The 72089-nt window shown below is 39.1% G+C and overlaps 2 protein-coding genes across 13 annotated transcripts; one reads left to right on the top strand and one right to left on the bottom strand.

The window, feature by feature from the left end:
- The first annotated feature begins 15431 nt into the window (after nt 1-15431).
- On the top strand, nt 15432-45210 carry LOC131219487 (uncharacterized). 12 transcript variants are annotated; one of them, XR_009158249.1, is made up of 15 exons: nt 15454-15584; nt 17063-17170; nt 17305-17782; nt 22906-22983; nt 24394-24551; nt 25407-25482; nt 25780-25847; nt 26042-26303; nt 26651-26791; nt 26913-27019; nt 27106-27159; nt 29442-29525; nt 31172-31335; nt 42341-42460; nt 43255-43391. XR_009158249.1 is itself a non-coding variant. In XM_058214711.1 (15 exons), exons 3-14 carry the CDS (start codon nt 17434-17436, stop codon nt 43400-43402), a joined length of 1683 nt encoding a protein of 560 aa, XP_058070694.1. In that variant the 5' UTR covers nt 15456-15584; nt 17063-17170; nt 17305-17433; the 3' UTR covers nt 43403-43404; nt 44450-45210. The 12 variants fall into 12 exon arrangements, 11 of the variants coding, with proteins under 11 accessions (XP_058070641.1, XP_058070712.1, XP_058070694.1 ...); XM_058214711.1 differs by lacking the exon at nt 42341-42460 and adding an exon at nt 44450-45210 and having other exon boundaries at nt 15456-15584; nt 26042-26297; nt 43255-43404; XM_058214694.1 differs by lacking the exon at nt 42341-42460 and adding an exon at nt 44009-44428 and having other exon boundaries at nt 15456-15584; nt 43255-43404.
- A 12247-nt stretch (nt 45211-57457) lies between these two features.
- On the bottom strand, nt 57458-58989 carry LOC131220925 (11 kDa late embryogenesis abundant protein-like). Its single transcript, XM_058215910.1, has 2 exons — nt 58844-58989; nt 57458-57896 (listed from the first exon to the last, which is right to left on the bottom strand). The coding sequence occupies exons 1-2, from the start codon at nt 58949-58951 to the stop codon at nt 57675-57677; spliced, it is 330 nt and encodes a 109-aa protein (XP_058071893.1). The 5' UTR covers nt 58952-58989; the 3' UTR covers nt 57458-57674.
- Between the last annotated feature and the right edge of the window lie 13100 nt (nt 58990-72089).

Here is a 72089-nt window from a genome sequence, read left to right as displayed (position 1 = left end):
ATGAAAAATTCGGATGGTCATATTTCAACAATGTAGTGCCCATTAATCAGAGGTCAGGATTGTTCACTTAATCTGATTTTGAGATCGTTACTTGGCGATAGTGTGTTCCACAGTTTAGTCTATTTAATATAAGAGTTAATGCATGCCACGTGTGCAATATCTTGGAGCTGTGTATCATGGGTCACTCGCTGCCCGAGTACCGTCTGACTCTCACATTGATCAAAGGCGATCGAAGGCTAATCAATCTGATTTTGGGAATATGACCCATCAAAGACCGATCAAAAGTTCGGCCCATAATTTGGATGTGCTAGATTGAGGCAACAATCTGCCACGTGGACAATGCCTGCGTCCGTGCGGATGGATCACTGCCAGGTTGCGCTCACCCTAAAATAACCCTGGAACTGTGGACGGTGCCCAGTACTGACACCAATGGAAACGTCCCATTAAGAGAAAGGACAAAAGAAGTGAGAGAACAAATATGAGTGAGGGCACTCTGGACATTCGTCAGTCTGATTGCAATGACAATTTTGTTATTTTCCGCAGCGATGTTCATCGTACCAACGAGTGTCCTTTCGTCTAGTGCAAAACCTCAACGGTCGATCATGACGTGATCCTATTTATTGATCTCAATTAAAAAACCCAAGTCTTAAAGGCCCAGGATTGATGAGGGGCACGTGTTAAGTATTCTGCGGATGGCCACACGTGTCAGATAACTCGGCCATCCATTATGTAAGGTCAAATCATCAGATCAAACTAGTAAGAGAGAAAAAAAAAGAGAAGGTAATCAATAATCAGCCGCATCCGATCCTAATCCCAATAAATCCGGTTGCGTTTCATAACTATTGCTCTATGGCTCCACTATATCAAGGTCAGATCTTCGTCATGTCATAGGGTTTAAGAACTTTCTTAGCCGCTCAATTTATATTTTTAATCTTTAGTCTCATCCTAAACTGGTTGCACATGATAATGATTTTTAGATTGGATGTGGACTGCAAGTAAAAGCCTTTCCTAGAAACTTCTTGAGACAGGAAGCTAAGTGGGTCTGCAATGTTTGTGAGAAATTCATTTCATACATCCGTTAACCATATCAATTTAAGACATGGCTAAAAAGTTAGGCACATCTATTACTCAAGTGGACTGCAAGACAGGAACCAGCCGGCAGATAAATGCCTACCATTGAAACCTCCCTGAGGTCCGCTGCCATACTCAGATGACGACATCCATACCATTCATAAGTTATTTCTAGTAATATGAACTAAAATCACAAAAATATTAACCTTATCTAAAACTTTTGTGGCCCCATTGTTTGACGTCCACTCCCAAATGTTTCCTGTTGTACAACCCACTTGAATTTTTTATCTGCTTCGTTGGAGGAAGATCTCATGAAAAATACTTTTGCAGAAATTTACATCCATTTAAATCTGCCTTCCCTCGTCTTATTGCCTGTTGCAATTGCTGCAACGTCAAATTTCCAATAGGATTTTATATGTGGGTGTTCTTGATGTGCCTACATAATGAATAATGAATGGTCTGGATCTCTAATGTGAAGAGCCTACGTTGGTTTGATCATTGAATGGGGTAGTTATGCTTTCCTAGTAGGATGGCTGATACGAAGAATATGGTATACATAGGACATGTATTACCTCAAATTAAACCATTTAAATTATGGGACCCACCATGGCTAGGTTATTGGCAAATTTTCAAATTGAATGAACAAACATAAACATAACCATTTATTAATGGGCATTTTTTGTTGAATTGGACCATTTTTCACGTTTGATTGTCCATCGATCAGCAGTTAGGAAATTTAACATTTTTTATTTCAGTTCACAAGCCGTCCACGTGGGCCACACTGTGATGATCATCTGGTATAAAAATTGGACCGATGCAATCGTTGGATGGACCACACTAGTACATTAAGTCATATTATATCCATCACGTGGGCAACACTGTAATGATCATCTGGTACAAAAATCGGACCGATGCAATCATTGGGTGGACCACACTAGTACATTAAGGGCCTGTTTGGTTGGACGGATCCCATGGGATTAGGAGAGATGGGATGGTAAAATCCCGGGATATGCCAAACAACCCAAACAACCCAGTGAACTTGTCCGAGATTTAGCAAACTCATGAATCTTAAACCAATCCACTGACACCACCATCGTTACCTTAAAATCCATCCCATCCCTCCTAATCCCATTCAATTGTGCCTAGGGCATGTTTGGATGGACGGATTGGAAAGGATTAGAAGGTGAAAATTCCGGGATATGCCAAACGAGCCAAACAAACTAAGTGAACTTGTATCGGGATATAACAATCTCATGGATCTTAAACCAATCCACTGACACCATCATCATTACCTTAAAATCCATCACATCCCTCCTAATCCCATGGGATCTGTTTGGCCAAACAGGCCCTAACACCCTGCATTTACAATCCTCCCAGTGTATTTGGCACTCTGGAGTGTGAATCATCTTTAATCCAAAAATACTTATTTGTAGTATATTTACAGGGATTTGAATTTAATTACTAAATCAACTTTAATATCTCTAATTAGTGAGATATGTAATTTTTGATACAATGGTTGTGATAAGCCCGCTGAAATATATGCTTTGCCCAAAAATGATGAAATTCCAAGTCTCGGATGGGCCACAAGCACAAGATCATGTCTGAGTGACTAACTAATGATTTTTAATCGTTGATTTACATGGACAATGTTTGGACAGTGCTGGACAATGTTTAGATGATGCTGATTTACATGGACAATATTTGAATGGTGCTGATCAGCATTACTAGGCCATGTGCCCAATAGAATAATAGTGTATAGTGACACACATATTACACCTGCAACTATTGAAATAATTTTAAGTGTAATCTAAGCTATCACTGTAGATTGCAAACTCCCTCAAAGAGGGAGTGGAAACTCCCTAGATTTGAAACCGGCCATTATTTTATGCTGCCAAACAACCAGGGGATTGGAAACCCCCTCTAATCCATGGTGCCAAACGACCCCTAAGTCATGCTCTATCCATCATGTAGGCCAAACTGATGATTTTCTAGTACAAAAATGGAACTACACTAATACATTAAGTCATATTCTATCCATCTGTGTGATCATATGGTACAAAAATCGGACCGATGCAATCGTTGGGTGGACCACACTAGTACATTAACTCATATTATATCCATCATGTAGGCCTGTACCGCTGTACTTGTAGATCGGTCTGATTTTCATATCAGATGCTCATCATGGTGTGGCCCACCTTCTGTATCGATAGGATATTCCACGCATTTGACAAATTGGCGGGAAAAATGACTTGCATCATAACTCATCATGATTCCGATTCGCGCGCTTGCGATCCGTGATCAAAGGATGGTTTTAAAAATCTCAATTATTGAAGATGAGATTGCATGCACGGCATTAATGGCAATTTGCCCAAAATAAAAAGGGATGCGTGCACGCCTTAATACAAGAAGTTATATACTCGATGCACGTTGGAGTTAGCCAGTCCTCGTAAACTCCCAGCAAAAATTGGACATGTATCGAATGTGTTTGGCGATCCGGACCATCCACTTGGTGGACCTGCGACTGATGGGCCATGTCACAAAAGATGCCACGGAGAGGCTGACTTTAACTGTTTGGTTGAAAGCGTGCAAATGGATGGTGGTTACCTGATCCTCTGGCAAAGTGTGATGGTTGACGGGAGAGCTTAGAAATGGATTCAGCACCAACGTCCATAACGTGCATAGGTGGCAAAATTCTGTGGGCCGGCCATGATGTATGTGTTTTATCACCGCTGTCCATTCATTTTTCTGCATCATTTTAAGCTATGAGCCCAAAAATTTGGCAGATTTAAAGTTCATTTGGACCACACCATTGGAATTAAGCAGTGTAGATATCACACCCATCGGTTGAAACCTTATTTGGTCCCACCATAATGTCTATTTGCCATCTAACCTGTTCATAATATCACATTTACACGGATAAAAGCAAAAACACAAATATCAGCTTGATCCAAAACTTTTGTACCCTTAGAAGTTTTCAATGGTAGCCTTTAATCCCACTTGTTTTGTGAGGTGCGGTCCACCTGAGCTTTGGATGGTCTCATTTTTTTGATAAGGAAAGAATGAATGTAGTGTTGGGAAACCATGTAACTATTCGTTCTATTCACAAATCAATGGGATTAATAATATAAAATAATTACTGGATGAAAATCACTTTTAACACAAACAAGTAAATCATCAAATATGCGTGATGCAAGAGACACTAAGATTTTTTAGTGAAAAAATGAAGGAAAAATCACGGGACCTAATCCGGCACAAATCTATACTAATAATAATAATGAAAGTACAATCATCAAGAGACTTCTCTTAGATATCCCAACTATGTTACCCAAAATCCTTGGAGAAGACGTTCGAAGAAACTGTCGTTTTGTATGGACCATCACAAACCCGGATGCGAAGATTTCAACGGTAGAAAGCTCTTACTCTTCTCTTTTTCAAAACTTTATTTTTCTCCTCTCTCTTATTTTCATCTAAAAAAGAAAAACTCCAATGTTGCTACTACTCTCTTAAAACAAAATAGTCATTTTGCTTAGCCAAAATACCAAATACTCCCCCACACATGTGACACTAAAAGACTACTTAAGCCCAAACATGTGGGTCCCACCTCCACATGAGGAGGGACCTCAAAAATCCCCCCTCACGACTCATGAGGAGGGCTCCACCAACTCATAACTGTCATGCTTCTACAAAACTCATACTTTTCTCTAGGTAAGCCTTGGTCATCATATCCGAACCATTCTTGTCAGTGTGGATTTTCTTAAGTTATAGCAACTTTTCTTCAAGAGTATCTCAAATCCAATAATACCTTACGTTAATGTGCTTGGACTTAGAATGGAGACATGAATTTTTACAGCTAAGGTAGATAACACTTTGATTGTCACAATAAATAACATAATTGTCTTACATCAAGCGAAGTTATTGAAATAATCTCTTCATCAACAACATTTCCTTGTAAGCTTCTGTCACTATAATATACTCAGCTTTTATAGTAGATAAGGCCACACATTTTACAACTCGGACTGAAACCTCATTATGAACTCCCTAGAGTCAATGTCTCATATATCATATTTGCATCTATGTAGCCTTCTATCACATTCTTACTACTTCCAAAGCATAAACACATATTGGATGAAACCCTATGTATATGAGAATCCATTTAACTGCTTACTAATACTCAAGGACTTTGCGATGTGATGTCGGACATTGTGCACACCATGTCATATATCAAACTTCCCAGTGCTGATGCATAGGGAACTTTTTTCATTTTATTTTTTTTTCCTTACTTCAAGGACTTTGCTCACTAATTAACTTGAAGTGGCCTACGGTTTTTCCTTGTCCACATGAAACTTTTCGAGTACCTTCTCAATGTACATTTTTTATGATAACCAAAACTTGTCCATTGAAAAAATAATAAAATTATGAAAAAAAAAAAGAAAGAAAAAAGAAGAGGAATGACTGGTTCCAATTTCACAGTGGAAGTATATGAGTAGCCAATCAAAATATCTCTCCAAATTATGTGTAGTGTGTGTATGCAAATATCTCTAACATCATGCTAATGTCAATAACAGTAAAATCAGTAAATTATCAATCTTCATAAAGGGGAGAGAGAGAGAGAGAGAGAGAGAGAGAGAGAGAGAGAGAGAGAGAGAGGCTGGCCTGGAGAGAGAAGGGCACGAGCAAAGTGTTGCAAATGGGTTTTCTCTTAGGAGGGATCAAGCTGATATTTGTGTTTTCCCTTCATCCATGTCCGTGGGACCTTACGAACAGGTTGGATGATAAATAAACATCATTATGGGCCCTAAAAGGGCTTCAATGGGACATCATTATACCCACAATTTCTTGTGATGTGGTCCACTAGAAAAAAGTAATGGACGTCATGGATAAGACACCTATATCATGGTCGGCCCTGTCAAGTTTACTTAGCACGTGACGGCATGGATTACACACATGCATCATGGTAGGCCAAGTCCTCTTCCATTTTCTTGTGACACGAATTGCTTGGGGCCCTCAAAGGTATCAGTGAGAAATCCACTCCGTCTATCAGTTTCTGATCATTGTCAAACTTCTTAAAATTAAAAAAATCATTTTTTTTTGAAAAATTGAAATCAATAAGAATTTTAGATTACCCCCTTTGATTAAACGAGAATCAAAATTGAAGAGGGTTTTGATCAAGAAGAAAAATTTTTAAAAGATTGAGAAGGATATCTGCAATCGTTTGATTATATACACAGTAAAAGCTGAGAGAGAGAGAGAGAGAGAGAGAGAGAGAGAGAGAGAGACTATGTGCACTTGTGGTCCACTGCTTGGGATGGAGAGAGAGATGCAGGAGTGGAGAGAGAGGGGTTGCCATTGCCACTGGGGAGAGAGAAGGGAGGGATGAGATAGGGAGAGAGCAACAAGGAGATGGAGGGGCATGACCAAAGGGCTAGAAATGAAATATTTTTTAAGGTTTTATATGGGCCATGTACGTACACGGCCCAACATAAATTTAGTTCCGATCGTTAGTTATTTCCCTTGATCGGATGGCCACCAAGGTTCCATGTCTCGACCTCATGGGAGCGGGCATACTCTCGACTTTATAGTATCATTTCCCTATATATATATATATATATATATATATATATATATATTGAGAGAGACAGAGGAATGCTTGTTGTCAAAATAGATGTATTCAATCTGAATTTGGGTTTGCTCAACCGGTCGAAGCATGGCTCGACCGGTTGAGGGTCCACTCTAGTCAAGACTTGCTTAAATCAAAGTCCAGTGACCTATGTTTTTTGGTGTCCGAGTTGCTCGACCAATCGGGGGGATGACTCGACCGATCGAGCGGGTTGTTCGACTAGTCAATGCCCTCGTTCGACTAGTCGAGGCTACGCAGATCCTGCACGGACTGCGTAAATTTGAGGCGGTTTCCAGACTTTTTCGAACTATGTACGTAAGTAGAGTTTCCTAAACTATAAATAGGGGTCCCTAGGGTTATTCTAAGGTATTTTAAAGCTTTCTAAAAGTTTTTCAAGGATTCCTAAAGGGTTCTAGGGTTATCAAAGGATGTAGCAAGGGTGAGATTTGGGGTTGTTTGAATCGGGTAAGTCTTCTCTCTTATAATTTCTATTTCATAGTGGATTTCTGTCGCTTTGTGCCGTGGTTTTTTCCCGCAAGGGTTTTCCACGTTAAATCTTTGTGTTTTCTTGTGATTGCTTGTTGCTCTTGGATTGTTATCCTATATCTAGATCTGTATGATTCCGTATCAAAAATCCCCAACAAGTGGTATCAGAGAAATCGTTGGGGCATAGATCTGAATCTGCAGGATTAGTAATAATGGGAAACGACAAGTTTGATATTGAGAAGTACTCGAGCAAAAATAATTTTGAGTAATGGAAGGTTAAGATGATTAGCCTGTTAACCAAGCAAGGCAAGATTAAGGCTCTTGAAGAGCGGATATCTACCATGAAAGATGATGAATGAGAAAATCTTGATAGTAATGCTTTAGCCTCTATCTGTTTATGTCTCATGGATGAGGTTCTCTATAATGTTTTGAGGGAGAAAACTACGGCTAGTTTGTGGGTGAAGTTAGAGAACATTTATGTAAAGAAGTCCTCTGAAAATCGCCTACACTTGAAGCTACAGTGTTATACTTTCAAGATAGCAGAGGGTAGAGATCTAGAAGCCCATATAAGCAACTTTGATAAATTATTGTGCAAACTGCTGGATATGGAGGAAGTGGTCAAAGATGAGAAACAAGCATGTATATTGTTGAATTCTTTTCGTGCATTATATGAGTCTTTTAGGGACACGATGTGCATGTAAATAAAATCCTAAACACCATTATCTCAGCCCTTTAAGGAAAGACTACGAGAAAGTTAACGGTGACATGTGGGCATCTTCTGAGGTATTGATTACGAGGGGCAGAATTCTAAGCGAGGTACAGGATCTTCAAGGCCTAGATCCAAATCCAAGGGCAAAGGTAAAGGAAAATTAAAGTGTTGGAATTGTGAGTTGTCTGGACACATGAAGAAGGATTGTTGAAATCCTAAAGCAAAGAAAGAAAATTCAGCGTATTCTTTCAAGGAGGCCAATGTTGTCACATCTGCTGAAGAGACAAGTGGTGGTGAAGTTCTGTTTATGTCTATGATCGGACATGTTCACAATAATCATGCAGATGAGTGGATCCTAGACACAAGAGCGTCATATCACATGACTTCTCATCGGAGTTGGTTCGCCAGTTACAAGGAATGCGATGGTGGACAGGTTTTTATGGGCAATGACAATGCCTGTAATGTTGTGGCTATTGGTACGGTGAGCATCAAGATGTTTGATGGGATGGAGCGTACCTTGACTGACGTCAGGCACGTTTCTAATATGAAGAAAAGTCTGATTTCTTTCGGTGCACTCGAGGCTATAGGGGTGCAAGTTCACCGGTATTTATGGTGTCCTTAAAGTTTCAAAAGCGGCTCTCATGATTATGAGAGCACAGAGGCACGGAAACCTTTACAGGTTGATTATGAGCACTTCAGCAGATGGAGCGGCAACAGCTATTGTAGACTCCACGTTTCCACGTATGTGGCATGCTCATCTGGGTTACATGAGCAAGCGAGGCATAAAGGTACTTTCTGATCGATGTTTGATTTTAGCTTTTAAAAATTCTGATTTAGATATATGCGAATATTGTATATATGGTAAACAATCTAGACTGTTTTTTAAATCTAGAAAACTTGTTTGTAAGGGAGTGCTTGATTATGTGCACTCTGATGTATGGGGGTCATCGCCACAAGTTTCCGTTAGGGGGTCGTCATGGTTTGTTTCATTCATTGACGACTACTCCAAAAAAGTTTGGGTTTACTTCATGAAACGTAAATCCAAAGTTTTCACCATATTTAAGCAATGGAAGGCAATGATGGAAAAATAGTTAGGGCGAAAAATAAAAGTTTTAAAGACTGACAATAGTGGAGAATTTACTTCCACTGAGTTTAATGATTATTGTAAGGATGAAGGGATCATCAGGCACGACACAGTGCGTCACACGCCCGAGCAAAACGGTGTGGCTGAGTGAATGAATCGGACTCTCCTGAAGAGGGTCAGATGTATGTTAAGTAATGTTGCGTTGGGCAAGGACCTATATGGACTGGCCGTTAACACGGCTTGTTATTTGGTGAACTGATCTCTTCAATAGCAATTGAATGTAAAATTTCAAAGGAAGTATGGAGTGGTCAGAAAATCGACTACTCAGATCTACGCATATTTGGTTGTGAGACTTTCTCTCATGTACTGTCAGTTGAGAGAGATAAGCTAGACCATAAAGCCAAAAAGTATATATTTGTTGGCTATGACATTGGTGTGAAAGGTTATACGTTATTTAACAAGGTCACACGCAAGGTCATCACTAGCCGTAACGTCAAATTCGATGAAAGCTCCTTATTTCATAAGAATGATCAAGAGGTGCAAGAGGAACCAGAAAGGTTAATCGTAGACGTCTAGATTAACACAAATGATACTCAAGCAGAGACAGATGCGCAGATAAAGATACAGGATTAGGTGGAGCAGCCACCTGTGAGAAGAAACCCCCCGCGTAATTGCAGGTTACCGACAAGATACAGGGACAACTCTAATATTGCATATGCCCTCACTATATATGAGGGGGACCCGTCTACTATTCAGGTGGCTCTTGATGAGCTTGATGCAGAAAAGTGGAAGGCGGCTATGGATGATGAGATAAACTCGTTATAAAAAAATCACACATGGGGAGTTGGTGGAGTTACCAGTGGGCCGAAAAGCGATTGGATGCAAGTGGTTATACCAAAGAAAACAGGATAGATACAAAACAAGGTTGGTAGCGAAGGGTTATGCTCAGAGAGAAGGAATCGACTTCACAGAGATATTCACGCCGATGGTAAAATAGGTATCTATCAGATTCGTATTTGCGCTGGTTGCCCAATACGATCTCAAGCCGGAATAGATGGATGTGAAGACTGTAGTCCTGCATGGGGAATTGGAAGAGCAGATTTATATGAAGCAACCAGAGGGCTACGAAGTTAAAAGGACAAAGAAAAAAGTTGTAGGTTAATGAGGTTGTTGTACAGCTTGAAACAATCGCCTAGGCAGTGGTATAAAAAATTTGATTCTTTTATGATGAGTTAGAAATTTACTCGGAGTGAATATGATCATTGTGTCTATTATAAGACACTGAGTGATGAAAAATTCATCATTCTAGTACTGTATATTGATGATATGTTGATCGCCTGTCATGATATGTCTGAAATCAACGAACTAAAGACTCAGTTATCAGGGACATTTGAGATGAAAGATCTGGGGGCTGCAAAGAGGGTTATTGGTATAGATATTCATAGAGACAGGAAGAGGAGCAGGTTTTAGTTATCACAAGCAGAATACCTTGAAAATGTATTGATCAAGTATGGGATGGATCAGACAAAACTGGTGAGCGTTCCCCACGCGGCTCACTTCAAGCTTTCCTCAGAACAATGTCCTAAATCCAATGAGGAAAAGTAGGTTATGTCTCATGTGCCCTATTCGAATGCGGTTGGTAGTTTAATGTATGCTATGGTTTGTACGAGACCAGATATTTTACAGGCAGTCAGTGTTGTGAGTAGATACATGTCAAACCCTGGCAAGCAACATTGGAAAGTGATGAAATGACTACTTTGATACATTCGAAGTACGAAAGATTACGTCTTAACTTTTGAAAAGATAGGGACAAAGTTGGTAGGATATGTGGATTTTGATTACGCAGGCAGTATAGATTCTAAGAAGTCTACTTCAGGATACTCGTTTGTACTAGCGGGTGGAGCAATTAGTTGGATGTCAACGCTTCAGTGTCTGGTGGCTCTTTTTACGACCGAAGCAGAATATATGGTAGTGACGGAAACATTTAAAGAAGGTATTTGACTCAAAAGCATGATAAATCAGTTGAGACTTCAGCAGGAGGTCGTGCTGGTTAACTATGATAGCGAGAGTGCTATCAATTTGGATAAAAATTCTATTTATCACTCATGTACTAAACACATTGATGTTTGTCACCACTTTATCCAACAAGTGCTTGAGGAAGGAGGCATCACACTGGAAAAGATTCATACCAGCATGAATTCAGCAGATATGCTCACCAAGGTCGTTCCTACAGAGAAGTTCAAGTTCTGTGCAACTTCTCTAGGCTTGACAATGACATAAAAGAAGGACGGAGTGTGAACGAGAAGCGTTGATTGAAGCTATGATACGATGAAGAGATAAGAGAAGAGGTCAATAAGCTACATGGTTGAAAATTAAAGATATGGTGGAGATTGTTGTCATAACAAATGTATTCGATTTGAATTTGGGTTTGCTCGACCGGTCGAGGGTCCATTCGACCAGTTGAGACCTGCTCGACTTAAAGTCCAGCGACCTATATTTTTTGGTATCTGGGTTGCTCGACCAGTTAAGGGGATGGCTCGACTGGTTGAGCAACCCACTCGACCAGTCAAGGTCCTCCTTCGACTAGTCGAGGCTACGCAGATCCTGCGTGGACTGCATAAATTTGAAACGGTTTCCGGACTTTTCCGGACTAGGTGCGTAAGTAGAGTTTCCTAAACTATAAATAGGGATCCCTAGGACTATTCTAAGGTATTCTAAAGCTTTCCAAAAGTTTTCCAAGGATTCCTAAAGGGTTCTAAGGTTATCAAAGGGTGTTGTAAGGGTGAGATTCGAGGTTGTTCGAATTGGGTACGTCCTCTCTCTTGTAATTTCTATTTCATAGTGGATTTCTGTCGCTTTGTGCCATAGTTTTTTTCCGCAAGGGTTTTCCACGTTAAATCTTTGTGTTCTCTTGTGATTGCTTGTTGCTCTTGGATTGCTATCCTAGATCTAGATCTATGTGATTCCGCAGCAAAAATTCCCAACAAGTGATATCAGAGAAATCGTTGGGGCACAGATCTGAATCTACAAGATTAGTAATATTCTTTGCTATAGCCCACTAGAATTTTAGATCAGGCTGGAAATTGAGCTTGTGAGTTTTCAAGGGGTGCCGCATCACGTGGACCATTTAGATTTTGTGCCCATGACACGTGTGCAAGGGTGCGCACAGTTGGTTGCTTGCTCCCACACACACACACGCACGGTGTTTGCAAGTGTTTCTTCATTTTTTCTGTGCTTGTATAGCAATCGAGCTATGTGAGGCCCACCATTTTCTACAAGTGCACATCTAGGCTTTCTTGCCAGTTAGCAACACCATAGGAAACAGTGAACACATTAGGCAGGATAGTGCCTACCACCAAAACTTTTACCTGTGACATGCCACTTTCAATCCTTTTGTGCTAGGATGATTTTTTTGATGTACCATGAGGATGAGCTAACTGACTATATGCAAGATTTGGATTTTATGTACACATCACAAGTGGGGCTCCATGAAGTGAAAGTGTACCATTGCAAGATATGTCTCAAAACATGTATAAAAAATTATACATCAAATGTAGGGGTGTCAACAGACCAGGCCAAGCTTTGTCCAGGGCCTGGCCCGCATTTTCCAATGTTGGCCCAAGCCTAGTTTGCACTCAGGACGGGCCAAAATACTCCAGCCTGACTATTATTTCAGGCCTGAGCTCGAGTCCAGCTTGAGAGAGAGAGAGAGAGAGAGAGAGAGAGAGAGAGAGAGAGTCTATTTTACGCAGCTCAAGAAGAAGTGAATTAGACCATCTCTCTGTCATAATTCAAGAACTCGAAAGCCTTTAAATTTCAATCAGAATGGAAGCCTCGATTTCTAACATGTTTGAGTTCTCGCTGGACTCCGATGTTGAAATCAACTTCGAAACCTTGAATTCCAGCAAAAGTTCCACACACACACACACACACACACACACACACACACACACACATATATAAAAACTGTCCTTACAAACCCTAACTGTCCGGCTGAACTTAGACTCTTGTTCACAATTCAAGCCCGGCTCTTTTAGAACGGGCCCGAGATTTAAGCCCAAGCCTACCCCTTGGGCCTGATCTTCCAGCCCATGACTGAGCCGAAACCCTGATGAGCCAACTCGGCCCATTGACAACCCTAATCAAAGGCAAGCAGAAAAGAGAGATTCTCTATTGATTAAAAATGCCCTTGTTGTAGAAATTGCACACTCTACAAAACGTAGTAGTGGATTCGGCCGGCCTATCGAGAGAAGTTCTGTACTTTAGATGTTTGATCATTAGACAAGCACTTATAACATATATAAAATTTACATGCATGGAGTGGCATAAATCAATTCAAATTAAACCATCCAAATTATGTTTATCATTTTAGATATAACATGAGGAAAAAATTATACTTATATGATTATTGTTATGTGATCATAGACCAGATGGTTAAAACTGAAAACTATCCACCGGTCTTATTTCAACCAAAAAGTGTCCATGAATCAAATAGCAGAATTGTTGAACCTATCTAATTTTCTGAGGAACTCAATTTGGTGAGGCTTGGAGACAGTAAGTGCGGGGAAGCCCTAATAGGGTGAGATTTGATCAGTTCAACACCTGCGTGACAATGGTCAAGTATATGCTTGACCAAATCACTTTTAAATATGCTGTGTTACCACTTGGGTATTTAGGTAGCGACAAGTAGCCCAATCAAATCCTGATTATGTTAGACTCCTCCGAACTCTATGTTGCCCCTTCTCACCCAGTAATCCACTTACACAAATAAGTGCCCTTGCCTCAAGCTTCACACGCAGCCGTAAGTTAAAAAACTTTCCAATCTGAATATGGGTGGGTCTGATTGGACCAGGTATCCTAACGGCGGGAGCCACCTGATGACAGGTCATAATCACGCATTCGTGTACGAATGCCCCTTCAATCACCGGTGTTTCTCGCTGGAGAAAAGGTGAAATCACGGTATAGAAAGGTTGTATGTGAAACTTTAATATATAACGTTTTCATTTTCCACTCGTGGGTCCCTTGCGTAAGCATCCGAGCTATGCAAGAGGTGGTCCTAATAATAAATATAATCTGGGACTAGAGCCAGGAGGGTCCATTCATCCAGTGGGCTACACCGTTGAAACCAATGTACAGAGGCGATCCTCTGAGTAAATGTATGCGTGGGGGGCGGGGATTGGGTACTATCCCAACCAGGACCTAGCTAGAGACGACTGTCCTGTCAAGGGCTTTGTGGGCCCACCGTGATGATGTGTTTCATCCGGGTGGTCCATCCATTTTGAAAGATCATTTTCTTGAATGAGCCCAGACAGGATGCAGATCAAAAGCTCGAGTGGTCCACACCACAGGAAGCAGTGGAGATTGAATGCCTGCTGCTCAAAACCTTCTGGTGACCACACAAGTTTTGGATCAAGCTGATATTTATATTTCCCTTCATCAAGGACCATATGACCTTATAAACAGATTGAATGGAAAATAAACATGACGGTCGGACATAAGAAGGTTTCAAAGGTGGGGTCATTGTTACCACTGCTTACTGTGGTGTGGTCGATCTCTCTACTTTCTGAGCTCATGCCCTAAAATGTTCTTTCAAAATGGATGGACGGCTTGGATAAAATATATATCATGGTGGGCACCACAGATCCGACCGTCCGTCTCTAGCTAGGTCCTGTGCGACAAGATTCAATCCGCGCCCGTGCGTGGGGCCATGTGACTAGCGGATCGTTCCAAGCGACACTAAGACGTTCCTTAGTATGGCCGAGTCACCGTGAATGTTAAAAACCAGTGTCCGCCACAAATCACACATGGACACAGGTGTGTGATTAAAACGGATTGTTAGAGAAGCTGACCAACGGCTCACATTCGAAGTTCACACGTGGTTCGTCAGATGAGTCGAACATATCGATTTCCTTTTTTATTTTTCTATTTCATCCATCGAATATTTACGGCGGACTTCACCTGACGAATGGGACGGATCCCGCGTACGTGTGCAACGTCCGCACGGTTACTCTGTCTCTACTAACCTGGCGTTACACGGCTCCCCTGCAACCGAAAGCTTTGTGTGCCAAATACGATATTTGTGTTATATCTGCTTCGTTCATCTGTGTTAGTCACATCACTTAATTACATAAGCCAAAATATGAGGGAGATCCAAAATTCAAGTGGGCCACACCACAGAAAACAATGGGTATAGGACGCCATACCATAAGGTTGTGTGTGGTGTTATACCATGATGTGTATCTTTCATCGAATCCATTCATCACGCACCAGGGAAGAAACAAAAATCATCCTGATCCAAAACTCAGGTGGGCCGCAACGCGAGAACTTAGAGGTTTTAGATGTAAGTTTACATCGTTCCCATTGGAGTGGTCGATAGCAATTTTATTTTTTAAAAATATATCTGATCATTTGTTTGTACGGTTAAAATAAAGGTGTTCATCTAATGGACGGATTGGATTTTGCATAGACGGCATGGTGGTCCCAAAGATAAGGTTTTTTACGGGCTGCGTAAAACTGGTGTGGAAGACGATTCCGGTCCGTTTTTATCAGAGAGAGAGAGAGAGACAGAGAGAGAGAGAGAGACGTAGGGAGGGAGAGGTGCGCGTCTCGCTTCAAAGGTACGTGAATGCTCTTCATTCTCTGCATTCCTCAGACCTTTATTTTCCTCAAATTTTTTTTTTCAAGTTCTGATATCCGACAATTAGGGGTTTAAGTAATTTTAAGATCTGAATCTCCTTTTCGAATTCTCTCCATTTCCGCGCGACTTCTGTCCATTTCGAATCCGATTCTCCTCGGATCGAGCTGAAATTCTGCACGATTTAAACTATTCCGACCCGAATCCACGAATTCGACCGTTTGGGCAATCCGGATCTCCCAACTCTCTCAGAAACCGTCTCCATTGGTAATTCTAGGGTTTCCAGCACCCATACTTCCGAATTCACATTTCTATTAGATGATAGATACGGATATCCGAGTTTGCAGTAATGGGCGATCTGTTGCGTGTTTGGATATTTACAGATCTGTAGGTTTTATTTATAGGAGCACTTGAATTTTCGGTTTTTTCTTTCGAAATTTCCAAGTTATGAGATGTTGCAGTTTTGATACCGAGAAAAGATTCGGTTTGTTGGACGAAATAATTTTATTGCATTTTATGGCAATTGTGTGTAAATTCAAAGCCATGTGTTAACTATACTTTTCCGCTTGTCATCAGTACAAACTCTCTCTCTCTCTCTCTCAAATGTGTGGGTATGGTCATGAGCGTGTGGGACATGTGTGCGTGTATATGTGAGTTTGCTAATCATATATGCATATATTGACACACATTAATATCATCATTGTTGTTGTCATCATCATCTAAGCCTTATTTCAACTAATCGGGGTCAGCCACAGGAAACTCGGTCTGCCATTCTGTTCTATCAAGGACCATATCCTCAGTTAAACCATAAGTCATCGTGTCCTTTTTCACTACCTCCATCAACGTCCTTTTGGGCCTTTCCATCGCTCTTTTGGATGCCATGTGGAGATCCTTCTTCCTCTCCCTATATTTCTTCATTAGCTGTCTAAGTAGGAAAATAGCTTTAATGGCTGACCTTCTTGGCATGAATCATAACTGATTTTATGATACTTTCATCTCACGCCTTAATGTTTGTTCAATCAGTCTAACCCAAGGTTTGACGAATATTAATATATGCAGGTATATGTGCCAATGTGTCCTGCGTGTGCAAGATTCATGGTTCATTATCTGGGCCTTGCCTTGTAGGTGTCTTGGCTTGGAAGTCATGCTGATCAACTGATCAGCTGGGTCACATATGTACGCTGAATGTGGACCTTTGGCTATTTTCTTTTACCAGTCCCTTGTTTCTCACTTGTGGCCACTTGACGAGGCCCCCTAGTCTCAGCTGATGAACATCTTAGATCTCACACGTGCATGCATAGTTCGCAATTGCTTATCTGTAATTAGGGGAGATACTTGAATTAAACATGCTTAAATTGTCAAATTTTCTTTTCTTTTTTCTTTTTTACATCAGTTCTAAAGTCAAAGAAAACTTAATGAATAACATGCATTGATAGAGTCTCCAATGGTTCTTGTTGACAGATCAAGGGCCTTTTCTTTCCAACTCAATTTAGGCTGGCTGCATCTCTTTATTCTGCATTGAAATGCCTCAACATGGTTATTTCTATAGTTTTATGTCATCAATTGGTGGTGAGTATTTCTTTTTTATGAACTGTGGCATTACTGACTGTGGGTACTTTTAAAACATTCTTATGCATATACCATTTATTTTGATGTCATAAATGATACATGTGGCTTTTATAAACTAACTCAAGCATTGACAGGTGGGCATGCTGGTATGATGTGTCATTTCCATTGCAAGCTTGGAACATATAAGTGTTAATGGCCCTTACATGACTCACCCCCTGTGACTATACGCCAAGACATTTGGATGGACATTATGCTCTGAGGAAATGCCACCAAAGGTTTCTCGAGGATTCTCCTTTTTCGGAGGTGGGGGATCTTCTTCCTATGACAACAGGAAGGATGATCAATCAGCTGGTATTCTCAAACAGGAGCTTGCTCCTTCTTTGAAACTTCAATTGGATAAAGAAGTCTACAGACCTGGAGATTCGGTTATTGCAACTATTGAGATTTGGAATCCAAATAATGCAAATGAGTTATCTGAAATGGAACATGCAGTCAATGATGACTATTCGCTTCTTATTGAAAACCTCAAGTACGAAATTAAAGGAATTGAGAAGTTGGACCCTCAGTGGTTTGCCACACAGAAACCATTACCTGGATCGAAGCAAAGGAGAGGTTTGTGTCTTTGCTTGCTTTGTAGTTTTGCATGTAAACATTGAGATTGATAAAGCTACTATTTCTAAATCTTACCAATATACGTGCTCTAAAAAAAAATCATATTAGTTGAATTGAGGGGCACTATTTGCTTTGACATTGAGTCTGGAGTGTGGATCCAAGTTACATACCCCAAGGAAAAAAGTTGAATTTTATCAGTTGGTTATTCAAATATATGTTTTTATGTCAGCTACTCAGGTGTCATTTTGATCTTTTGGTTTGTGCTTTTCTTACCATCTCTATGTTAGTGCTTGCCTGCAATATATGTACAACATTTTTTTTTTCTGGTGAGTCATCTGAGGTACTTTTTATGCCTTTTGACTTTGATTCTTTCTATTGGAGGTTTGGAATAGAAAGTGTTAGGTATATATTTAATTACGTGTTTTGGTCATCATCTCCAGTACACGCTTGTAATGATAGTAACCTGGAATTATAGTTCAAGTAGACTGACAGTTGAAGCTGTCTATGCTTCCATCGCCATGCAACATGGGCTTGCAAATCAATTGAAAAGAGAAATTTGCACAGGTATTTTATAGACCATGGTGCAAGGTGGAGCATACTCGCCAATTTTAGACTTCTTTTTTTGTTTCTTTCTTTTTATGAAAGCAAGGCTGATGAAGACATCAGACCCTTCAAAGTTTATCAAAGACGAAGGTGGTCGACGAATACATCTTTATGGCTCGTGGCACAACCAATGTGGATTTTGAAGACCTTACACGTGTCCCTAGATTAATTGAAGGCCCCACAATAGGAGGACACACGTGTAGGATGAGTTCGAAGACTGATCTGTTACGCTGGATTTTTATTTTTTAGAAAGCTTTGTTTTGCTCATTTTTTTCCTTTTGTTATAGGGGTAGTTTAGTCATTTTCTTTTAAATCTGAATTTTATAAATAGGGTGTTTTCTACCTTAAACCTGATAATGTTTTTTCAATGAAAGCTCGGTGCCTCCTTCCCCTTTCTCTCTGTGGTAAGTTCTTCTCTTCCCCTAATCTTTTCTCTTCTTCTAAATTCTATTTCTAACCCTCCAACATTATTCTTCTCTTTCTATGCCTAGGTGTTTTATTTATTTAAATTGCTATTGACCCTGAAAATCTGAGAATTGATCCCAACCCTCTCTCAAATTTTCTAGCCATCCTTATTCCAGAAATCCTTTGATTTCCTGGATAAGTGAAGCTGCATTGATTGTTGGATTGAAACCATGCAAGATCGGGAGGTCCCATCCCTCGTCGGATCCAATTCACGCATGATTTGAATACGGTACCGCAGGATTGTGATGATGGTCCGCAACCATTACATGTTTCCTTTGTTATTATCTTTATTATGATGTGGAATGTTGAATATTTCAATTGATTTGCTTAGTTTATTTCGCTGGATAATTTCTGTGCTCACACATTCATTTTAGTTTAGACCTTCCTGCATCAAAGGCACAACACAGGCATCGGAGGAAGGTGACCCTATCGTTACTCAACGAGTAGGCATCGAAATGACTTAATGGATGTCATTGGGACAACTAAACCAATGTGGACCATTTCATATCTTAATATATGCACCGTAATATCTTGAGTCCATTGATTTTCATTGGGGATTTGGCCTGTGTTACCTAGAAAATTCATAAGTTTCACTGTGGACACACTATCTGAAGGCAACATAGGAGGGAAGTTGTAAAATTGAGAGGAGGGACGTATGATGTACAAATTTAAGATCCTTGTCATTATTAGTTCTTCTTGTCTATGAGATATTGGCCACTCATTAGGCAGGACCTGAAATAGTTATTATAGCTTCTTTTTTCTTTTTTCTTTTTTTTTTTTTTCCATATTTTCATAGGAATTCAAACCTCATTCTTTGAAGACTATTGTTTAAGTCATGGAAGGGAACTTTTTGATGAAATTTGTCACATTTTTGTTTCCTAATTTGGTTAGTAAATTTAGGTCACAAGTTTAGTTGGTGCCGGTTCCCTAAAGGGTAGGAAACATAGGGCATGAGTAGTGTTTCAAATAGCGCCTGTAGCATACGCTATGTAGTGTAGCGTGGCCGTAGTGTCCCAAATAGCCTAAATCCCTTGTAGTGTATGCTACAGGGGTCGTAGCGTACGCTACAACCACGTAGCGGTAGCGCGAAGCGTCCGTAGAGTAAGCTACAACGTATTTTTTAACTATTTTAGTTTTTTATTATTTTTTCATGTTTTCTTTGTTTCTAATGTTGAGGAATGTGACACTTGTATTGTAATTGATACTTTTAACCTATGGGATTTTTATTTCTTTTCATAATTGTGACTTATGGTTTCAATTAGACATTATTAATTAAAGTGGTTTGCTTAGAAAGTTGTTGATGTGATAATTATTTGATTTGGCTTATATGTGTGGATTGGCTTTTGATAAATGATAACTAATAACTTTTTTGAACATTGTTATAATTGATAAAATGAATAATCTTTTCGGCATTTATATATATTGTAAGGGCCGTGAATAATTTAATAATATTAATAAAAACATTTATATATATATTTATCTTATCTTTATTATTATTTATTTATTTTAAATCTATCTTATCTCCTATCCTATCTAAATCTTTAACTCGTTTAGTTTAAATATACCTCTAAACCCTCCCCACATCTCTCAAGATAAAAAAAGTTCTAGTCAAACTTAAATATTAACAAAAAGGCTACCTGCGACAACAGAGAAAGGGAGAAAGAAAACTTTGGAGTGCTTACATCGGGTATGTATATCTTCCTCATTCTAGTATTTTTATATATCTAATATAATTTGATTCGGTGAATGCAATGAACGGTGTGGATTGGTCACACGTTCATTGTATTGGATTATGGGTGGAGGCCCTTTAAAGGTGAGGTGAATCTAAAATTATGTAATTGTAGTTGGTGTGCATCTGATCAAATTAGATTTGGTCTGTACGGATCATATGATCCCTAAGGCCAAAATATACAAGGGCCCTAATATTCAGATCAATCTAACCATCAGATGGGCCACATTAGTTAGACCTAGAAGTTTTTGATAAAGGAATCTTAGATATTTTGCGCAAGTGTTGCTATCACTTGGCGTAGAAGATCAAGATGGGCCATTGGTGAATGTGTGGTTAGATCCACACCACTCCTCAAATGCATAGAGGTAAAACCTGACAAGACCTTAAGAAGCTGAATGATCTGACCATCCGATGGACCACCCCGATCAAGTAATTATCATTCAATTTTAAAATCTTATAAAGGAGAAAAAAATAGAATAAAAATTTGAATTATTTAATTATTTTGGATCTGGCCACCTAGGATGTTAATCAAAGGTGGGCCCTACCATGTAATACAAATAAATGAATAAGAATACCGTTGATATAATTGATAGGACCCCGACATTCAAATCAACCTAATTACATTGCAGAGTCAATACTACCAAACTTAGGTGAGTGACCGAACTTGTCTCATAATTCATTAAAATTAAAATAAATTATTGTGATTGTTTGATTTATTTACTGGTTTGAATATTTTGATATGATAATTGTATGATAAATTTATATGTGAATATTTTAATCGAGATAACTATGCCAAATGTGAAAAATATGCTTTTACATATCATCCCTCATTCATTGCATTGCATAACGCATGGTCAATCCTAGGGGCCCTCCCTGGAAGAAATGTTGATTCTGGTAGAGCCTTACCAGATGCGGGCTATGCCCAAGCCTACCGAAAGGTGGAAGCCTATCCAACGGGTGGATGAGGGTTGGCGACCTCCAAACTAAGCAGATGGACGATCACCCCATCTGATGCATTCATATCCCATTTTATATTCATATCTTCGTACATGTATTTTTGCATTATTTTAATTGCCATGATTATGAACCATGCTGGGTTATATCACTAAGCCTGGGCAGCTTACATTTTTTTATTGATGGAAAAACCATACCATACAGAGGAGCCATTAGCAGATGACGTAGCGCAAGAACCGGAAGGATTTACTGTACCTGAACACGACCCACCTGAAACATGGCCATACTATCTGAGGATGAAGTGGCTGCATCAGAAAATTTTTGATTATATGTTTTATTTTGTTAGCACAGCTTAATTAACGAATAATGCATACTGGTATTTATTTTGCGACTTTAAGGAATTATTTAGCTTTATTCTTTGGATCGATATTAGCATGGAATAAATATCATTATATAGTATAATGGTATAATAAATGAATGATTTTAAGGTTTATTTTATTTTAAGGGTTATCAAGATTTATAAATGCTTAGTTGATTGGTGTTATGTATTATGTATGTGTGATTGAGATTATGGTGGACTTTATATTAAATGTAAATATCACATGCGATTAAACTGATTAAAGAATTAAGTTAGTATACTTTGTGTATAAGTTACGAACCAAAACTCGGGTCTGAGGGTGCACGCTCTGTACCCGGATTTTGGGACGTGACATATATATATTCACTATTTATTATATTTGTCCTATTTTAAAATTAAAAAATAGAAGTATCGTGTAGCTTACGCTACACTCTACGTATTTACGCTACACGCTATGGAGGGTTGAGCGCTATGCATCACGTTACCGCTATTTAAAAAACTGGGCATGAGTAAGTGTATCTAGGAGGCTATCAGAAAGGGGATTTAGGTTGGTTCTTTGAGTTTTGTCAGGGTTGAAATTAGATTGGATGTATGGTTCAAATTGCATCAAAGCTTTAGCGTTCTGTGTCTTCTCTATTTAAATTCAATTATTGTGAATGCAAAGAGATGAGCTGATGTTTTGTTTTAAGGGAGAGATTCTAGATACTTTTGAGTAGTGATTTCTCAAATATCTTTGGTGTTGTACTCAGACTAGTGTGATGCTAACTCTAGATGACATATGACTTGGTAAACCTGCAGTTTTCGCCAATTATTTCTTTGGTTTACTACGTCATATCATTACTATTGGATTAATGATTGTGGCTGAGTTCGGTCTGGTCATAGCGATTGTACGGTCATAGCCTGCATAGTTATGCATACGCTTTTATGAACTTTGGAGCCACCATAAATGTGTTGTGTTGAGTCATTTGGAATCGTTCATTGCTTATTTGCTTTATTTGTTGTTGAACTCTGCAGGTGAGCAGGTGTTTTTGGACTGTACAACACCATCCATTGTTTCAAAAGTGATAATTTCATCTGGGTATGCTAAAACATGTAAGCCATCCCTATGAACTCAGCATCACCTACCTAAATGAAATACTGGTCAGGTCTTTTGGACATATTTTAGGACAGCCTATTGTAGATACACCTTGTTCATTCTACCAAAATGGTCTCCTTAGTAACGATTTCCCCTCCTTTCCATGTATTGTTGAAGGCTGAGAATCAAGTTCCACTCTATGAGTTGTCTAAGAAATGATTTTTGGCCATGGATTTGATGGTGTTGTTACACAATTCATATTGAGAGAACAACCTGAATTAGACTACCTCAGCGTTTTCTTTCTTAAGATAGAGAATTATTTCGTGCATGAGTTCTAGTTTAGACAATTTTAAGTAACAACCTTTGAGCTTGCTTTATGGTTTTTTAATAAGATATAATTTTATGGGCGAGGCAAAGGACGTCCTTATTAGTTATTAACACCATGGATCTCAAAATGCTTTATGAGCGGGCACCTTGGACTTCTTTTCTTCTTCAAGGCAGACAAAGCAGACTCCACAAATTGATATTCTTTGTATAAATTGAACAAAGATGTTAAGGGTTCGGTCTGTTATACCATCAATGAGAAGATTGACCAGCCTATTGTTTCCCCACTGAATGAACGAATAAATAATATCTCGACTTCCACTACATTTGGTCTGACCTTGCTGCACCACAAGTTGATAAATAATAACTGGTTTCTTTAGGTATTTATTTATTTACTGTAGACTCTCTCATTTCTCACTGTCTTGATCTTTGGGTGTTGGGAATGGGTTTATGTGGGGCATGCATGTGACTTCTGTTTAGAAATCTGTTCATGAATATACAATCATAGTGACTCCAAGAAGATTCTCAAACTGGAAACAAACATTGGGATGAGGCCTAACATGGTGGGAGATAGTTGGCAAATAACAGTGCAGTATAAATATTTATAATTTTTTGAAATGTAATGAATATTTACAAGTTTTTAATTCCAAAAATACATAAGTTACATTAATAACGCAGTTGTAGTACGATTGTAGTCTTCTGGTACGAGTTTGTGATGACTTTCTGAAAATTTCTTAACACTGATGATGACTGCTTATGATGGCTTATCCTCGTAGCATATTAAGTTGAAGGACTTGTTTATCATTTCTTAGAAGATAGAATCACCTGTTTGAGGTTATTTTGACTTATCCTATTTATGTTTTCATGTAAAATATTCTGCTTTTCTTTATCTACAGTTGTAAACGTTCTCATTTTTAGTGTCTTGAAAAATTCCAAATTTGAACCCTGTACATGTGTCATCCGTCAGAATTGTCTCTGGTTTAGTGCAATTAATGCCGGAGTAACTTTACCCTAAGCTGTCTGCCCTATACTTAAGCTTTTAAAGCTAAACTTCAATCCTAACTGATGTGCTTCCTATTCTGTATTTACTACTCTTTCTGCAGATGTAGTGCGAGCAGAGCTGCCGAAGATTATACCACCATCGTACCGAGGATCTGCCATTCGTTATCTGTACTATGTGAGAAGTACTTTAAGTGGACGTTGGCTGGTATTGGAGAATGGCCATTCTAATAGAGGGTCCGCAAAGGATCTAATTCAACTGGTTGGCTTCCTTTCTTTAGTATCTCTAAAAGGCGTTACCTTATACATTTACATACATACATACATGTGTTTTAGTTCGTACATACATAGAGAATTATATGCGTGTGTGCATGCGTGCGGCTCTAAAAGGCAATTACATTATACATATACTGATATGCATCATGTACGAACGTCCATATATACATGATAGACATGTGCACATATACATACAGAATTATGTGTGTTTGTACTCTATACACACACATATGATACTGACATGCATTTAGAATTGCGTTCATTGGTATGCACACACATACATGATGCATATAGAATTGTGTGTAGTTACGTACGTACATACATGGTAGAATTACACAATTGTGTGTGTGATGGTGGGTGTGTTGGTGGGGGGTGGGTGGTGTGTGGATATCTGTGGTTGTGGGTGTCTGGGTGTGGGTTTATGGGCACTCACACACACCATCCACTTATATGGTGGGCCACACTCTAGAAAACAATGTATAGTCACTGATAAATAACAAAATACAATTGTGGTCTACCTAATGAGGGGATGGGGCTGATTTTTTTTTCATGAGGTGGTGCTCAGGGTGGGGCCAATCTACTGGATGGGTTGGATGTCACACACACATGATAAGTTGGAAGTTTGTTCACTTGGTGGTCCGCGACTTGTTGTCCAACTGCCAGGAATTGAGACCTCTCTCTCTCTGACTGTATTATTTTACATTACAATATATTGTGTAATGTTACGTCGCTGAAATGGTGAATATGGTTTCTCTATTAGACTGTTTACATGAGTGGGAGAGGTTTTTTATGGTTTATATTCCAAATGGAGTTAATCTTATTGCTAAATTTTAACTTGTAGGATGCTCGTGCTCCACTGCAGATATGGGTCACTCAGAAAACTAGTGGCTTGCTAACCGAAGAAGGTCAAATCAATGGTATATTAGTATATTCTTTTATTGATGTATATACCTCTATTACTGGACGTATAATTATTGTCTTTTCGGTCAATGTCTGTCATACTCATTCTAAAGTTTTATGATCGATATCATTGGCTACCTTTTTCCTTAAATGTTTCTCTGACTGGAATAGATTTATTGCTGAGAGAGAGTTCTTTTTTTCCCTCTCTTCTTTTAAGGGCAATAATTATCTTAGGTAATTCTTGGTGCAGTTTTCCCCATTTACATCGAAAGAATAGAGTGAGAATCTTAGATGTCTGTGTCAAAATCTTTCAGGGATTTTACCTGTTGCAACTGTTCAAATGGATATATATTGGAAAGAGAAGGATGGAGACTCCGAATGGGTAAGCAGTTATACAACTTTTGAATTTTGGTTTGTGTGGTTTAGCTAAACCGTCGTCAGTAGTTTCACATATTTGACTGGAACTTGGCAAAATTGCCAAGTGAACTTCATATTCATTCAACCAATAAATTGCAGAACAATTCAACCTTAATTATGGCTTTCTATTATTCTGTTAAAGCATATCTACTGTCTTAGCAGGCTAGAGCCAATGAAATATCTGATGCAGTTGAAGAAGGCTATGAGAGTTCAAGGGACGAGATCTCATCTGTTTCTTCCTATAATCCAACAAAAGGAAATATTGACATGGCTTTTCGAAATTCTTTATCCTTGCAATCTCCTGCACCAAGGCTTTCAAGTGCAGAAGCTCCATATATCCTTCGAGAACGCTCCAACTTCCCTTCATGGATGACACCACCTCAACTCTCTGTGGCAGAGGTCTCATATGATACAAGTGGGGGTAAATGAGCTGTATGCTTTTTTGTTGCTTTTAAGTGAGCTATGTTTGGGAAACTGGAATATCTTCCAAGAACGTTTTGCCTGCTTATCATATATAATCGAGTATCTTCTAATAGTTTGTATGATCTTTGTTCTACTATCATATTTACTTAATGTTTTCTATTTCTCTAGCTAGATTATTTTATTCACTTGTATATGTTTTTATGGTAGTGTTTTAGTAGATTATCTTTAGTATCATGCCTACGGTAATGGAAGCTGTGTCATTTTATCTCTTTAGTTGATATTTTATTTATTTTGTAAGTACTTTATGCAAGCAACTTCCAAAATATGACATATACTTGCAAACAGATGAGTTGTCCTCCTATATGAAGCCTTCTCATTCATCCGGCATTCTCTCTCCAAGCCAGAAGGGAAAACATTCAAATTCCCATTTCACTAATGATGATATGGGAATGCCCTCTACGCCAGGAACTGTTGAGCCTGTAGCATGTAATTTATCATACTTTCTCCACATTATGCAATCTATTTACCATTTCTGCATTTCTTAAATTCTTACTCATATTCTACATAAAAGCTTGGTAAGCTTATTTGCGACAAACATTTTCTGCAGCAGAAGGCTTCATTCGAGGAAGGTCTTACAATATCAGGATGGATGACCAAGTTCTACTACGATTTTCCCCAAAAAACTCTGACTCAACTTATTATTTTGGTGACATGGTTAGTACACAGCATACTCTTTCATCGTGCATCTTGTATATTTCTCCAGTGTCTGATGTCATGTGTATTTCTGACTTTGACAATAGATTGGTGGCACTCTCACCTTTTTTCATGAAGAGGGAGCTAGGAGATGCCTTGAGGTAATTGTTATAATTTCAAATATATCTGATCGATGAGGTATCTCTTGCAATGCTATTGTGTGAAAGTAACTGTTCCTCCATTGCTTGTCATTTACCCATGTTGACTGTGATGCTAATCTTTTAGCTGACGCTCTAGCCAAGGAGGGCGTTGGTGTGGAGTCCCTTTGTTTTTTGAATGAAGTTATGAAGCCACTTTATTCTTTTGGAAATAATTCTCACCATCTGATGGTGTTGCATTTATGTGCCCTGTGCTTGTGTTTAAATGCCTTCTGTAATGGAACTTATCTGGCACTCTATGCTCTAGGGATCAGCTGTTCGCAAATTCTCATTGTGTTTGACATGCAAGTTTTGTTGAGGTGCAACATGGGGCTATTGAAGTTTTCCTACACGACATTTGTTATTGAAATTTTGTATCCTCATCATCTTTTATTAAGATAGTCATAGCCCGGTCTTTACCATGCGATGCAATCCACTTGTCTAATAGTTTCAATTATTCTTTGTTCCATTTCCAAGAAATCATGTTTACCAACTTACCAATTCGGCGAATTGCTCGTATAAATGAACATTTATGAATGAGGAGAATAGTTGATCCACCTTGATCCTAGCACAGATGCTGATGTCTTCCTTTCCATTTGGTGTAGCCAACTACTCGAGCATGAGCTATCATTGGTGTGTGTGCTCTGTGCTTTGTGGTTTGCCTGGCGGCTACCCCATCATGACCCTACTTTGCTTTCTTGCACTTTGGGGTTTGTAGTAGTTGGCCTTGGGGAGTAAATACTGTGTGGGACAATGTTGGAATGTGACTGGTGTCAATGTGGGCATTTACCATGGACGATTCCAAGCACCTAGGTAAGAGAGGAAGGTCGATGTGTGGTGGGTAGCCAATCATAAGACCTTTTCCAATCATTGATTTAGATATCAGTATTGATGCATGTACGTACCCTTGGGATACAGAAACATATCAGTAATGGGTGGGAAATATTACCTCTATAGGGGAATGTATCACCGTTTAAGGAAAGATTGCAGGATATGTTGAAAGAGACATAATTACACACTTAGAACTCAAAAGATCACAAAAAACAAGTATGCACAACAAGTTTCCTTTGTATAGGGTTCTAAACTATGTGTTGTCTAACAAAAGTGATGTAGTTATATCCAAAATGAGTTCATGTAATTCATAAATCATACAATACAAGTGTGAATATGTATTCCCCCAAACAAATTTGGGAGTGGATAGATGTTGTTGCTTTTTTGTGATTTTTTTTTTCTTTCAAATTTCCATTAGGTGAATGTATCGCCGATACATGTTGGGGGCAATGTTGTCAAAATCATTATTGTATTGTAAATCGTAGTAGGGGTTGAATTATATCGAATTGCAAATCTTAAGGTTTTTTACAAATTTCTTAAAAAATAATTTATGTTCTTGTTACCTTTTTTGAATGTAGAATCATAGCGGAAAAGTGGCTTTTGATACTGTAGACCGACGAAAAAAGATATTTTGATTTCTATGACATCATTCCATAATACATATAAGTCAGCATGATCGTAACCATCCATAAAAAGATTACAGGTAAGTCATATATCAATTTAGTGTTTTAACCTGTTAAGAAGTAAAAAATCACAAAAAAGCTACATGATTTAACGTTGAAAAGAATATATATCATTTAATCTCTTATAAAGAACAAATAAAATAATTTACCTTTTCCAAACGATTCTTAAAGTCCCATCCCTCTGATTTAAAAACATAAAGTGAAAGCTAAGTGAATCTTAAAATAGAAGAGAACAAGTATAACTTGAATCATAAATCGTAGGATTCAAATCATAGAATCATAGGATTTATATAAAAAGGGATTCAAGGTTAGAATTCAATTCACTTTGCTTAGGATTCGACTAAAATTGTATATCTTAAATCGTAAATCGTAGGATTTTGACAACACTGGTTGGGGGGAGGATTTTATGAAGGTTTTTCTTTTTGGAAAAATATTGCAAATTTATTGATATATGATATATCGCAGTACATCGGCAATACATTCCGATATTTTGTGCGGTACAGGGGAATTTAATAACTCCCCCCGTACATCCTATTGGCCACATGCTATGGCCGATATTATTGATATTTACATCACTGTTGGCAATTTACCATTTAAATGCTAACCCCAAATTGATGGGGAACGATGACGATGACGGTGTAGGCATGCGTGTCTGTAAAGAAATATCTGCGATAATTTTCTTTCATGCCTATTGCAGAATTTACCATAACTTGAACTGCTGTCATCTTCCAGATCTCAATAACATTGGAGACTTCAGAAACAATCAGCCAGCATTCTGTCCATCCTTCACGAAGGAATTCCACTACAATTACAAAGGTACATTATTGTATTTTAAGTGTGTAAAACAAGTTACAACATGATATAAAATATTTGATTCAAAAAAGAGAAAATATATAATACATTTTTACAGATGCAATTTTGAGGAATTTAATCCCTTCCTGTATTTCCTTGCCAATGATCATCTATCTTTACCAAGGTTGGCAAAATAAGACTATGAACTTGACTCAGTCCACCCATAAAATTTGACTTGGGAGGTTAATATGGTGACTTGGTGAGTCATGTTTTCCTAGTTAAATTATTTTATGGTTATTAAAATACATATTGATATTAAAAGATATGAATTTACTTTTTAAATTTATGGTTCATATTAGAGTTAACATGTATAATTTAAGCTTTGAAAAGTAAAGCATAATGACGAAAGTAGGGTATGCCATCACATGCAATATCCAGGATGTTTATCAAGCGTGTACCTTATGTTCATGTCCAACGCCAGCATGTCCTCTTGCCAAAATTACAGCATCAAATCATGCTGGCTATCTTTCTCTTCTTCTTCTTTAAAGGGGGATTTCACCATTGTCAAAGCTTGTCCCAGCTCTTTGGGGTAGTGTTATGAATCATATTTTTTTTTTTTTTTTGCCAGTGAATCGAATCCAAGGCCATCTCCTCGGTAAATAAGAGAACTTTCATATCCCTTGCCACCCCTTAAATCCAAGTCCTTTCAGTCATTCTTCTCATCCTTGTTTCATGTTCTTCAAACCTGATCGATGTTCTCCTCCTCACCAGGGACATCTTCATTCTCCACACTTTGTTGCACATGATTAGATCATCTCAATCTGCTCTCTATCATTTTCTCTTGTTAGGACTATTCTTAGGCTGCTTCAGATGACCTCATTCTTTATTCTATCCTTCCTTGTCTTCCACACATCCATCTCATCATCTTCATCTATATAACACTCAAGCTATACTACTTTCCATATCAACATTCTCATCTCCGCAACACTTAATCTCTGCTCATACTTCTAACTGTCCAACACTCTGCCTCACATAGCAAGGAGGGTTTCATCAGATAAAAATGAAAAAAAAAAAAAAAAAAAGCTTGACACACTCTGGACAGTAGATGCAAACCCTCTCGTACATACTCCCAATATCCAATTTCGCTAAAAACACAGTATCCAAAATGAAAAAAGAAAAAAGAAAAAAAGGCGGTTACAGCCATTATGAAAAAACGGCCCGTAATAGTTGTATGGACATTAATCATTATTCTTATTGAAAACCTTGACTACAAATGTTTCCAAAATTTTCAGGAATCAAACTTCCATATACCTTGACTACAAGAACTGCTCAATCTCTTGCAAGCAATAAAGCAAACTCCATGGAGAGGGTGATTCATTTCTGCAAAGATTGAACCCCCCCTCAACCCTTTTGATAGTTAACTTTTTAGCTTTTAATTTCTTTATTTCTTTCTTTTGCTTTCCTTCTCATAGGCGGTTTCAGTCTTATCGACTCACATTCGACTAATTATCTTTTCTTCTTCTTCTTCTTCTTCTTCTTCTTTTTTTAAATAAAAATAAATTTTAAAATCAAGTTAATTACCAACATACATACACATATGTATGTACATGTATATATTTGGTATATCAGATTCTGAATGCAGTTACTGTACCCTTTGTATTGCAAGCCAGGTTCAGAGCGACCACTATGAAATTGTTGCAGATTTGGTGCAGACAAGCTTCCTTTTCTCTATCCCTGTTGATGGACCCATGTCATTTTCCACATTCCATGTTTCCGTACAGTGGGCACTCCGGTTCGAATTCCTTACTACTCCCAAAAATGTGGATTTGAGAAGGTACCCCCTGCAATGTGAACTTCTTTTAATATATCCATTTCATCTTTAGTTTGATATTTTCACTAGATTTGTGATGATATAAGCTCACTTATGGTGATTTCGTATTCCTAGCCGCATTCCTTGCGAGTGAAAGTCTCAGGTTTCAGATAGTATGCAGGGAATGTCAATGTTGTCAAAATCGTCAAAATCGTTATCATATCACAAATTGTAGCAAGGCTTTAATTGTATCATAAATCATAAGATTTTTTTTTTCCTGTCTGTCTTTATATATATATATATATATGTATGTATGTATGTATATTTTGGAAAAATATAAATAAATCAGAAAAAAAGTTTTGAACTCATCAATCATCAAATTCCTTTTTTTCGAACAAATCAATCATCAATTTCCCATCAATGTACACCAAGAAAAGTAATACATATCATATTGGCAATTGGGAACTTGTATAAGGTATACATCTGTGATAATGTTAGAGGATTCTTGTCTTTCCTTTATGTTGTGTTCAAGAACTTTACCTTAAAAACATATGAGAGTCCTTCAATAATCTTGCCTTTTCGAGTGTAGAATCAGGTTGCAAAAAGTTGCATTCTATTCTATTGACCAAAGAAAAAGATATTGTGACTTCTTTATTTTGGGTTTTTGAGTATCACAATCCTCATGTCTCCTCTCTCTCTCTCTCTCTCAAATCACAAAAAATGAGGATTTTTAATAGGGGAGGGCCATTTACGTGTTTTAAAAGCAAAAGCATAGAAAAGAAGTAGAATAAAACTGTTTAGAAGATGAAACAAATGATTTTTTTAAAAAATTTTTTAAATTTTTTAAAAAATTTTTAAAATTTTTAATGTACATTTGGGACTGATTTATGCAGTCCACATTTATCTTATGATTTCGATCTGATATGATTCATACAGGATCGAATGATTCATACAGTTCAGTTACTTTTTTTTTTTTTTTTTTTTTTGGGATTTGCGATTTGAACCTTAAGAGTCATAATGTGTGGTGTGCAGTATGATGTGAATCGTATGATTCATATTGCAAATCCTGTGATTTTGGCAGCATTGTGTATAGGAAGGATGTGTCCAAATCACAGAGACATGTTTCTAAAGAAATTGGTGGTTTAATGCCTTTTCTTTATTCTTTTCTCCCCTTTTTTTTTTCCTAGAAAAACACAAAGAAAATGGTCGTCTTTAAATCATTAATTAATAAAAATGATAATTACAATTATACAGTTATCGTTGCTGAATGGATGAGTCCTCATTACGGTACAAGCCTGTGAGTTGACAGTATCTATTACCTGTCAATCAAGCTGCTAACGGTCAACTGTCCAATGTGCAAATGATGAACTTGTTCTACTTGTCTTTCTTTGCAAACATGGTAGGCACTTAAAAGGAAAAAGGTGGCGAGAGATTTCTCTAATGCTTCATTTTCCCAACTGAGGTGTAGGTTGTGTTGCACATTTTTTAGTCATTTAGCATGAATATATTGAAGTATAGAATAATCTTTGAAATTGCGGTGAGGACCGCTTTAGTTGAAGTAGGAATTTGCCAATATGTCCTAGAGGGGGGTGAATAGGGCTTTTTAAAGTTTTTATGATTTATTAAAAATCCTATTACACTAATCCTAACAAACGATACTCATCAGGATTACTTAAAAGTAACTCTACTGGCTTCCAAGCCCGGTAGAGGATCCAGTCACAAACTATTTAAGAAATGAACAATATGCAAACTAATTTATGATGGATATGACTGTGTATGTGTGTGAGGTGTGATCTCAGATATGAAAGTATTAAAGTAAATCACACAATCAAAAGAATAACAATCTCAAACACAGTCATTTTTATAGTGGTTCGACTACTTGTCTACTCCACTCCCGGTAACCGCACTCAACCCTTGAGTGTACCGGATTTCACTAAGGAGGTTTCACAGCGGTTCACCTCAAACCTAAGGTTTTAAATCAGGTTCACCTTCAACCTTTACAACCTACACTGAGGTTGACTGTTTATGCTCCCTGAGCAAGGGTCAACACACAGCACTCGGGTTTTAGGCACACTGGCCAAGGATCCACACAAGGAACCTCTGTTTATGCTCTCACGAGCAAGGGTCAACACATAACACCCACTTTTAGGCACACTGGCCAAGGATCTTCCACAAGACTCTTGACTATTTATGCTCTCTACAGAGCAAAGGTCAACACAACGCACTCACCACGTACACTCCCGCCGGAGGCCTCCTACGAGGGCTTGCAAGGGTGAGAAACACTTTAGACCCAATTCTAAAAAGGAATTATTACAAGTGTCCTCTGGACTTTAATAACTTACAAATAAGTGGATGAGTCCCATCAGCACGTTGATGAAGAATCTTTGACTTCCTTGATCCGCAACTCAGATGATGTACCAATACGAGGCTTCGAGTTGGGTCAAGGTTAAGACGGAATCCTACTCTACAAAATGTTTTCCTATAAGGAAGATAGAGTGATTCCGATTATGCATTTAAGGCATCCCAGCTTAATGATTTGCCATTAAGGTAGTAGCTGAAGGATCCTTGAATGCGGAAGTTCATTCCCCAATCCACTCTATTGAATATCAATGATGAGGGTGGATTGAAGGATGAACTTCCCTGAGAAAAAGGGCTTTGGGTATATGATCTAAGGTAAAACACTCAAAAACACTCTTCTTTCTCTACCAGCAACAATAGACAAGCTCTTTTCATATAGGCAAAAGGTTTCAACGGATATAAAACGGTCACCTTTATGACAGTGTTGGATATCATCGAGGGGGATTGATATCATCGAGCGTATACTCTCGATAGCATCGACGGTCCGCTCGATGACACAAACTCAAATGTCATACACTTTTGAAATTAATTGCCAGCTGGTCGAGGGAATCGAAACACGTATCGATGTCATTGGATTTCGAACTCCGATTCCATTGATGCGAGGTTCGATTCCTCGACATTTGAAAATGAGAGAGACTTGCTTTGAAATATTTAAGGTTTACAAGAATGATCGAGGGACCTTCGAGATCATCAGAATTTGAATGTCGATGATATCGATAGATGTGTCGAGGCATTGATAAATCCAAGGGATTTTTGTTTAAGCTTGCTGGACAGTTTCTGTCCCTGTTCGATGCCCATCGAAACCGTACAAATATCATCGATATTTGAATATCGATTTTATCGAGTGTCCCTCGATCACAGATAAACAACCCTAAAATAATTGCTGGAAGACTAGGCGCCCATGACCGATAATATCGAGAGCCCTCCGATGTCATCGAGATTTGAACTTCGATGGTATCAATAACGGCTTCGATATATCGATGCACATGTGATTTTTTTAAGTAAAAATAGGGGCGCCGGATATCTGTTTGTCGATACTATCGAGTCAACTTCGATTGACTCGAGATTCAAATATCGATGATATCGATAGGTATATCGATACATCGATAAATCTGTCAGATATATGTGTTTGCTAGATGTATTTTGTCCTTATTTCAATGATATCATTTAAGCATCGAGGACATCGACAGCACAGGTCGATTCTATCGAGAAGTGTATCGATAAAATCGACAAAGCAAGAAAACTTAGAGAATTTTCTAATTTTGAAAAAGTTTTCTTAACTTAAAAACCCTATGATATTCTAGTTTGTTTTAAAGGTTTTATATACCTGATGTTTTGGGACATGGGATGTGAGGCTTAGATTTACCTGTGGCGAGCTTGCACACATCCGGTTGAGACAAACGCTTTGATTTGATCTTCCTATGAGGCTCTGCAGTCTAGCTGACTCAACACTCACACTAATTGACAAACCAGGGCACTTTCAATCTCCCCTTGTCAATTACGTGACAAAATACCAAAACACCCTAGACCAGCTTCTATACTGACATCCTAAATTGTGTGTACATGTTCTTTACACAATTGTACAATGCTAACAATGACATATACAGAACACATCCAGAAGCTGCTCCCCCTAACTACAAAACTCCCCCTTGCTTGGTGCAGCTGCTCCCCCTAACACCTGCAGCACCATTCAAGCAGATATACAATTTTCCGTTCGGGGTGTTTGAATCGTTCTCCCCCTTTTTGTCAGTCATTGACAAAGATATAGCAATTGATATTAACTGAAGTTTGAAGTATTTGGGAAAACCTCATTTAGTAAGCATACATATATAGATGTGTAGTGGTTAAATCAATTTAAGCAGACATCATTTTCAGAAACTATGGATGCATATCAGATCAAATACAACAGTGATAAACTCAGAGAAAATAATCATGAAAATCACAGGCATCCCATATCAGACACCAGATAAATCAAGGGGTCATAAAACATAATTATGGCAGTAAAAATGAGAATTAGGATTAGTCATATTCAAAATATCCAAAATATAAATTGCCCAAGTTTGACAGTAGTTTAACATTCATGATTCATCCCAACAAAACTATCAAGCCCATCCATGGGCAGTCACAATCAACCATCAGTTTTTAGCCCATCCATGGGCACCCAGAAGTAACTAGCAGTAGCAAACCCACACGGGGTATATACAACAAATTTTTTTTTGTCAAACTGTTAAAGGGCTATCACATTCACTCATGAAAGTGTAGAGCATCAAAAAGATACTTATGCTCATACGCAGAGATAAGTGTGGGTGAATGTGATAGCGGTCAAAGTCCCGTACTACGGCGGAGGAGCAGAGGTAGATGGCATCGTATCGTCTCGACGACAGGTGATGATCTCGACCAATTGTTGTACTGTCTGCTGCACTCCTTGGACCAGCCGTTCCAAGACGGTAAGCCTTCCGTGTATCGAGTGGACATCCCTCTGTATTGCACCAATCCAATCCTGGTGGAACTTAAATCGTTTAGCATGCCCAGGAGCTGATGTCGACGGCGCTTGATGCGGTCCAGAAGCTTCTTCTCCAGCTGTCTCAGTCCCTTCCATGGGAGCGTCACCTGCCCCACTTTCCCTCTCTACTTGAATGCCTTCCTCAGGTGGATCCTCATGGTATTTATGAAATTTCAAATCCATCCTTCGAATATTACTTTTGTTGAAGGTTTGGAGAGGAAGTACATGATCACTTGTAGTTGGAAAGGCTATGGCATTGCGAATTGTATGTATGATCCAGGGATATGGTAAGTGAACATCCCTAGCCGTATGAAAAGCATAAACCAACTGATGCAGGATGAGGGTAGGCAGACAAATCTTGATCCCAGAGGCGATCGAATAAATTATCGCAGTCATGAAGCCCGTGAGATCTGCCCTGTTGGAACCCCTAGAGTAGATGTTTGAGGCAAGGATACCATCCAAGACCCGGTAGCGTGGTTCCATGAATTTGGCTTTTAGGGCATTTCCTTGGTGCCACTGGACATCACGATCATGACAGAGGAATTTGGTGACCTTGGACCGAACCTCAATATTTTCCATGTCTATATCTGGGAGTCCTACAGGTGATAGAGTAAGATTAAAAATTCCTGCAATAGACTCAGGAGAGATCTGCAAATCCTCACCATTGACGGTCACAGTGATGGACAGAGGGTCAAATATCGGAGAATGACAAGCGGCAAAGAAATTATAGGTTCGTTCAAGTTGATACGGTCCCCCAAAGTCGAGAACTGGTAACCAATCTATGGCAGCAAATAGTGGTTCCAAATTATATGGAATCAGACAACTTCTGTCGACTTTTCTCTCAGGAATAACCTTTCTCCCGGTGCACGTCGCCAAGAACGGATTTGCTTTTATCGGTGGAGGTGCTGGTGCCTCAGACTGGGACCCACCATGCGATCTAGTGTGCTGCCTTGTAGGGGTCCCACGTTCCGGGGCCCTTGCCCTTTCTTTTGGAGCAAGCACTTTTTGTCAGGCGGATCTCGAAGACTCACTCGGTCCGGATGCTTTTCCTTTGTCTTTTCCCATGTGGACAAAAAGAGGGTTTGGGGGATTTTTTAGGAAAGAGGAGAACAAACAAAAAAAACCAATAGAAACGAAAATACCCAAAAGAAGGATGGACTCTTGATGTATAGAGAGGTATTACCGGATTTGTGGGACGTTTGGGGCTGCCTGATGAGGGTCCGAGCGGTTCGATCGAAGAATCGAGCAGGGAAGAAGAAAGGAGAACTCTGAGACAAAAATCCCTTTTTCGGGCTCTACCGCCTTATATCGAGCGGCATCTGTCGATATCATCGATCCTTGTTTCGATAATATCGATAGACCCTGATTGATTTTATCGGCCCTGTCTTCGATATCATTCTCGATCGCACGACTTTTCTTATTCCAAGGAGTTCGTCGATGGTATCGACCCTTGATCGATTAATCGATAATGACTTGTCAGGAGACATATCGACTCTGAATATTTCTCATTCTTCCGTAGTTTGACAGATATCAAAGTATAGGATTTTATCCTTGAATTTACGATATACGCACCAAAATATTGTACAGGTTTTGTACAACTCAAAATTATAAACATCACAATGTTTATGCACAAAAAGATTCAGATGTAACATTTTGAAGCTCAGCAGAATTTCATCATTTCAGCACATATCCAGATCTTGATGCATGATTTGAACTAGTTCTTCCTTACCCATTTCATGGCAGAGTTTTTAACTGTGATGGATTTAATTTTAGTGTTCAGTTCATCCACTTGATTAAATAACTCTTTTATGTTGTTAGTCATTTCGGGTGGTGATGGAAGAGTGTTTCTCCTAGGTGGACTTTTGACATTCTATATTTATCTGGTCGGTTTGAATTTTCTAATATGATTTTGACCAGAGTTACCTAAAGTCCCAGGTGTCAAGCATTCAAACTTATAATGACCCAAATCACCACATAAATGACAAATTGGAGTAGTTTTTATATTACTACCTGAAGCAGCTGAATTTTCAGTTTTTGAGGCTGCATTTCTAGTTCTTGTTTTAGTTTTATCATACCCTAGGCCACTCTTCTCTTCCTTGTCTTCCCATCCCTAACAATTTTTCGAGTTTTTCACCACTCTGGGAGAATTTATATTTTATTTTAGCAAATTTTCTGGATTTTTCTAAGTCAAACCGGAGTGTGTGATTCTCATTCTGAAGATGCCTATTTTCATCTTCTAGTAATTCAATTTGTTTGATAAGCTTTGATGAGTCAGTTTTCAGGGATAGGTTGATTCTTTCCAACTTGTCATTATCTGAATAATACTGTTGTAGATCATTAACTAGATGTGAATTGATTTCCAATGTTTTGTCAAGATCTTTTTTCAGCAGTTCCTTCTTGTTTTTAGTCATTCCAAGTCTTTTAAGAATGTTGATGCTATGAATATAGAGTTGATTGTAAGCTTCTTGTAGCTTGTTTTGTTCTTCTTCTTCTTCCTTTTCAGTTTCCTCATTATCTGACGGAAATGATTCAGTAGCTTGCTGTTCTTTTTCGTTCTCAGATTCACTGGGAATGATTGGAGTAGTGGAGACCATAAGAATTTTCAAGGATTTCTGATCTCCATCACTCTCTGAGTCACTAGATTCTGAGTTTGACTCTTCTGTATCATCCCATGTGGCAGCCATAGCCTTGCCCTTAGTTTTTCTGTTTGGGCATTCAGTAGATAGGTGTCCACACTTTTGACAGGTATAGCATTATGGTTCTTTGGTCTTTCAACCAAATTTGCCTGCAGAGGGTTTGTTGTCCACCTTTCTACCTTTGGAGGGACGACCACGATTCTTCTGAAAGAATTTCCTGAATCGTTGTGCCAGCAAAGCCACTTCCTCATCTTCATCATCTTTTTCACTTCCACTGTCCTCATTTGTTGTTTTCTTTGAAGTTTTTAGGACAGTAGTTTTGGATTTTTGGGTTTGTTTGAAGTGTAGTTCAAAAGTTTGTAGAGAACCTACCAGTTCTTCTACTTTCATTTCATCAATATTCCTACACTCTTCAATGGTTGTTACTTTGGGATTAAACCATTCCGGTAGTGATCTCAGTATTTTCCTACAGATTTTAGGAACCAGAACTTTTTCTCCCAAACCACCCATGGAGTTGCAAATGATATTCAGCTTAGTGAAAAACTCCATAAAGGTCTCATGCTCTTCCATTTTGAGACTTTCGAACTGTGAAGTTAGGAGTTGCATTTAGATCTCTTCACAGTGCTTGTGCCTTCATGGGTTGTTTCCAATAGATCCCATGCTTCTTTGGATGTCCCACACATACTTATTTGATTGAATATATCTTGGGACACGGCACAGTAGATGGCGTTCATAGCTTTAGCTTCAGCAGTCTGTTTTTCTTTATCGAACGTTATCCACTTTTCTTTCGGTTTGGGTTTTGTGATGGTTGTGCCACTGTCAGGTACAACTTGTTCAGATGGTGGCACATATCCACTTTCAACTATATCCTAAACATCATGATCCAAAGATCTCAGAAAGTAGTGTATCCTAGCCTTCCAGTATGCATAATTTAGATCCATCAAACACTGTAGGTCTAGTGACCGATGAGCCCTCTCCTTTGACCATATTTCCAACTTCAGTCAAGATCACTCTCTAGGCGGTGAAGCCCTTAAAGAGAGACCTGCTCTGATACCAATTGAAATTGCGGTGAAGACCGCTTTAGTTGAAGTAGGAATATGCCAATATGTCCTAGAGGGGGGTGAATAGGACTTTTTAAAGTTTTTATGATTTATTAAAAATCCTATTACACTAATCCTAATAGACAATACTCATCAGGATTACTCAAAAGTAACTCTACTGGCTTCCAAGCCCGGTAGAGGATCCAATCACAAACTATTTAAGAAAAGAACAATATGCAAAGTAATTTATGATGGATATGACTGTGTATGTGTGTGAGGTGTGATCTCAGATATAAAAGTATTGAAGTAAATCACACAATCAAAAGAATTACAATCTCAAACACAGTCATTTTTATAGTGGTTCTACTACTTGTCTACTCCACTTTCGGTAACCGCACTCAACCCTTGAGTGTACCGGATTTCACTAATGAGGTTTTACAGCGGTTCACCTCAAACTCAAGGTTTTAAATTAGGTTCACCTTCAACCTTTGCAACTTACACTGAGGCTGACTGTTTATGCTCCCTGAGCAAGGGTCAACACATAGCACTCGGGTTTTAGGCACATTGGCCAAGGATCCACACAAGGAACCTCTGTTTATGCTCTCACGAGCAAGGGTCAACACATAACACCCACTTTTAGGCACACTGGCCAAGGATCTTCCACAAGACTCTTGACTATTTATGCTCTCAACAGAGCAAAGGTCAACACAATGCACTCACCACGTACACTCCCGCCGGAGGCCTCCTACGAGGGCTTGCAAGGGTGAGAAACACTTTATACCCAATTCTAAAAAGGAATTATTACAAGTGTCCTCTGGACTTTAATAACTTACAAATAAGTGGATGAGTCCCATTCAGCACGTCGATGAAGTTCTCCTCCTTATTGATGAAGAATCTTCGACTTCCTTGATTCGCAACTCAGATGGTGTACCAATACGAGGCTTCGGGTTGGGTCAAGGTTAAGACGGAATCCTACTCTACAAAATGTTTTCCTATAAGGAAGATAGAGTGATTCCGATTATGCATTTAAGGCATCCCAGCTTAATGATTTGCCATTAAGGTAGTAGCTGAAGGATCATTGAATGCGGAAGTTCATTCCCCAATCTACTCTATTGAATATCAATGATGAGGGTGGATTGAAGGATGAACTTCCCTGAGAGATAGGGTTTGGGTATATGATCTAAGGTAAAACACTCAAAAGCACTCTCCTCTTTCTCTACCAGTAACAATAGACAAGCTCTCTTTATATAGGCAAAAGGTTCTAATGGATATAAAACGGTCACATTTATGACAGAGTTCGATATCATCGAGCGGGATCGATATCATCGAGCGTATACTCTCAATAGCATCGACGGTTTGCTCGATGACACAAACTTAAATGTCATACGCTTTTGAAACTAATTGCCAGCTGCTCGAGGGAATCGAAACACGTATCGATGTCATTGGATATCGAACTCCGATTCCATCGATGCGAGGTTCGATTCCTCGACATTTGAAAATGAGAGAGACTTGCTTTGAAATATTTCAGGTTTACAAGAATGATCGAGGGACCTTCGAGATCATCGGAATTTGAATGTCGATGATATCGATAGATGTGTCGAGGCATCGATAAATCCAAGGGATTTTCATTTAAGCTTGCTAGACAGTTTCTGTCCCTGTTCGATGCCATCGAAACCGTACCGATATCATCGATATTTGAATATTGATTCTATCGAGTGTCCCTCGATCATAGATAAACAACCCTGAAATAATTGCTGGAAGACTAGGCGCCCATGACCGATAATATCGAGAGCTCTCTGATGTCATCGAGATTTGAACTTCGATGGTATCGATAATGGCTCTGATATATCGATGCACATGTGATTTTCTTAACTAAAAACAGGGGCGCCGGATATCTGTCTGTCGATATTATTGAGTCAACTTCGATGTATCATTTAAGCATCGAGGACATCGACAGCACGGGTCGATTCTATCGAGAAGTGTATCGATAAAATCGACAAAGCAAGAAAACTTAGAGAATTTTCTAATTTTGAAAAAGTTTTCTTAACTTAAAAAACCTATGATATTCTAGTTTGTTTTAAAGGTTTTATATACCTGGTGTTTTGAGACATGGGATGTGAGCCTTAGATTTATCTATGGCGAGCTTGCACACATCCGGTTGAGACAGACGCTTTGATTTGATCTTCCTATGAGGTTCTGCAGTCTAGCTGACTCAACGCTCATGCTAATTGACAAACCAAGGCACTTTCAGTCTTGAGACTAGAAATTGATAAAATCATCAGTTATTTTGGTTTTATTATCATACATTCGAAGAGTTAATTGGTCTTGTGTTGGGCATGAGATCAAATGACATGACACCTGCGGCCCTTGCTACTTGCAAGTGTGAGTTAAAATCCTTGTAAACTCTACGAGATATCTGGCATATCATTGAGTCTGCTGATTATACATGTGAACGCATGGTTATCTTACTACATCTTCAATTCTCTGGTTAGGGATTACTGGACCTGATCCAGCATGTTGGGAAGTTATATTTCCTCTACATGTATGTGACACAGATGCAACCAATTTGATTTGTGAACTCATAATCAGCTGCATATCACCTACTGGTTTAGGTACTACAGCACTTTTGTCTTCTGCATGTTCTTCCATTGCTTTGTGATTTTTTACTTCCTGAGTTTCTCCAGCTGCTGTTTGATGTGCATATCTCCCTGCTATTTTCTGCATTTTCTTCCGTTGTGTTGTGAAAGTATTTGTTAAAAATATGCTTCCTTGACTTGCCATCTGTGGGCATCACGTCAGCGGACATAATGACATTGAAGCTGAGGTTTCTCCACTATCTACTGGGCTTAAATTATTCTCTTGACTACTATGGTGGCGACAATTTGGAATGAGGCAGTTTCTTGAAGACAGGTGTTCAGAGTCTCATTCTTATATATGCGGTTCCTGGATTTCAGGAGCTGAAGCTCATCTTTTCTTCTTTGGGAGAATCCATTACATTTACTGAGACGTTGACTCTTCAGCTGGATTTTTTTTCTTCAACGGCCTCAAACTGAAAATGATTACTGTTATGTTTTTGAAGATTAGATAAAAAGTATTTGCTAATTTTCAATTAGGTTGTAAGAACCTCCCTTCCATTATTGTTTCTTTTATCCGCCATCTTCACTCATGGACTTCATCCTTTCTTGTTCATCTTGTTCCTTGGCTTCTTCTTGACTTGGCAATGATGATTGTATGTTGTACACATGTCAGATGCATTGTAGAAAATGCACAAGGGTCCTATTTTTAATTATAGCTGTATCATGCCCTGTACCCATACACGCACATGATTACTTGCTTGAGATGCCATATGGTGTCATGTATTTACTTTGCCTACAATCTGTGGTTTTGATTCTTGCTTCCATGATAGGTTTGAGCATCCTCTCCTTATAGAGGGAAGAGATAAGAGTGAGTGGGTTCTTCCAATAACTGTGCATGCACCTCCACCACGGACTCAGTCTGCTCAAGCAAGAAATGAGAAGCCTTCTTCTCTTGGAGCGCTGTGGGTCCGTTCTTGAAGGTTAGTAAAAGGCAACTCAACCTCCAAAGCCACCATATTTCCTAACATCTTTTTCCTTCAAATCATTGTCTACAAATTTCAATCTTTATTGCAAAGTTGTGTTTAATGCAATATATATTTTATATATGTTTGGTGTATATGGAAATAGCTGGCCTAGAAATTAGATGATATGGAGATGGAAGTGTGCGCTTGCATTATATATAGTAGATATTGGAATTGAGTACTAATTGTACTTGAAAGAGTTTTGCCATTTCCTCTTGATCAAGCTGAATGTTCATGGTTGAATTTACTCTTGCATCAAAATGCAGCGCCGCTCATCTCTTTGATGTCAAATGGTTGACAAATACATGAGTACAAATTCAGAGAAAAAGTGACCGCCCCATAATTTGACGAATCTTCTACTAGAGCATTTCTCCTTCTTGGAAATGTTGTATTCATGGATGCTTCAGGTCCGTGAATAGCTTGTTATCCACTTTCCTGATCCATATTATCTACTCCGCTACTCCAGCCCTGCACCTCACCTGCTCATGCTTCATGTCACTTATGGGAACTAACACTGATCTAATTCTGAACAACAATAATTTGTAAAACAAACAATTAGAAGACAAGTATTTGCAGCTAGTCGGACCTAGAATCCTAGATGGCTATTTGCAAAAGTTTCGATCTGCATGCTGCACAGTTTCATTCATTGTGGGGAAATTTAAGGAGGGGGTTTTGTAGCAACGTGAAAGGAGCTGCAAAAGTAAGTCAAAGATAGCCATCCTCTCTAATTAAAGGCTTTAGGTGTCTCTTAACCCATGTTACCATGTAACATAAGAAAGTACTAGCCATCCTTTCTAATTAAAGGCTTTAGGTCTCTTAACCCATGTTACCATGTAACATAAGAAAGTACACAATGTGGCAGCTTTTACTACAATTATTTCAGTTGGGTGTCAGCAATGAAATAGATGGCTGCTTATCGTTCTTGTATTCTTCAGTTCAAGGTCTTGCTAATGAAGGTTATATTTCTGGTTTTGTGAGCTTCCATCTTTTGTTATTGTTGCAGTTCACAATTATTGGAATCTGTTTAAGCTACCGATTTGTTGCATCAACTTTCCTAGCTGGAAATAGCCGATTGGAATGGTTGGGATATTGCCAAACGGAAACACTGATGAGGATATTCTTCAAGTGTGGTGCATATAGTGACATGTGTGAGGTCCTTCAGCATGTCATGCAGCAGCCATGTGGCATTTACGCACCAAGTTTGTTGAAGACTTTCTTCATTTCATAGTTATTTTTAGTATGTTCTTCTGGTTTTGGAAGAATTGAAATTGCATTTAGCATAAAAGAAATGAAGAGCCTTTGGGTGGTGAGCACCAAGTACTAGAATTTTGCCACATGAGTTTTGTTTTGGAAAAAAAACCCAAATACCAGCATTTACACAGATGATGTGTTTTTTCAATTTACTGTTGTAAAGGTCCTGTAGGGTGTCCTGATGTTGATGCAAATTCTATAAGCAGGGCTGCGAATTTGCAATCTAATAATTGGTGGTGGGGGCATTTCAGAAATCAAAGGTATGCTTACATGCTGTTGGCTGGGGCTGTTGTCAATCCTGGGAGTTTTCAGTCTGGAATTAAGCAAGCACAATATGTCCTGAATATAAAATATATGAAGGTGGGCCCTGCCATGAATAGTGTGCATGAAAATGTCACATGTGTAAGATAGAAACTACACCGATAGCCCACTATGGAGATTGCTTCGTGCAACAAAACGAATGCAAGTTTTTACTATTGATATCCACTATTACTATTGCTAGATTTGATCGTACATCCATTATTACTAGATCCAACTGTTGGTTGATCATTATTATTGTTAGAATGACCGTTTATCACCCATTGATGTTAGATGTGATTGTTGATCATTTATTGTAATGTGATATGATGATTGTACAGCTGGATCTCATTGCCAATTGTCCATTACAACTAGGTTTGTATCATTGATCTTCTAGTATCACTAGATCTAATAGTTGACTGTCCGTTGCTACAACTGGCCATTGATCTATGCGACGATCTTCGAATATCATTTACATTTGACGTTTTATCTTCTCGTATCACTATATCTAACTGTTAGTCTTCCATCACTGTAGGATCTAAATCTTTAGTGTCATCTCCATTCACTATATATATAATCATCATCATCTAAGCCTATCCCAACTAATTGGGGTTGGCTGCACGAATCCTTTTTTGCTATTCCACTCTATCAAGGGCCATAACTTCAGTTAGAGTATAGGTCATTAAGTCTTTCCTTACTACCTCCACTCACTCATTTCGGGCCTTCCTGTTTCCCTTTAGAACCGTCAACTTGTACCCACTCCTAACTGACATGGTTCTTGGTCTCCGTGGCACAGACCAAACCATCTATGGTGCCTTTGATAAACTGAAAAATAAGCTCCGAAATTAATTTAGTGTTGAATTGTAGTACTTAAGTACTGAAAAATCTGTTTGGTAATTTGTCCGAAAAAAGGTCCCAATATCTGAAAATAAGTACTTTTTTTTTTTTTTTTTTGACAAAAACTTGTTTGGTATACATAAACCACAAATCTCTGGAAATTGGCAATTTGTCATATTTTCCCCTATTGTCTCAATTTCTATCTTTTGTAGAGTATAAGACAGCCTGTTATTGACATGCCACCAAATTTGTCATACCTATGCCCAATCCAATAAAATTTTAATACTCTTCCCTCCAAATAAAGCCAATTAAACACATGACTGGATCTTTTATGTTTGCCACGTGCAGTAACATGATTTGATACTGATTGGATTATTTTAATCCCATTTTGAACTATTATCTGCTAGATCCCATTTTGTTTGGCCTCATTCGTAGTGTTAGGATCATCTTATCAACATGATTGTTGCACCATGGCTTGCTCCCAATGGCACTATTGGATGAACAATGTTGATTAGATGAGCGTCCCATGTGTCATTTAAAGGGTTTGGGGACGTTGTGAATAGCCCATGAAGGTGGGTGGGGGACACTGTGTGTGTGTGGCACTATTGGATGAACAATGTTGATTAGATGAGCGTCCCATGTGTCATTTAAAGGGTTTGGGGACGTTGCGAATAGCCCATGAAGGTGGGTGGGGGACACTGTGTGTGTGTGTGTGTGTGTGTGTGTGTGAGATTTTGAACTCGCTTTCTAATTATTTTGAGCGATTATAGTGTGTTGAACTCGCTTTCTAATTATTTTGAGCGATTATAGTGTGTGTGTGTGTGTGTGTGTGTGTGTGTCTGTGTGTGCGCGCGCGCGCGCGTGTGCGTGTGTGTGTGTGTGTGTGTGTGTGTGTGTGTGTGTGTGTGTGTGTGCGCGCGTGTGCGTGTGCGTGCGTGAACTCGCTTTCTAATTATTTTGAGCGATTGTATGTTGCTTCAACAGGTTAGACCCTTCCGTCCCATTTCAAGTGAATTTGGGGGGAAGATGGGGAATTGGTGAAGGGACTTGCAAGCCTTCTGTGGTGAAATCTCACCTATATGGAGTTGTCCATTCCTAGTTTTGAGAATTTGGGGTTGATATGTGGACTCAAAAATATTGGATTAGAAGCGAGAATTGAATCTGGGAATTGGGAATCCAGAAGAGGGAATTTTTCATACCTTGGCAGTGTATTGCATTAACTATCTTGGGCTTTTTATTTTTGTAACTTGGAAGAGATTGATTTATCAAAGGTCAAAGGCATGAGATGATTGTTTCATAAAATCAGTTTGGATTTATGCCATGAGTGTCAATCATTGAGGCTATTGCCTACTTAGACAACAGATGGGGAAATATAGGGGAAGGGGGAAGGATCTCTACATGGTTTTTATTGACTTAGAGAAAGCATATACCAGGGTCCCTTGAGATATATTGGCAAAATGATATGTATGGGGGAATGGAAACAAATGTGACCTAGTAGAGAAAAAAGTGAATTTCCAGTTACTGTAGACTGATGCCGGGGGTTGGCGTTGAGCCCATATCCTTTTGCATTGGTTATGGATGATATTGGGGCATTGAAAGGAAGAGGTCCCGTGGTGTATCTTTTTTGCAGATGCACGAGGGAGGGGGTGAATGCAAAGCTGATCTGTGGAGGGATATGATAGAATCAAAAGGTTTAAAATCAGTTGAGACTAAAACATAGTATACATGTGCAATTTTAGTTACAATAGGAGTGTAAATGTGGAATTAACTAAGAATTTTGACCAAAAAGTACTTGAAATGACCGGAGAGATTGAGAAGGATGTTGCACAAAGAATTAAACCTAGGTGAATGAAGTGGTGATGTGCTTTTAGAGGTTTATGTGATCGTTGTATGTCAATCAAACTGAAGGGAGATTCTATAGGATAGCTATGTTACCAGCCATACTTTATGGGACACTGTTGGGCAGTCAGAACATGTTCATAGGACAAGTTTAGTTAAAATGAAGATGTTGCGATGGATGAGTAGCAACACCAGGAAATAGTTTAGAAATAAATACATTTGCAGAAACGTAGAAGTAGCACAAAGCTATAAGCTTAGGGAAAGTAGGCTTAAATGGTTTGGCCATGCACGACGAAAACCAAGATCTGCACTAACTAGTGTGAGTTGGTTCAAGTTGGTAGTAAGAAAAGATTTGGTAGCCGATGATTTCACTGAGGATATGGTCCTTGATAGAATAGAATAGGGAAACATGGTTCATGTAGCCAACCCCAATTAGTTAGGACTTGGGATTAAGCTTAGGATGATGATGAACTTGAATAGAGTATGCGATGATTGGCACACAATACTAAGAAGTTGCACACATGGCATACAAGTTTGTTTGTCCTAATCATGGGTCCTAGATTAGATGAAACACAAACTAAAAGATTCATTGATTTGATTTTCTGACTGGATGATAAATTAGTCAATGCTTTGTACTGAACTGGCATGTCCATTAATCAGAGTCTATGATTGCTCAATTAATCAGTTATGAGGGTGATAATCGATCTACAGTGGGTCCAACAATTGGGTGTTTTCATCATATGAGGTAATGTATACCACTCATAGAAATTTTTGAGTGCTTGGGTATCGACAATCACCCTCCATTAGAATATCAAATAATTTGTCATCAACCATTGCACAATTTTCAGTAAACAACAGTCCCAGAACCCTAAAAAATGCATTAAAATATGTAATGACCAGACCAGCAATTCTGGGTGCAACTGACTTGTATCAGAGCCAACTTGTATCATTGGGCACTAAGACTATGGATCTAGCAATGTTTATTAATTTTGGGACAATGCTTCAAACCCTAGTTTCTCGTTTGATAAAAACTTTGATACTCTGGCAAAGGGTGATCGTTGATGTGCAGGTATGAAGAAATTGCGCACTTGGCATAAAGGTAGCTTAAACTAGGGTCCGGCTCCATGGCTCGGTGGCAGACAAGACTGTTTCAATACTGAGATCATGGGATTGAGTGCCCAAGTAGTGTGGGTGTGTGCGGTGTTGGTGTCATGGTTTCCTTTTAATTTATTAGCTTGCCATTTGATGACAGCTTTGATACTCTGGCGGAGGGTGATGGTTGATGTGTGGGCTCTGATAAATTACACATGGCATGCGTGTCATAAGTAAGACTAGTGAAGAGTCTTAGTTAAGAAAATTGATGCACATTAATCAGAGGTTGTCCAATCAAAGTGAGTGTTGAATGATGCCCTGCCTACGGTGGGTCCAACAAATTGGGTGGTTTAGCTTCTGTTAATGTCTGTCACCTTATGCTTTCGTATCAACCATCACGTTCTGCCAGCATGTCAAACAACTCGCCTTTCCCTTGCTTACTGCTTCCATTGTAGTGAGTATGCTTGAAGGAATGCGCAAGGGACTTGGGGTATGGTGGGAATTGAATGTCAGTTTTTTTCCTGGGATGAGATCCGGCTAACAGAGGGGCCTATCAACTGGGGAAAAATACATATTTAGATATGTTTATTCGGTTGTGGGGTTGTGTTTGAGAGGATTCAGGGGGATTTTGCCCCTCAAATCCATTGTTTGGTGCTGTGTGTTTGGAGGTAAATGGAATTAGAGGTATTAGAAATACACACATTTGGTGTCTTTAGATCTCTCTCTCTTTTTTTTTTTCCTGAGATTCCAGTGTATTCAGAGTGAAATTCTTCTTTGCTCCATTTTTAATGGTAGGAAAGTGGCACATGTAACACAGTTATTGCTGGGCTACTAATTTTCTGTACGCGTGGTACGCTGATGATACTAAAAAAACAATCTAATTATTGAGTGCAATACTAAAACAACACGGATGGAATGATATGAACTGTCTAAATGTTGGCCATTTAGATGGACGGCTAAAAAATGTTGCTGAGTTGTTCATTTGTGATCCTTGTGTTTGTGGCCCACTTGAAGCTCGTAATTTCCTCATGTTTTCCCGTAGCATTATATATTTCTATGGGCTTATTTACAATCATTCCGTCAGATATCACATATGTATACTAATTTGCGATATTCAAGCTGATATAGTTAATCAAATTCATGTCTTGTGAATATGCTAAACAATTTGAAATATAGGCTTACAAACGGAAGGTTTGGATTCTACTGCTGCCAAACATAACTGTGGATTCCAATCACAAGCACTATAACCTATATTGCTTTCATGGCATTGGAGCAATTTTCACATCTACGTATTTATTTTGTAAAATGCCAATAATTTTACAATAAAAAATGCTAAGATTTTGAATTTTATAAGAACATGTAGGGAGAGATTCAAAATCTCGTCAATATTTTTCACACTGCAATTGAGATCCTCCCACCCGGATGCTTGGGCATTGTCTATACCCAAGTGGGGTAAAATGGGGAAAATAGACAAGGGTCCAGATTACTGATCCATGCACCCCACAGAATGGACAATTGAAAACTTACCTTGCATAATAGGTAGGTAACACCAATTTCCCTTGGACGCTATTGGATGGCTATGATTACCCCATCCTCATGGTTCTTGAAAGGGATGGGCAACCCAAGCTGGTCCCTTGCTAAGCCGTTCATATTGGTGGTTGCACCTTTCTTTGAATCAAGAAAATCAAGGATCATATGATGTGTAACATATTTGGTCCAAGTGGGCCCCACCCATCTTAGAGAAGTGTTGTCGCAGGTATTGGGTAATTGTCTACCCATCTGTTGTAGTCGTTGTATAACTGCGCATCCATCTTTGATTCCGTCTTTCGTGATTAGATAACAGCACATTGAGGGTCTCTATATCAGCAAGACTTCAACCATATGAAAATAGGTGATTAAAAATAAATAAATAAATAAGCGAACAGAAAAAGGTTTGGGTTCCATCAGACCATAGGATTTGTGGTGTGGACCCTTCGCTAGGAAAAGGTTGTTTCTTTAAACATCTTCCTTTACCAGTGAAGTTGCACACTTACTTCTGGTAGCGTGAGATGTATCCGGGAAGATCCAATGATATCTCCACCATTTTTTGCGTGTTTTAACATTGGTATAAGAGCTGCTATAGTGTGCTTTCTTCGCGAGTAGACCGCGTTCTAACATTGGTATAAGAGCTGCTATAGTGTGCTTTGGTCGTTTTCATTTTGGTACATTTTATTTGAAATTCAATTCCATCTTTCTCTTTCTGCCTGTATCAGCGTTCGATTGAGAACCTTAACTGACTGATGATCTTCACTCAAACACCCCCCTCTGCTTTGGATTAATTACAACAAATTTGCACAAAAAGGGAGGGTAAAATGAGTTTTTACACATCGTCAGCTATGGTCAGCGGCCACGCCAGTCGGCTATGGTCATGGCAGTGGCCGGTTGCCGGTAGAGAGAGAGAGAGAGAGAGAGAGAGAGAGAGAGAGAGAGATGGTGTCGAGAATCAAATGGTGGGGATGGTCGGCCGACGATCGATTCACGTAGGTCCCTCCCACTAAAACTCCTTCTGACCTTTTCGATGGTCTTGTGGTGCACCATATCTCTGGTGTAATCCCAGCTATCTGTTTGGTGGATCTCAGCCTATAAAAACCTTTAGTTTTTTGATAGATCCAGACTACTTGATTCAAATGACCGAGCATCGTTTGTTTGTGTGTTTGTTTGTTTGTTTTTTTTATTGTCCTCATATGATAGACGGCTCAGATTAAAAACAGAGTAATTTCAGATGTATCATTATAATCGATTGCAAGATGGCATTTGGTGTACATTACGTAACAAAGATCACCACCAACAGAATATAAGGCACATGCACACAATAAGGGATGTGTCATCGGAAATGAGACCACATGATGCCTAGATTGATGATTGGACCATGCACATACGTGTAAATTAGACACATGTATGGCATCTCCCTTGTTCACACATGTGGGCTTAGCTTCTTCTGTGACGTTTTGATGAGAATATCCCACGCCATCATATATAAAAAAAAAAAAAAAAAAATTTAAAAATCCATCTAGTGGGTGATGGGTGGATGCTTTAAGGCTCCTCAGGGCATGCAAATTGAGGATGAAGAACTTTAATCTAAAGAGCATTTGAGGTGATGATTGCAACTTTTGTCCTGTCTTTTGATTTCACGATGGATGATGGATCAATGTGACAACATTCAACATTCAACGATGTTGCGGGGCCTCGAATGTGTGTGTTTTGGTCTTGAACGTAATAACAAATCACATCTCTGTGTAGAAAATATGGCATCCAAGAACATTGTAGTAGACCTTAACAAGAGAGAGAAGCTAGATAAGAATAATTACAACAGCCGGCATCAAAAAATTCAATATCTTAGAATGAGCAAGGGACTCTGGAAACGCTTACCGCAAGTATGGATCCACCCGAAGAAGGCAATACTGCCCATTACTATGTTACCGATGCCACTAAGAAGAGTACTAGGATTGGCTAACGAGGGGTCGATGCGCGCTCTTTACTATGTTAAGCGGCATGCACAATGACCTTATTGACAAGTTCGATGGGTATTCCATTGCCCGAGAAAGGTGGAACGCCTTGACACTTGCTTACGGTGTCACCACTGGTCCTTGACTGAGAGTCTTGACTATCAAATTTGGCACTTACAAGATGGATTCCAATGTCTCGATGGTTGAACATCTTAGGAGGATGTCGTCAATGATTCACCACCCAAAAGTAGTGGGAAATGTGCTTACAAATGAGCAGCAGATCTTAACTGTACCGCGGTCTCTTCTGGGTTCCTAGGAATAAATAAAAGGCTCACGATGATGGATAATGAGGGAATCAAAACCTTCACCCAATTGTTGCATCACATGAAGTTGGAAGCTGAACACCAGTCTGCACGTAAGCATGATGTCACATTCTTGGCAAAGCCCAGCAAGCACAAGGGTAAAAGACCCCGGTGCCAACGCAATGGTTACACCTTCCAAAAGAGCAAACAGGAAGGAGAAGCGCATGCACAAAAGCAGCATGGTAGTAAGTGTAAGCGGGGGAAAAGGACAACAAGAAAGATGAGTCGAAGGCAAAGTGCTATAATGGCCGAAATATTAGTTACGTCACTCGAGAATGCTTTGAGTCAAAGAAGGTACAAGCTCATACTTATCAAAATACTCATGCTTTTGTTTGCACTGAGGATTCCAACTTAATCAATATCAACAACATGTTGTGATGTCGTTGCTCATACAACTGAACATAACTGAGTTGTGGATTCAAGAGTAACACAACAGATAGCCTGAAATCAGAAGAGGTTCATGGAGTATTGGAAGTATCTAGTTGGAAGCCAAAGGATCTACATGGAAAATGGTTTCTCAAAGGATGTACTGAGAATTGGGTCATTCTAGCTCCACTCACGGACTTGGCACACACTACTCCACTATGATATACTCCATTCCAGTTCCACTTGTAGACGAGGATGTACTGAGAATTGGGTCATTCTAGCTCCACTCGCGGACTTGGCACACACTACTCCGCTATGACATACTCCATTCCAGTTCCACTTGTGGATGTGACGCACACTACTCCTCTATGATATACTTCATGCACCCTATACTAGGCTCAATTTGATTTCCGTGGTTTCTTTTGTTAGACTTAGTTTTTCTTTTACTTTTTGTTCATATGTCATGGATATCTTTTTAGATTCTTCTTATTATGAACGCGGTTATGTTAATGATGGTTTACTGTGCTTGATTGTAATTATTCTTATAATTATGACGTACATACCTTTTTTACTTCAGTAAACATTGACCCGTGCATTTGACATGCTAGACTAAGTTACATTAGTCATGATAGAATGCATAAATTAACTCGCTAGAGAAGGCTTCCTAAGCCCACTCACAAACATAGTTCTTATTTGTCTCAGCAATTTTCAAGGCTTTATGAACAGAATGACATACGTAAGCAATTGAGTATTCCATACACTCCGCAACAAAATGGCGTAACAGAGAGAAGGAATAGGACATTACTTGACATGGTGAGATCCATGATGATAGCAAGCAAGCCTTCCTCTTAGATCCTTACTCTTGCTCGGGTGGTAGACTCTTAGGAGTTTCAACACCCGGTCAAGGGTTTGAGTATCCATAGGTGGTGAAATTCCACTAGCATGAGTGTGTGGGGTGTGTAAAAAAAAAAAAAGAAAAAAAAAAGAAGCAAGCCTTCCTCTTAAATTTTGGGGGGATGCGCTACTGACTGCAGCTTACATCATCAATTAGTACCTTCTAAGTTTGTTCCAACACCCCCTATGAGTTGTGGCGTGGCATGAAATTCGACTTGGGTCATCTATATCCTTGGAGATTGGCTGATTTTGTTCATATCTCGTCTCTGAAGACTGAAAAATTAGATCAAAGATTTTTAAAGTGCATTTTTATACGATACCTTAAGCATTTTGAGGGTTATGTTTTGATCCATGAAAGAGTAAACAACAAAACGATTGAAATGAAGTTGAAAGATGTCAATTTCATTGAGGATGATTTTCCCAATAGGAATAATCTCAAGGACATAAGTTATTCGAGATGAGAGACTCTGACCCTAACTCAATCCTAGTCACCCAGCCGTCACTTGGCGAGGGAGGGGATGTTGATCATTCAATTGTCGATCCAATTGATCCACCAATTGTCGGGGACTATGGGAAGGATCCTTTACCTAGTGAGAGCTTACCACAAGATGCCGAGATTGACTTAAATCATGAGCATGAACTAAGGATGAGCAATCGTGGACCAAAACCTAGTTGTTGTTTTAAAATCGAGGGAGAATCGTTCATGGTTGCTTCCCTAAAAAATACAATGAGCCTGGCTCATACCAGGAGGCATTGTTCTCTTATTGTGAAAAAGTGGATAATAACTATGGAGGATGAGATTCACTCCATGGAAAAGAACTAAGTCTGAGAACCTGTTGATCTTCCACCTGAATGTATGATTGTTAGGGCTAGTTGGGTCCTTAAAGTCCAGCAAAAAGTAGATGGAGTGATAGACAAGTTTAAGGCACGACTAGTAGCTAAGGGCTACATGCAAATTGAGGGCATAGATCACGAAGAAATGTTTTGCCGATTGGTGAAACTTGCCTCAATCTGCCTCATTCTCACAATCGTGTACATTTGCATATAAAACTCTATCAAATGATGTCAAAACAACATTTCTCAATGGAGACCTAGATGAGAAAATCTACATGGATCATCCCACAGGCTTCAAGGTCAAGGGACAAGAGCGCAAAGTTTGCCACCTCAAAAACTTCATCTATGACATGAAGCAATCATTTAGGTAGTGGTATATGAGATTTCATCGACTCATAGTTTTGTATGGGTTTACAATGGTTGAGGACAACCACTATGTATACATCAGACGGTTAGGGCAAAGTTTTTTTTAATCTAGTACGTTGACGACATTTTGTTAGCCAAAAATGACAAGGAGATGTTAGTCATCACTCAGAAGTGGTTGTCCTCCAATTTTGAAATGAAGGACATGGGCGAAGCATCATTTGTGCTCGGGTTCAAAATTCATAGGAATCGCTCTAAAAGACTTATTGGTTTCTCTCCAGAGACTTATATCAAGAAGGTACTCGAGTGCTTCTGGATACACGGTTGTAAACCCATTGACACTCTTGTCAAGAATGGTCATGGACTTTGTCTAAATCTCTAACCTAAGACGGATGTGGAAAAAGCTAAGATGGCGTAGTTTTCATACACAAGTGCACTTGGTAGTCTTATATAGCTATGATGTGTCCCTCACTAGACATCTTGCGGTAAGGTTGGTGAGTCACTATTAGAGTAACCCAGGATTGGCTCACTAGAGGGTTGTTAAAAGGATATTCCGATACCTGCGCAGAAATGCAAATTACATGCTATGCTATCAAGGAATAGATCTTCATTTACGAGGATGCCGTGATGCAGATTGGGGTATCAATTTGGACCAACATAAATCTACTTTTGGATGTGTGTTCTTACTCGTTGGCGGGGCCATCTCCAAGAGTAGTAAGAAACGGTCCTGTATTGCTCATTCTACTATGAACTCAGAATATATTGTGGGTTGCTCTGCCATTCAAAAAACTCAGTGGTTGCAAAGATTCCTTCGACATTTACAATGTATTCTGCATGTCGATGACCCTATGATCATATTGCACTGTGATAGCATGGAGGCCACTACTTATACGAAGGACCCCAAGTATCATGGCTAATTGAAGAAAATCCAGATCCATTATTACTAAACTCGAGATGTGGTGGCGAAGAAGTGGTCATGGCACATATACCTACTAGAGAGATGGTCATTGATCCTCTTACCAAGTCAATTGCCCAAGATAATTTTCAGACTCACATCAGGAGTTTGAGTTTTCATATAATGTGATTTTGTGACATAGACGCTTTGATACATTTTTTTGTCAGATTATTTATATTCAGACCTATGTGCTTATATTAATTGTTCTTTTATTTGTGTTTGTGGATGGAAACGTTGTGTGTATACACATTTAGTGCGTCCTTTTATATGAGATGTAAATTGAGATACGACACCAGGTAAAGGTTGTGTATTTCACACAACAGCATCGATTACGAGCAGGACGAGATATGCAATTGTGGTTTACCTGAAATCAAGCATACTTGCACATCGCCTTGAACTGGGTTTTAGATGAGATATGTTTTTTGACTAAGTATGACCGTTTCCACTAGAATCATACAACATAAATAAGTCGGATGTGAGACTTTATTTAGGGGCTTGTGAGAGAGACTGAGTTGAGTGGCTTAGACAAATCACTTTATTTAGGGGCTTATGAGAGAGACTGGGTTGAGTGGCTCAGACAAATCACCCAAATGATTTGTGGGTTAAAATTCGTACCAAATGGTTTGTGGGTTAAGATTCATAGGATGTGGAGGTTAACGTACTCCTTTTAGGAGCTCCACCGTACCATGCATTCATACGGCATGTGCTAAAGACGACCGAAAACACTTCTAGTAGACGGAGAATGGATATGAGTTCTCCTTCGTGTGAGAAAACTGGTACGTATGTGACCCTTGTGCTCTTATAACTGTGGGATATGCCTTGAAGTGAAAGCCTAATACTGTTACTTTAGCTCATTTTCCAAAGACCATGTCGAAAAAGGGTATAATTGAGCGTGTCTGGAAAAGCGATCAGACCAAGATGGATGGGTATGATCGCTACGGGAAGGTTGTCTAGCTACGTACCTTACAATTTTATGTACACAAGCAAAATGAGTTCGTCGCTGGCCAATGCGTTCCTCAACGTATTTGAACTAATGACTATGAATAAGTACTGGACAATCACTTAGGGAGTATCCTCGAGTGGTAAGAGTACATTCAGTCTGGTATAACCAAGACAAATCTTGGGCAGGTTAATGTTATGGAAGATTGAAATACATTATACTAGTTGATAAAAACTTGGTGTAATTGTTCTCTCCAGAAGTTATGTGCTTCATTGGTCGCACATTGAATTTCGTGATATGATGACTTTATATATATCTATCCTTATAGAAATGCAGTTTTGTGAGCAATTAGCCTGATAGAAAAGCCAATTTGTGAGCAATTTTACGTTATTTCAATTGATATAAGTTTATATGAGTTTTATTTATTTATTTAATGTACGGTCCAAATATCAGGGAGAGTAAATTTCACACACATGTCATGGTAGCCTTACAAGCATTGCAGCGTGGAAGAGCAGAGCCCCACATTCTTTAATACAAGATAGGTACAGGATGTTAGACCTATCACCCATATGATCTATCAAATAAAATAAAATAAAATAAAAACAAAACAAAACGCATCAACCCGTGCAATTCAAACACACAACTGTGGGCCCCGTCAACAGGGTCTGGATCAGTCTCCGTCACCAACCGGGCGGATGTGGCCCAGCCGAGAGTTATGGGGTCCCACCAGCCGCGTGCCCGTGGTGGTGAATGGTCAAACCGCTCCCCTTACCAGCTGGGTGACCTGCAACTCCGCCGGCAAGTGCGGCCTCCTTCTCTGCCGCGTTCTGCTGACGTGTCTGCTGCTTGTTGGCTTCTGCCTCACGGATCTTCTCTTCTTTCCTTTCCTCCGCCATATCCTTCTCTACTGGGTCCTGAGCTTTCATCTTTTCCAACTGCCCTTTCACCAGAAAAAAAAAAAAACTCAATAATTACGAGGGAACCACGGTCAGCTGCCCCTACATGTCCAACCCTCGTAATTAGCGGTTACCCACAGGGTCAACACAACCTATACATTTCCATGCACGTGCATAGCTTGCATTTATGTCTCCCGTTACGCGCGCATGCAGGTGGCAAAAAGCAATGGACTGGGTTTCGCCTGGCCCAAAGAATATTACGGACGGCCCGCCGGCCTATTACAGGCCCAACGCCGGGACTCCATTTTACGAATGTGAATATCCCTAATTCATCTGTTGATAAGGTGGGCCACACATGCAGCAAGAAATATAGATGTCAGGTGGGCTACACATGAACAAGTAAATATAGATTTATAAATATAAAAACCAACGGCCTACCTGCATCTTGTATGTGTTGGCTAGCCGATGATTGGAGCCGGTGTTGTTAGATCTAACCATCTTTTTTATAGATAAATGTCTTGATCCTCTCACCAATATATAAGAGAGAAAACCCTAGTCCCATTGATAATAAAATTAAAATTTCTATCATGGATATACGATCCATGAGTTCCGCAATACAGATCTAGCAGCCGATTCGTACCGGATGGAAACACGTGTACACATTAGGCCGGGCTCGGTTGAAAGCCAGCCTTTTACACCCTTATTTAGGTGGGCCCATCATATTTGAATTTGGTTACATGCATCAACGATCAACATCGGATACATCTGGCAATTTCATTTCAATCAACTGCACGTACACAACGCGGCCCACCTGCTGAGTGGCCAGATCATGGCAACGCCCAAGAAGTTCAATCGTCATACGTACCCAAGAGATGAATGAAATTGCACGCGCTGTTACTCATGGGACGTGGGGAGGCTCATGTGAGCCTGTTACTCCGCTTAAAAGTGATATGCGCAGCCGGCGCACGTTAGACGGAAACACTGACCTTTTCTTGTGCGATGGCCTTGGTCTTGTCCATGCCTGACTTGGCAGAGGCAGCAATGTTTCCAACCGCTTCTTTGGCTGAAGCCATTGCATTATTTCCTGCTTGCATTTTTCAAACCAAAGAGTGGAAAATCAAGAACTTATATGCTACGAAATTGCCCGACTACAAACAACGTTCATACACGCAATACCGTCGACTTAAATAGATGGGAGGGAGGTAGGACACATGTTCAACTCAAAGGTAGCAACGCATGCGCTCTGCGCCTCGGTGCCATGATTCTGCCACGCAAGGTTAATGACGTGGCTCGGATGAATATAACCCATCTTTACAGAGATTTTGAAATTGTCATGATATCTTAGCGGAAAATTGACAAAATGGTTTATGGCGATATTTTACTAATCTCGCTAACAAGAACAGAAATAAGATGTTAAAATATTGTTTTGCTCTCATATATTTAAAATTTTAAAGTTATTTATTGATTTATATAAAAGACTTTAACATGGGATTTTATGAAATACTATTCTATTCTATTTTATTTTATTTTTGCCTAATTCAATAGAACTACTTGAAATCTTTTTCCTTAAATATATTAACCCACGTTTCGAAGGAATTTTTTGTTTTACCATTTTCCATCAAGTAATAATGACACTTACTTTTGAAAAATGATAAAATTTCTCTTAAGAAATGGTAACCATGTGACATGATTTGGATCATTTACAAATATGTGGATAATCGTCAGTAGTAGACGATGATTTAGATTGTTCAATATAAGGTGGTTTGGGAAATGGCTTAAGTGATGAGTTTGCTTTTCAAAGACACAAGTTTGATTCTCCTCTCGGTGGATGACACTATATACATGGTTTGGTGGGTCATTATGCGTAACCACAAAAAATAGTTTCGTCTTAAAAAGGGACAAAGAAACCTCATTGTCATTTAAGGGAGAAAAAAAAAAACAGGTAGTCTATAATTTTGATCATCCAAAATAAAGTAGCTATTTTATTAGATTATTCAAAAGTATATGATTAGTGGTGCTATCTATTTTAAGATGGTGCATGACGCTAATATAGACTGTTCCAAGATGGCAGATAGTGATCCATCCATCCATATATGCAAAGATATGATTACTTCTTAAGGATATGGCTTTCTCTTTTTAAAAATAATTAATGAAAGTAGCTTGGATTTAAGGAAAAGTAGTCAAATACAGAGACTCCTCAAAGCATGCGTGCTAACATCTAAAGGAAAATTTTTATTTGGTTCTTAGATAAAAGGCTGTATTTTATGAAAACCTGTCTACATTTAAGTGTGGGATATGTACTGCAATTTTTTAAAGAATTTATAATTTTTGGGGATGAAATTATAAAATATTTTGATTTATTATTATTATTATTATTATTATTTTTTTTTTTTTTTAAGTAGTAGCAGGACTTATGAGGCTCATGTGATATATACATAACAACCAACCTATGAAGTGCATGCACAACATCATTGTGTTATTAGGAACAAAACATCAGGTTAATTAGATTATCATATGGGCCACATTTGAATTGAGATATTTTGAATAGTGTACATTATTTTTATAAATTAGCATAGTGATTGTTATAGAAAAATTTGTGTAAGGATAATTGAGATTAGCCTGAGCTACACGCCTCGGATGATGAGGCTTTGGAAGGAGAATATAACATCAGGGACCAACTCCCAAGTCATGATTCAAAATGGACATTCTGATTCGCCAACACGGAACCTCGTCCTCATCCGAAGGAGAATGGTTGAGCCGAGCCCTGACCTCCATTCTCAGTATCAAACAACGAACTCCGACCTCAGTAACTTATCGACGGACTCCGACCTTTGGAACTCGGCTTCATATCCGTATGATCCAAGGCCAAGTCAGGACATGCATATTGCATGCATAGAGGCCGAGGCAGAGCTCAGGCATGGGCGGATCATGTGTCGAGGCTGAGGATGAGCCTATGGTGGAACTTCGCACGCCGAGTCTGGAAATCAACCTGAATGCGAGCGTGACTGACGATCTCGCTCAAAGATATGCGCCATCAAGACACGATACGCCGCGCGGTCCAAAGATTACGGATAATATCTCCACGATCATAATATCTCGTTGATTGAGTGAATCATGCCAAGATTGATGGACGTGGATCGTCGGACCCACAGGTATAAATACTAGGAGACCCTATTGCTACAGGTACGCAAGATCTAGCACCCTCTCTCTACATACGACTTAGACTCCGATTCCCTCGCCTGACTTAAGCATCGGAGGGTCCCTCGACTTAGCCAGGATTTCCTTTGCTTAACTTTTTGTGCAAAGCCAGGGTTCATCGAAAGTCCACAGCATTGAGTGGTGGGTGATCCGGATTTTGACATCAACAGTGACAATAAATCCGTCGTACTTTTACTTTGTCTAATAATATTATTATAGGTGTTCATGTGTGGCATGGGTTGAATGTAAGACACATCCTACATGGGTCTTGTAACCTTTGATTTTCCACTTTATCACGGAGAAAATGCAAAGAGGGCATTAAATCATTTTCTCTCCTTAAAAGTCTTTTTTTTTTTTTTTTAAATTTTTTTTAAAAATTTTTACACGCCCCACACACTCACGCGGGTGGACTTTCAACACCTATGGGTACTTGAACCCTTGATCGGGAGTTGAAACTCCTGAGAGTCTACCACCCGAGCAAGAGTAAGGACCCCTCCTTAAAAATCATTATGCGAGGCACTGTTTAGTAAAATCCTACTCGAGGATCTTTGCAGTAAATGTTTAAATCTGAAAATGTTCAAAACTAAAAGGCACCATTTGGCAAAATCCTCGTAACTTTTGATTTTCCCTTTCAGTTTTAGTTTTGCCGATAATATCAAGACTAAATGTTCAAATCTGAAAATCTCACGAGAAAATTCTCATCCGATAAATTGTCGGGAACAATATTTGTCCCCATGAATACGCCCGGAGAAACGGACAAGGGTGTTAGTCTTAATTAGCGGTTCATACGCACGTGGCAATGTATGTGCACGTGTATGTCCAGAGACTGTTTCGGCTGTCGAAACGGCAAGAAGGTACAATAAAACCCGAAAGGCACAAGAAAGCCTATCTCACTACCGTACACGTGGCAGTTTCATCACGGTTCACCAGATGATCTTGATCATCTCATTTTATCAGCGGCGTTTTAAGACTGCCGAAGTGACGTTACCTCGGGTATGTCCGAGAGCCACGTGGATGAGCTGTCCGGGCTGTCCGAGCTCGGAACAGGCAGGGCTCTGAGTGGCCCACCGTGATATATGGGTTTTATCCACACCACCCATCCATTTTTTTGGTATCATTTTAGCTATAATATTAAAAATGAGGCAGATCCACCGCTCAAATGACTACACCATAGGAAGCATCAGTGATAATGATGCGTACCGTTGAAACCTTATCAGGGCCCACTGTAATGTTTATTTTCCATCCAACCTATTCATAAGGTCACATAGACCTAGATGAAAGTAAAACACAAATATCACCATTCATCAAAACTTCTACGGCTCACAAGAAGCTTTTAATGGTAGGTGTTGTGTGCTCCAATTGAGCCTTGGATCCGCATCATTTTTGGACTCGTACCCTAAAATGATAGGGAAAAATGGATGTACAGTGTACATAAAATCCTTACATCAAGGTGGCCCCTAAGAGCCCTGCCTGTTCCAAGCTGGGACGGTGACAGGCTGGCCGTGAGATCCATCCCATCCACAAGCTGACTAGAACCCAAAAAACCATTATGATAATCAAATACTCAGGTAGACCCAGTCGCAGGAAAAAGGTGGGATGAGCACAAACTTTTCTTCTTTTTCTTTTTTATTTTTTTCGTTACATGTGCACTCAAACATCCATCCATGCCCACACACTCACATCACAATTGTTACCTGAACTTACGGTCTCTTGTTGAAACCCTCGAGTTGCTTGTTAACATGACTTAATCATGCCATAGTTAATTTATTCGTTTGGTAGTCATCTTTACCGTAAGAATGCCATTTCTATAAAATAGGTAATTTTGACAATAAGCCAACTATTACACAAATGAAGGACAAATAAAGAGTTAATATGAATAGACAAATGGCGAATATTGGTGAATCAAAGTAATTCATTAAATTTCCCTCAAAATAAGTATAACAAGGTGTAAGCTAATATCATATGGTCAACTTTTTATACACATCAATGTGTATACATGCACACACCTACATGTGAGGAGACAAGGTCCCATGTTAAAGAATTATTATATGTACAATAACTACATTATGTATGATAGCCTATGATGAAGCTATGTTGACTTATTAATTACTCGCCATAATAACATTTTAAGTCTACCAAGAGCCAAATAAATTAGGTCTCATAATATATGTATTTTATACATCAAACTTGTTTTATTTTATTTTATAAGGATATAAAATTTCGATAAAGGTTTTCAATAAATCTATCTCAATCATATTCTTTTCATATATACATAATAATAACGAGCAAATAACTAAAACATTAATGAAAAAATACATATAATTTATTGGGCTAAAAGGACATTAATTACTCTCTAACACCATCTTAATAGGGCTCTCTCTTAATAGGTTTCTTGATTAGGCAGCTACCACGAGATTTGAATTCAGCTTCCATTTCTTATCATTCATGGCTGCAATAAGGTAGTCCAATACTTCAAGGACACTCTTGAATTTGAAAATGGAAGGCAAAAATATGAACTTACAAGAGAGAGAATTGTTGAATCGCAAAGATTTGAACTTCCCTGTAATTTGAAGAACGACTACATGGAAGGTTTTTTTTTTTTTTTCTAGGAAGATTACAATATATAACCTCCTTTTCTAATAAGGGAGTTTAACTCAACCTTCATGGAAGCCCTTAGCTTCATTCTTTTCATTGGCCAGATGGTTACATGGACACGGTTCCTTCCTTCCCACTTTCATACAAACCTAATGCAGGTTGGTTAGAGTTCTGGGTATTGTAAGGAATTATGAAACGCATCCATCTCTGGCCACTATGTATGTGAAGAACTGTAATATCTTAGTTACATGCAAAGAATTATAATCTCAGTTCATAGTGCATTAATGTTGCAAATATCCTCATTGTGTTTAATGAGCAATACATTGGCAAGTAGGGTCACTTTAGCAAGTAAAAGACTACCCTTTCAGTGAGATTTGTAGTGCAACAACCAAATGCCTACTTTAACAATGTAACAAATTAGCATTCAAGCAAGCTAGCTCTAGCATAAGGCTAACGAGGCTGCATGTACTTGAAGGTGCTAACTTTTCATAAAATCAAACTGAAGATATTATAATTCAAAAAATAATTAAGACCGCAAATGCATACATATATAGGTAATCCTATAACTAAAAAACTACGAATTAGAACTAAAGCTAGCCACATACCTTGAGCCATGCCAATTAAATGAAGCACGTCACTCCTTTAGCAGCAAGGTTAACGGCTCTTTGCTCCAGGCATCCCCGCATGCTACATTTCCTTGGTTCATATTCCCTTGCGTGTGTTTAGATACAATGAACCCCATATGTTTTAGATTTGGATGAAGGGGGAAAAGCGTCTTTTATTTATAAGCTTAAGTTTAATATTTGATCATAGAAATCAAGTACTATACGGACTCTTATTCTTTGATTATGTTAATTTAATGTGAAATTTAATTTTATAATTGAACTTTGAAACTTAAAGTCCAAAATTTTCAAAGACCTAGAGTGAGATGTGCATGCATATGAATCGACTACCATACGTGCACGTGGGCCATCATATGAGAGACGTGCTTACATAAGGAACATAGCGCCTCCAGGTGAGACTAACGATAGTTTTAACGAGGTCATGGATTCGAGTGTCCGCGGCCGGTGAAATTCAACATAATACGGTGTGAGTGCATGATTATAGGTGGCGTGTCTGAGTGAGTAAAAAAACTAGGTCATGCCTACGTATACGAGTGTGTAAAAAAAAAAAAAAAAAAATTTAAAAAGTTCATACCTACGTAATAGAGCACGCCTTTCAAAATGTTCCTGACTTTTTAATCATAGCCGATCATCCCCTTTAACCATCTAAAAAGCTAAGCCAACAAACTCGGGGCTCAAACTCAACTCTATCTACCAATGATAGTTGACTCGGTCGAGTCATGTTTTGAAGAATTTTAGAGCATTGTCTTGGTCCAATAATCCATACCATTAATATGGCCGGTCATCATGATGGCCCAGTAATGCATGGCCAAATGGTTTAAAATGAATGTAATTTCAAAATAATGGTTGTCTTCGAAGGGATCTGCAAATTTGCGGGCTATTCTGAGATGATGTGTCCCACATACATCATTTGGAAGTGCTTGCGTGTCAAACATGACCGAATAGATTTCGTGCTGCACAACATGACTTTTAACTCGTGGAGCTTCTCCGAGCCTCACCAACATGTTTGTGTTAGATCCACACCCTCCATCAATTTTCCAGATAAGTTTTGAGCATGAGACAAAAAATGATGGACATCCAAAACTCAAGTGGACCATACGACATAAAGTAGTGGGAATTGAACAAACGGTCATTGAAACCTTCTTAAAGCTAACGGTGAGGTTGATGAAGATAAACACAAATATCAGCTTCATCAAAGCCTTCTATAATCTCGGGAAGTTTTCAACAGTAGCATCGATTCCTATTATTTCCTATGGCGTGGTCCACTTAAGGTTTCGGTCTTCCTTTTTTAGGCTCATACCCTGAAATAATATGAAAAACTGAATAGGCAGTGTGGATCCAAGAACTACATCACCATGGGGCACACGGAAGCTGATTGGCTGGTGTACCACACTAGCTATATAGCTGCTGTAGGTAAGTGTCGGGTGAAGACGAGCACTGACGCTCCTCGAGCTCCGAGTTGTACAACTGTTCAAAGGAGATCAAAGTTACATGGGCCACACAGTAATGCATTTGTTATATCTACACTGTTCATCTATTTTTAGAGATCATTTTAGAACATTATCCACAAAATGAATCATATCCAAAGATCATATGGACCACACCACAAATAGCAGCGGATATAATGATTTTCACCGTTAAACAATTCATAGGGCCCACTATAATGTTTATTTTTCATCTGATCTGTTCATAACGTCACAAAGACCTGAATGAAAAGGAAAAACAAATTTCATACTGATTCAAAACTTCTGTGACAATGGTAGACATTCAATCTCCCACTGCTTTTTGCAGTGTGGTCTACTTGATAGTTAGATCTATCTTATTTTTAGTCTCAAGACTTAAGATGAGCTTGTCAAATGGATGGATGGCTTAGATATAACATATATCTCATGATCAAACCCATAAAACTTGCTGACATCAATACAGCAGCTATATAGCTGGTGTGAAGTACACCAGCCAATCCACTTCCAGTTGGAGACGGATTGGCTACTCCCCCACCACCAGCCAATGGTTGGTAGTCAGTGCTCTATGGACCCCATCATGATGTAATTGTTTCATCCATGCTGTCCATCTATTTTTTTAGATCATTTTATTGTATGAGGCCAAAACTGAGATGTGTCGCAATCTCAAGTGGACCACATTACAAGAAACAATGTTGAATGAGCATTGACCATGAAAAACCTTTTATGGGCCATAAAAGTTTTCGATCAAGCTGATCTTTGTTTTTTCCCTTCATTTGGGCTTGTATGACCTAATCAACAAATTGAATGTCAAATAAACAGTACAGTGGGCCTTAGGAGGATTTTAATGGTGGATATCCAATCACTATTGTTTTCCTATGGTGTGGTCCACTTGAGATTTATATTCCTCTCATTTTTGGTATGATGCCCTAAAATTATCTGTAAAAATGGATGAACAGAATGGATGAAACACATACATCATGATGGGGCCCATGGTGCACCAAACACCAGCCACGGGGCTGGTGGCAGGGAGAGTAGCCAATCCTTTTCCTTAAGGGCCACACATGAATTGCACACAACAACAAATAATTCCGCTGCTTGTTAGAGAGACAAAACAGGAAGTGATGACACTTGGAAGTGTTGTTGCCCCATCATGATGTATATATTATATCCACACCGACTGTCCATTTTTCATCACTTTAACACATGAGACCAAAAATGAGTAAGATCCAAGGCTTAAGTGGGCCATACCATAGGAAATAGTGGTAATTGGGTGCCTACAATTGAATTTTTTTAGGCCCACAGGAGGCTTTCATCAAGCTAATATTTATGTTTTCCCTTCATTCAGGGTTGTATGACCTTACAAGGTGGTTCGATGGCAAATAATCCTCCTAGTAGACCCTAGGAAGGTTTCAACATTGGTCATTTAATTCCTGCCCCTTTCTATGGTGTGGTTCACTTAAGCTTTAGATGTGTGCTTCATTTTCTGACTCATGCTCTAGCATAATCTGAAAAACTGATAAAAGGTGGGGATCTAACACATAAATTATAGTGGATCTAGAGAAGTTCCACATTATAAGTTGGGTTGTGTAGCACGTAAAACATGGGTTAATCACTCAGGGAGAAAATCGGAAGCGCCTCTGCCGGTGTGCTGACGTCACCAAGTTATGTGGATCCCATTGAAGATATGTGTTATACATATCCCAGCCGTCCTTCCATTCAGTGAGCTTGCCGTAAGGATTTAGCCAAAAATAATAATAATAATAATAATAATAAGACAGATGCAAAGATAAGTGGACCACACTGCCAAAGGCAGTGGGGATCGAACGTTTACCATATGGGGGTCACATGAGTTTTGGATCAATATGATATTAGTATTTTCTCTTCATCATGTCTGTGTGACCTTATGAGCAGATTAGATGAAAAATAAACGTCATGGTGGGCTTATAAATGTTTTGACAGTGAGAGTCATTGTCCCACTCCTATTTGTGGTGTGATCCACTTAAGCTTTGGATATGAATAATTTTTGAGTTAATACTCTAAAATAATCTCATTAAATGGATGAACGGTGTGGATATAATAAATACATCATTTTGAGGCCATGTAACTTTGATCTCCTTTGAACCGTTCATATAACTCGGAGCGAGCGATAGCGGTCGTCTTTGTACGACACGTACCCACACCAGCCGAATCGGTGATGTGTGGTACACCAGCTAATCTGCTTTCGAGAAAATCGGCGTGGTGTTTGTGAGCTGGCGTCATCGACAATGACGTGGACCAATGAAAAGCCATGGCATTGAGTTTTCCTGTGCCTTCAGCACAGACGAATTTAGAGGTGGGCAAAATGGACCCAATCCAGCGGATCCGACCCGATCCGACCCGATTCGAAAAGAACCGATGGCCTGGATCGGTTAGGTTTGGGTAGGATCGGTCAGATCCGAACGACAGTCGGATCGGATTTGGGTAAGTAACAAATCCGATCGACCTGAACCGAAATCCGATCCGTTTGGATCCAATCCGATTTGATGTAGACCGCACCGGGTGTGGTAACTATAAAATTATAAGTTTACCCCTCCCTACATCTCGTATTAGTAGGTGGATCCTACAAATTTTTTAATGGTGAAAAAATCATTATCTCCGCTTCTATTTATGGTGTGGTCCAGATGATCTCTGGATATGATTCATTTTTTGGATAATGCTCTAAAATAATCTCTGAAAATAGATGAACGGTATAGATATAATAAATACATCACTGTAAGGCCCATGTAACTTTGATCTCCTTTAAACCATTCGTACAACTCAGAGCTCAAGGAGGGTCAGTGCCCGTCTTCGAGCGACACGTACCAACTACAGCTGGTGTTAGTTGGAAGCGGATTGCGACGGATTGCGTACTGAGTAACTCAGTAGGCTAAGCATACTGATTAAACTCTGTGGGGTCCACCGTAATTTATGTATTTTATCCACTCTGTCCATCCATTTTAATAGATAATTTTAGGGTTTGAGCCTAAAAATTAAGTATATCCGAGTCTAAACTGGACCACACCATACGAAACAGTGTGAATTAAACATATACCATTGAAATTTTCTTGGGGGCCACTGAAGTTTTGGATCAAGCTTGTATTTGTGTTTTCCCTTCATCCATATCTGTGTGATCTTATAAACAGGTTGGATGAGAAACAAATATCACTGTGGGCCCTAGAAAGGTTTCAACGGTGGAAGTCATTATTCCAACTGTTTCTAATGGCATGGTCCGCTTGATCTTTGGGTATGCTTAAATTTTGGTCTCAACATCTAAAATAAGATGGAAAAATGGATCGACGGTGTGGATAGACCAGATACGTTCACGGTGGCCCCAACAGAATTTACTCATGACGACAACCTAGAGGCTAGAGAGTGTACAGCTGGGTTACTGTTAGCCTGTACTTGAAGCTTCTTCATGAAGCAACAGGCATAAGCTTCTTCAAGAAGCTACGTACGTCTAGTGCCTAGCTCCGAAAGGAAAGTTCTGTGGGTGGGCCTACCGTTATGTATCTGTACATCCAAATCGTCCATCCCTTTTCTCAGATTATTTTAAGGTATGAACACAAAAATGAAGCATATCCAACGCTAAAGCGGACCACACAAAATAATAATCTTATTCTTAGTTGCATTAAAATGCACAAAGCATTGAAGGTCAGTTGAATTAAATGCAAGAGTCGTCTTTGGTGTGGTCCATTTGATCGTTGGATCTGCCTCATTTTTTATTTTAATGCCTTAGAATAATATGAGAAAAGGTATAGACGGTTTGGATATATGGATACATCATGGTGGGCCCGCCCACAGAACTGCCCGTTCGGAGCTGGGGACGGGCGGGGTTAGTCACAATCCGCATCCCTAAGCCTATAGTTGTAGGCACGTGTCGTGCGAAGACGAGCACTGACGCTCCTCGAGCTCCGAGTTGTACGAACGGTTCAAAGGAGATCAAAGTTATATGGACCCCACAGTGATGTATTTATTATATCTAAACCGTTCATATAGTTTTAGAGATCATTATAGAGTATTATCTAAAAAATAAATCATATCCAAAGATTATATGGACCACACCACAAATAGCAGCTGAAAATGCTTTGTCAAGTGTGGTCCACTTAATAGTCAATCTATCTTATTTTTCGTCTCAAGCCTTAAAACAAGATTTTCAAATGGATGGATGGTTTGGATATAACAAATATCCTACTAAATGTATAGAACATGCTAACGTGAAAGCCATTTCACGTTACAACTGTTGTGATTATGACGTTCACAGGCACAGCTATAATGCCTCGAGTTGCGAGTTGTACAAACAGCTCAAATGATATCAATGTTACATGGGCCTACAATGATGTATTTTTTATATCCATACTGTTTATTCATTTTTCGTGATCATTTTAAATCATTTGGAAGAAAAAATGAATCATATCTAAAGCTCAAATGGACCACACCGAAAATAATAACGAGGATAATGATTTTCACCGTTAAAAACAGTTAATCCGAGTTGCACCCAATCCGATCCGACTCGGTTTCCCTGACCGAGTCGGACTCGGTTCGGGTTAGGCCAACAGGGTGTCGGATCTGATTGGATCATATGTCTCGGATTCAGCCCCGGATCAGATCGAGTTTGGGTCAGCGTATCAAGATTTAGGACAGGATCGGGTTAGGCTCAATCCGATCCGACTCGGTCCGATGCCCACCTCTATAGACGATCCACACACAAATTGCCAAAGGTAGCAAATCAAGCCCCATTTTGGGGAGTGCGGTATGGAAGCGAATTGCGTGAGCGTACTAAGTAAACTCTGTGAGGCCTACCATGATTTATATATTTTATCCACTCCTTCCATACTTTTTATCAGATAATTTTAGGGCTTGAACCCAAAAATGAAGAATATCCAAAGCTTAAATGGACCACACCATTGAAAACTGTGTGAATTCTACCGTTGAAAAATACGTGTACTGACATGAGTGTGTGCTAACAAGCTTTATATATATATATATATATATATATATATATATATATATATATATATATATATATATATATATATATATATATTTTCACGTTCATCCATGTTTTTTTTGGATCTTATGAACATGTTGGATGACAAATAAACTTCACTGTTGGGCCTAGCAAGGTTTCCACGGTGGAAATCATTATTCCCACTGTTTCCTATGGTATGGTCCACTTTAGCTTTGTATATACTTCAATTTTAATCTCAACCCTTTAAATGATCTGGAAAAACGTATGGATGGTTACATCCACGGTGGGCCCTCCAGAGTTTACTCAGTACGATCGGCAACCCGATTTCGTGCTTTATTGCCATGATAGCTCACCACAAATTTAAAATAATAATGATTCTTCTACCCTACACAGGACATGGTTTTCTGACCAACCAAACCGTCCAAATCACTGAACCATTTGTAGATGGAGTATAATCCAGAAACTACATGGAGCCTATGATAGCAACCATCTGATATTGCCCTTGCAATTTGGATTATTTAACCATCCACTTGAAAACCATCATGTGGACAGTTAAGATTGCTTGATTATTGTGCTTATGAAGATAGTGCTCCATCCACAATGCACGTCACCATTTGGATGGGCTGGACAGGAGCATGAGTGCAACAATTGAGGATGAGTCACTACCATTTTCGAAATGGGGGTGAACTATCAACAGAGTCTACACATTTGTGAGTTATTTGATACTCGGGAAGAATGTGACGGTTAATATGCACGTACTCAGATATTTTATATAAAGCATTTGATAAGTCAAATTAAACAGCCCAAATTGTGGGACCCACTATAGATCATCGTCACCAACCATATTGATTGAATGATCATATCTTTGAATTAATGTTTGTTGAATTCAGACCATCAAATTTTCAATTCAGCTGTTTTTAAATATGCATTTATCAGGAAGCTGTGAATTTTCAATTCAGTTTGAGTTTCTTATGCTCCACGTGTACAATTTCTAGATGCTTGCGTATCAAGTGTCATACGCTGCCAGAGTATCAAATAATTCCCTTTATTTTCAGGGCTGAACGGGAACCGTGGGGCCGGCCGTAGCAGCATCCACATTGAAAGAAGGAAAGGAGAAGTAAAAGGAAACGAAGGAGGTGGAAGAAGAGGGACATGACTCATCCGGGTGAAAAGACTCGACTGAGTCCCCGTGTTAGAAGAAAACTCATCCGATTAATGCAGTTTTTTCACCCCCACCTAGTTTCCATCACTTTTTAATTAGTCGAGCAGAAACTGAGTTGACTTGGTTGAGTCCTGAGTCAACTCATTGAGTCAACGAACCTTGGATTTATTCGTTAAGGGCCCGTTTGGCCGGGTGGATTGGAAG

The sequence above is a fragment of the Magnolia sinica genome, chromosome 1 (assembly GCF_029962835.1).
Source record: "Magnolia sinica isolate HGM2019 chromosome 1, MsV1, whole genome shotgun sequence".
In the NCBI taxonomy this organism is placed as follows: Eukaryota; Viridiplantae; Streptophyta; class Magnoliopsida; order Magnoliales; family Magnoliaceae; genus Magnolia; species Magnolia sinica.
The sequence above is the reverse complement of the archived record's forward strand: the minus strand, read 5'-3'. Positions and strand labels throughout refer to the sequence as shown.

Coding starts and splice junctions, on each gene's coding strand:
- LOC131219487 (XM_058214658.1), top strand. CDS start 17,434: ATGCCACCAAAGGTTTCTCGAGGATTCTCCTTTTTCGGAGGTGGGGGA. Junction 27,020..27,105: donor CTTATTATTTTGGTGACATG/GTTAGTACACAG, acceptor CTTTGACAATAG/ATTGGTGGCACTCTCACCTT. Junction 27,160..29,441: donor GAGCTAGGAGATGCCTTGAG/GTAATTGTTATA, acceptor GTCATCTTCCAG/ATCTCAATAACATTGGAGAC.
- LOC131220925 (XM_058215910.1), bottom strand. CDS start 58,951: ATGCAAGCAGGAAATAATGCAATGGCTTCAGCCAAAGAAGCGGTTGGA. Junction 57,897..58,843: donor AGGCCATCGCACAAGAAAAG/GTCAGTGTTTCC, acceptor GTGAAAGGGCAG/TTGGAAAAGATGAAAGCTCA.